General features: G+C 37.5%; 3 long non-coding RNA genes across 24 annotated transcripts; all 3 read left to right on the top strand.

The window, feature by feature from the left end:
- The first annotated feature begins 204 nt into the window (after positions 1-204).
- Positions 205-31,906, top strand: LOC131313243 (uncharacterized). 21 transcript variants are annotated; one of them, XR_009196125.1, is made up of 13 exons: positions 205-2,092; positions 2,194-2,396; positions 2,558-2,625; positions 3,345-3,444; positions 5,417-6,659; positions 8,123-8,301; positions 10,411-10,499; positions 12,097-12,248; positions 12,527-12,623; positions 13,719-13,812; positions 14,594-16,784; positions 17,474-17,761; positions 17,901-18,173. It is a non-coding gene; the product is annotated as an uncharacterized LOC131313243 (long non-coding RNA). The 21 variants fall into 21 exon arrangements; XR_009196131.1 differs by lacking the exons at positions 3,345-3,444; positions 5,417-6,659 and adding an exon at positions 14,412-14,457 and having other exon boundaries at positions 14,594-14,728; positions 15,857-16,784; XR_009196120.1 differs by lacking the exon at positions 3,345-3,444 and having other exon boundaries at positions 5,194-6,659.
- An 8,583-nt stretch (positions 31,907-40,489) lies between these two features.
- Positions 40,490-41,156, top strand: LOC131313244 (uncharacterized). The gene is made up of 2 exons (XR_009196140.1): positions 40,490-40,613; positions 40,794-41,156. It is a non-coding gene; the product is annotated as an uncharacterized LOC131313244 (long non-coding RNA).
- A 7,063-nt stretch (positions 41,157-48,219) lies between these two features.
- On the top strand, positions 48,220-48,999 carry LOC131313245 (uncharacterized). 2 transcript variants are annotated; one of them, XR_009196142.1, is made up of 4 exons: positions 48,220-48,351; positions 48,481-48,600; positions 48,696-48,764; positions 48,915-48,999. It is a non-coding gene; the product is annotated as an uncharacterized LOC131313245 (long non-coding RNA). The 2 variants fall into 2 exon arrangements; XR_009196141.1 differs by lacking the exon at positions 48,220-48,351 and having other exon boundaries at positions 48,465-48,600.
- The last annotated feature ends 23,090 nt before the right edge of the window (positions 49,000-72,089 follow it).

A 72,089-nucleotide genomic window follows, 5' to 3' on the forward strand; every position in this document is an offset into this window, starting at 1 on the left:
GGGATTGTTGGGTTGTATGTATGTTATGTTTATTGTATAGAAGGGCAAAAAGGGGAGTTCAGGAATAATTTATTGGTTGTAAGTAGCAATTCCTTATAAAGTGGTGATTTGTAGATAGCAATTGACTGCGAGTAGCAAGAATTGGATTGCGAATAGTGGCCAACTTTCATAATACACTTTTGAATTTGAAAAACCATTATTAATACTCCCAACGGCGAGTCACCGACATACAAAACTCCCTGCACACGAAACCCGCTCCCCCCGGCTCTCTCCTAGGGTTTTCACACAGCCACCTTCCTATCAAAACCACCTCATCAGCGGCTGCACCAGAGCCACCAACACCTGCCTCTACGCGGTTTTCTACGGCGACAGGTCCTTCACCATTGGACTGTACGCCACCGAAACCCTAACCCCCTCCGACGTCTTCCCAGGCTTCGCCTTCGGCTGCGGCCTGAACAACACCGGCCTCTTCCGCGGCGCAGCCGGCTTGCTCGGCCTTGGCCGCGGCCCCCCCTCCCTCGTCGCGCAAACCGCTTCGAAATATGGAAGCTACTTCTCCTACTGTCTGCGGATCAAAAAAAAAAAAAAAAACTTCTCTTACTGTCTCCCTACATTATCAGGAACTCTGGTATTTGGAAAAGGCGGTGGAACGACAAACTCCTCTTGTAGAAAGGAAGCCTCAAAATCAGATCTCTCGCTCTATTACAAGGTCTCTCTCTCGATTGACCGAGTGTGTGTGTTGTATGTGTCTATCTTTCGTCTAACGAACATTCTACAGGAATTTCGTTGCGCAACTACAGACTAATAACAAACACATGTTAGAAATTTCTCCACAACTGGTCACATCCTCTCTCTCTAGGAAACGGAAAGGCAGAAAACCCTTTCAGATCAGATCGCGCCGCCCCCGAGGGGGGAGGCGGCCTCCCTCCCTCCTCCCCCCGGGCCTCCCTTTCAATTCCATTTCCCCTTCTCCTTTTCTTCTGAGTCTTTACCTTCCCTCCTGCCGTTTTCTCACCTCTTTCCGACGCCCGTCGCCGCTTGTTTCACCGTCTCCCCGGTAGATTCTTCCTTCGTTGAACCCGATATTTAGCTTAACGGCCAGGGGTTTTCGGCTGCAGGTGGTGGCTCGTTTGGGTGTCTTTGGGTCCCGGCCGGTTCTTTTCCTTGGAGAACTGGTTTTGTGCTTAACGGCGAGGGATCCACGCAGCTTCTGGTTTTCAGTCCCCTCTCCGGCCGTTCTGGCCTGGTCTCCGTTCAATGGCCGTGTTTTGGGGGTGGGGCGAGCGTGCATTGCCTTTTTTGGCTTTGGTGGCTGCTGATGGAGTGTGGGTTTTGTTTGGGCTGTTGGGTGGATGCTTGGGTGTGCGGTGGTGGCCGAGGTTGGTCTGGTTGCTGTTCCCAGGGGTTTTAGGGGCGTCGACGGGTGTCTTGGGGTGGAGTTTTCAGTTGATTAGGTTTAGGGCTTTGTCTTTATTTGCAGAACTCGATGGATTGAAGCAGTTTTGGGGCTTTTGGGCACAGTTTGCAGGCGATTTGGGGTTTTGAGGTGGTGTTGATGGTGGTTGAGGGCGGCGACGGTGATGTTTTGGTAGCTAGGTGACGGACTGTAGCAGTGCAGGGCAGTAGCAGAGCAACGGAGACGATGATGGCGGTACCCCGGGCGGTGGGTTCACGGCATGGCAGCAGCAGCTGTTTCAGTGGTGGCAGCGAGTTCAGAGGTGCTCGGCGGCAACATTGGGTGGTGAGGCCTGGTTGGGTTGCGAGGTGTTTGCGGCTAAAGTCTCTCGGGGTGTTTTTGGTATCGGTGACATACGGCGGGTTCACGGCGATCCTCGTGGCGGAGGCGGCGGCATTTCTGATTCAATCAGGTGTAGGGTTTTGGTTGGCAGTGGGGTTGGTTTTGGGTTTTGTTGGTCTTCGACCGATTAGGTGTCGGGTAGCTGGGAAGATTAAGTAATTTTAATTTTCATTTGCCCTTGCCTTTTTTATCTTTGTAATTTTCGAATTCAGAGATTAATAAAATCTTTTTGCTGATTAAAAAAAAAAAAAACTACAGGCTAATAATCCACAGGCAGCAGAAAAAAAGGATAAGGTAAAAATAAAGTGCCACTGAGTTCTATCTTAGATCATGATAACCAACATAGATTTGGGATATGAGAAAAGCTGACCTTGAATTTTCTTGTGAAACTGCAGAAACCACTTGCGTATGTTACTAAGGGCGTCGCTGCTGCAGCTGGTGTTAACAGAGTGGTGGCAAGGGCACATGATAAAAAACCCAAGAAGGTTATTGTCATAAGCCCTGATGAGGAACTGAAATCTGAAGAGTCAGTGCAAGAAACTCTGGAAACAGATCGTCAAGGAAAACCCTGACATTGATTCTCACTGCACGAAGCAAGGTGATTTCTTCATCTGATATATACTCTCTGATTATACTTTTTCAGCAGATTTTATGCCTAGCCTGTCGCTGTCCTTGTTTTTACTTATTTTGATTCTCCTCAGACTGCTTGCGGACTGACCATAAAACCAAAGAATCCAATAACAGTGATTATTTTGGCAGATGTGGATAACGAATTGGCAGTCTTGGAGTATGTTTAGGACATGTACAAGTTCTACAAGCAAGCTGATGTAATTGATACACAGCCGATTATGTCTCTGACTAAGATTACCACGAGCTTGAAATATGTGTTGTTAAAATTGAACTTCAAAATTTGTTCAAACTGAAAGGGCCGCCAGTTTATTACTTATTAGGTCCAAAGGTTGTGCATAAAACTATAATTACAAGCAAAATGAGGAATCGTTACATAAGGAGTTTCCCAGAACTGTGATATAACTATAATTACAAGCAAAATGCTCTTGTAGTCTGGTTTGGGTTATTTTTTTCCGCTGATGGAGCGGAGAGAATTTATCCATGGTTCTGATGTTAGTTTCTCTAGGTTCTTAGCTAAAAAAATTTGCAATTGTGTTGGAATTTGAGAATGGATTGTTATGTTTGATGTTCTAGGTTAACGTAGCTAATATATGACGGATGCTAATGTGATTAGATTTGAATTGGCAGGCCAGGTGAGTGGAATTTTGTGAATATGTAGTTGAACAGTAAAATAGTTGGCTTCCCTTCCCAGTGTGAGAGAAATCTTGTTCTTTGAATTTGTATTTGTGTGTGTAATTATTTGTTTAGTATCTGAACTGAATCCTTCTTATTATCGAATGGGAACGGTGGATTCCCTTACTATTTCCTCATTTTTTGTGGATTGAACTTTTAGGCTGCTTTTGACAAAATTCAAAATTGCTTCTATCCCTTGGTCGCGCTTACTAATTGCAAATGATATGCCAATGGTTGCAATAAGGGATGGGGGATGTGTTGAAGGTCAGAAGGCAGTGAGAGGCTCAAGTAAAGTAGTATTGAGCTAACAGAGTGAAGAATACTAGATGGCTCATGGAGTGAAGGTCTAATTATCATTCGGGTTTTGGTTTCTTGACTTTGAATATCTTTTGTTTTCTAAATTCTCAAGTTGCAGGGCAATAGAGATCTCTTCATGAACTCTTGGATGGTCTACAAGTACTTTTTTGTGTAATCCCGAATAGAAGGATCCTAAACTCCCACTTAATTACCGTTTAGTCATGTTGGTCTCCTAATTTAGCAAGGTATTGGTTTTCAAACTTTAAACAACATTGATTTGATGAAGAAATCCTTGGTGTTATTTCACTTTATGAAAGGAATGTTGCATGATTTGCATCCATTTGCTTTCATGGCTTCCCTCTACTAATTGGTTCTTCCAAATTGCTTTCATGCTTTCATGAGTGCCTTTTTTTCCCGTTTTCTCTGGTTCTTTTCTTTGCTCTTTCTATTTGAATCATGTAGTACCCCCATGATAATTCACAGGTCCTGCTGTAATGTTGCTATTGGAGTCTTTTAGGAAAAAAATAGTGGATCTGCTTTTTCTTTCAAACCAATGAATAATGCCAAAGTTCACGAATCCAAAATCCTGAATGGGAGTAGGAATTCGAGATGATATTGAACTGGGTTTTTCCAACGTCTGACCTCAAATAGTAATTCAAATACAAGGAGCAAAAAAAAGTCATACATGATTTTCTTTTTCTCTTTTTTGCTACTCATATCCACCCCTATGCAATTGTCAAAAAGTCCCAAATAAGCGCTGTGTCCTTGAATTGACCCCCCTTCGACTACATTACCTCTCCAACTTTATCCCTCAGAATTTTGACCGCTATCAAGAATACCGTATAAAGATAACTACAAATTTGATATTTATTGTCATTTGTCATGCCCTTTCTTTTCATGATAAACTTGAAAATTCCATTCCAAACTTGATTATTACATGCAAACATGGATGTTTTATTTCTTCTATTTTGTTTGGGGCACATTTGAAGAGGACGAACAATCCTTAGAAGAGTGCAGAAATTTGGCATTGCTGTTTTATTTAGCAATGTCATTCAAGTTTTGAGTAGGTAGTAATGTGTTATACACACTTCTATTTGACAGTTTTGACTTTGATGTGGTGGCCGGTGGGATGATTCCATGCGTTAAACTGATATTACCAGTCAATTAGCAGTACCCTTCCATTGAATGGTACATAGTTTTTACAAGGCTTTTGGTAATTGATGTGACATCTGTTCATTTTGTTGTTGTATTAGATTACGCAAGTGTTGGTTGTGTTTAGGGTCGGAGGTGGTCAAGGACTGAGGTTAAGGTGGGAGGAGGTGGTGGAGGACTGAGGTGGCCCGAGGCCTGGTGGTGGTTATGGCTCCAAGTGGAGAAGGGGACACCTGATAATGGTTAGGTAGGACTGTATTTTGCTAAAAGGATAGAAATAGAGATTGCAGGGGTGTTGTAGAAGAAAATAACAAATACCAAAGATGCTATTGTACTGCATTCTTCCAACTTTTGCATAGATATTTGGCCATTTCATAGCATCCAAACAAGATAGATCTTCTCCATCATTATGTCAGCGGTCTTATTTATGGAACTAAATATTAACGTATTTTGCTGGGGAAGAGGTGCTAAAGTTGAATGAATTCACTATTTCGAGTTTTCTTGCAAAAAGATAAAAGAAATATTATTCGAGCAACCTTCTTTCTTTTTCTTTTTTGGTTCTTCATTTGTCTACTCCTCTTCCCCATTCGAAAGTTTCTTAATGGTCTTTTGGGTTTTTTTTTTTTCTTTCTAATTTGCTGCAGCTGGAGGGGTTGGAGAATTGTTACAATGGAGATGATGAAGATTGTAGAAATAGAATAATGGTAGCGTGGGCTTATTTCCCTTTACACTCAGCATCATAAGTCCTAAAATCAACTAAAACAGACACGGTTGGTTTAGGATACTCATAGAAGAGCATTGATTACGGTGGGACTTAAAGCTGGAATTTATCTTTTCAAACTCACCTTCTTTCATAGTGTTTCTTAGGTGGAGTGATCTTTGGGTTTGGGTATGAACATGAATGATGCACATGCAACCAACATTGACATATTCAAAGAATTTACTAATTTAAGCCGGGTAATTGTGATTTTTTACAGTGATATCTTTGAATATGTCAATGTTGGTTGTATATACGTGATATCTTGCTTTTGTGCTTATATATACGTAGGACTATAGTAGAAACATGTTGTCTTAGATTTTGTTGTATATAACATACGGGAGGATAGTTTATGTAATATTCTCTCTCCTTGTATCTCTTCCCCTTTTTTGCCAGATGTGGCTGCTGGCGTTTTGGTAATGTCTCTTTTTGAACAGATCTTTGCTGACTTTTCTTTTGGATAACAATGGCAGAATGATACGAAAGATAGTGATTCCGACAAAGATATCTTTGCTTCCAGAACAATTGGAGGGATTGTGGGGCCGCTTGACCCTAGCAATTGAAATTGCCCAATACTTCTCTTAAGGTTTTGGATGTTTTTGATAGTCTTGTTGAGTCTCTTGACCCTGCAAAATGCACGAATGACACACAGTTTGCTAAGTTTTTTTTACGGTTTCCACAATGGCATAATGAAAATGGATAACCAAAAGTTCCCATATTAGCTTTTGATTATTCATTTAAGAGATTGCTAAGATTAGCAATGAGCAATTTAAAGGTCCACAATGGCATAATCAAATTCGGATAACCAAAACTTGCCACATCACTTTTTTAAACTACAAAAAATTAAAACTGTGAACATAGAAAATAGTTTTCCTAAAAAATTTTTGAAACTAATAAAAACTATTATTAAAAATAGAAAATAGTTTTTGAAATTTTTTTCGAAGAGGAAAAGTTTTCTTATTTCGAAGAGGAAATTATGAGTGCCTAATGTGCTTTTAGTGGTGAAGTTTTAGTGGGTGGCAACTAAAAAAGGGTTTCATGCTTTGACTGGGTATTGTCGGCCGGTTGCAAATGGGGTTTGGGCAAGCATAACATATAGCACTTTTGGTGATTATACACCATGTGGCATTGACTCTCTTGTGGTTGGTATTTCTCATTTGGTGCTTCTAGGCTTGTGTTTCTATCAGATTTGGCTAACTAAAAAGGATCCTAAAGTCCGGAGTATCGCTTGAAATCTCAAATAACTACAGTTACTTGTTGGGTTTGTTGGCTGGTGCAGAACCTTTGTTTAGATAAGTTATGGGGATTTCAATATTTAATTTGGATAGACAGAGTGGTCTTCCTCTCTTTGAGGTGCGTGTTTTATTATTTTTTGTATTATGCTGTTTTTGCCAAAATGAACATTGCAATTGTCTTTCTGTTCTAGCATTCATTTCTGTTACGAGTATGCAATCTGATTGTTAGTTGTTCCCCATATTTTAAATTCATGTCAATAGTTAAATGTGTCGTATGATTAGGTTCAGTGAAGTTTGTTTCTATGTGCATAAGACATCATATAATGTACCACATGTTTACAACCCAATTAATCAGATTTGCTCATGGCCTGATGAATTCCTATGGTTTGCGTAATCTTAACGAAGTTTTATACTTTTGTTGCTTTCTTTATTCTATTTTGTTAGGATAGTAAAGGACTTAACTGAGAGTGATAGAGCAACTACAGGAAATGGATCCTCCTAGCTGACAAATGTAATTGGGAGGTTTGTAGGCTTCACTTTGATACACTTTCGTGGCTAATAAGATTTCTTCATGTTGTTTGTGTAACCGGAATCAAGTATTTTGGTTGTCCTTTATATGGATAATTGTTACATACCATGTCGTGATTTAAAATGGTACTGGATAGTTGTATTTGAAAGAAGTATTTTCTTAAGGTAACCTTTACTCGTGATTTAAAATGGTACTGCCCTCAATATTTTTGCTGCGGTTACTGTCCCAGAAGTTTAAATGAATACCAACTCTAAAAGTCTTCTTTCTAAATCGAATTCACTGAGATACTCAAGCTTAATATGGTTCTTTTTCTTTGTTTACTAAAATATCTTTACTTCCGAGCAAAAATATCTACAAACAGAGAAAGCATGCATTTTCGCCCCTGAAAATTGAATAAACTTGAAGAACACAAATTGCTGCTGATGTTTTACCCTTTTCTCGAAGACAAACAAGTAATGTCCGGTGAGCCATCTTTATTGATGTTCACATTTGAGTAGTAGCTCAAATTTCCTCTGTATATCTCTAGGCTTTCAGCAGTGCCTGGCTCACTCCTATTGGGAGCTTGTACGTGGAAGCCTGGAAGGCTTCAGCGAGCCTGGAGTATGAAATGCCGAAAATTGTGGGGGTGACCTTCTCTGCGTTACTCTCAAGCGTTTGAGAAATAGAGGGAAAGGAACTTCTTCTTTAATGGCTTTTCTTGCAGCATGATCTTCTAAATAAACTACTTCACCACCAACCTCATTGCACATGGATTCTGTTTCCTCTTGTTATGGAATGTGAATCTCATGAATCTATCTTTTATACACATTACACATTTTTAGGGAAAAATAGAGAGGTACAAAATGCTTCATTTTTCGCGAATGAAGATGAAGCTCACACGGATAATTAGGACTGTGAAGGAAAATAATCCTTACTCATTGGCTAATGTAATGTCCATTGGAAGGACAGTCCCATATTGTGCTTAATGCTATGTAAACTATTAAACAGCTATGGCATGTTGCGGTTTAATGCGGCTTTTTAAAAAAAAAAAAGTAATGTCTTTTCTCTTACAGATATTTTCATTGATCATTGAGGCTCTTGCCTGGTGCTCCATGTTGGTTATGATTGGTGTAGAAACAAGAATCTATATCAAAGAGTTCCGCTGGTATATCTGGTTTGGAGTAGCTTATGTCTTGGTAGGGGAAGCTGTGATGCTCAATCTCATCCTTCCTATGACAGATTTCTACACTAGGTCCATTGTCTATCCTTTATCTACGCTATTGACTCATGGATACTGTGAAATTCTTTTCTTTTCTCACAGAATTTCGATTCTTTCAACTTCTTGCTGACGTATGTGTGTATTGGGATAATTGAAGGAAGACAGCATGTTGTAAAGTTAGGACATTTTAATTAGGTGAAAATGCTAAGCTAAATATAGAAAAATCCAACCACAAAATGTAGTGGAACAAGCATTGTTGGGTGGAATGGTGATTCAAAGTAGAACTCAAAGAAGATGCAAACTTAGCAGGGAATTAGGGGTTGAATACCTTGCAATGTTACCTGTCTATGCTACTCTTTACGTCGGTAAATATAGCAGTAACTTTCAAAATACTGGAAGATAATTAGGCAAGAAAACCTTTTGTTCTTTCCTTGTTTTAGAAATAGATTCTCAAGTACCCCATCCCCCGCCAAGGGGGTACAAGGCATCTGTAGTCTCATCTATCTGGCTTGCCCCTCCGTTGGTGGAGCCATGCTCACTTTTACAAGAGCTAGAGCCCACAGAGACTCTTGGGTGTGCTCCTTGTAAGTAAAGGTTTACGAAGTGGGACGTGTGTCCTTCGAAATGTCTTAGTGTTAAACGCCTTTCTCTAAGATTATGGGGGACAAGTCCCTTGAAGATTGAATATACTCATTTACCTGTAATTTCGGTGTCTGATGTTCAAAGATACTTCGAAGTTTGTCCTTTATGGCCTGTGGATCATTTTCTGAACGTCTTTCCCAAATTTGCATGAAGAATATTCAATTTTGAATCTGAAGCCTGCTGCGCCCATAAATAAGAAGAATAACAAAAAAAGAAAAAGGAATATGCCTCAATATACTCCTACTGGCTACTACCTTCAAGGAAATATTGAAATGCAAACTTATGAACTGTTGTACTTCTTGAAAATGTATGTACTTGCATTCGATTTTGTGGCTGTTCCCCCTTGAAACGACATAGATGATTACTGAAGTAGAAATGTATGTAGCTACTATTTGGGGTGTCTCTTCTCGTTTACATTCCTCATTTGGATCCATATCCTGTGTACATACCTTTGCGGAATGAGTCTATTGATGACACGGAGTACGAAGCACTTTTGGGGGGAGAGCATATCTGTCCAGAGAGGCACACCAACCTATTTTCCTGTAAGTAGTCAATATCATTGGGTGTTTTGTTACCAAACGCGAAGAATACCAAAATTTTTGCCAAACGCAAAGAAAGCAAAATGGTGAAATGACTTTGTTCTAGTAGCAGAATAAATCAATCATTGGTTGCGTAATTGCGTTAGGTAGAGTAGAGTCAGTAGACTTCTATTAGCAAATCAGCACATGCTTTAAAACTCTTGGTTTCTTGACCTATAGGCACATTAGTTTGACCGGACTAATTGTGAAGTAATATAGAGTGCCTGTTCTCACCGTGCATTTATATATAGCATGTATGGAGAGTGACTTGCCTGTTCCAATCGTACCTCTCATCAATGGAGACAAGATAGTGTCTTCAAGAAAGGAGATAGTGTTCAATCTGATTGAGAAAGGAGATAGTGTTATATCTGGCCAAGATTTAGGTATCTTTCTTCTCTCCCATTTGCAAAGGTCTCCCCTTTAGGCAACTCATGCTGATATAACCTTTCTTTTGATGCATATGTGTTTCAAGTGATAAGGGGTAAACTAAGTGACAGGATGGAGCTACTGCAGGCTTTTGTTCCTGCACATAGAGTTCCATCTTTTTTATTGGTTTCAGTTACTTTGGTGCTTCCAGACGCTTGATGTGTGTTTACTTTGCTACTCCGTTGATTATTGAGACATATCCGTTTTAAACTTATTCCTTGATTTTTGGGTCTTTTTCTGATATTCCAAGTTAGTACATTTTGGCTATAAAAAGTAGTGTTTGTTGTTTTTTCCTAATTGGTGAAATGGTTGGTTGTAGGGCTCAGCATTCCTAAACCTTTTGTGAACCACTTGTGGCCATGCACGTTTCTGACTCATTTAGTGCTCGCCTTAGGAATGTTGGCAAGGATAATTACACACAGTAATGCGGAATCGGACTTGCTTAGAAGTATGCCAGTGCCATGGCTACTTCCATAAACCTATTGTTATTGTGCAGGACATTAGTCATGGATTGAAGGCGTTCTCTTTTTGAAACTAAAAAATTGTGGGTTAAGGAGGGAGTCTAGAGGGATGTTGAATCAAAAGGTACTATGCCATTAGTTTTGAACATTCCAGTTTTGTTGCCTCCTTATTTTCTGACAGTTGACTTCACTTACATTTGATATGTTAGCAAATTTTATTTTTAAGTTTCGATAAGCTAGGATGACATGAATGTTACACAATTATTACACTTTTTAACAAGATTTTGATGTGGTTTCATTTTTTCATGATGGAGCAATTCGGAACACAACCGCAATGGAATTATTTTACGACTACATACGAAGTTTCTCTCTCTCCTTACTATCTCAAATCTTTGGTTATAAAGGATGGGTATTATCTATATTGTTGTGGCCTAGGTATCGGAAAAGTTATGTTAGCTATCGATTACTTTCTTACGTTAGGCTGATTATGTTCAATATAATTTATCGAGTGCACTTAGTGAACTTGAGTCACTTGACCAGTTGATACTGTATGTGCTTGTTGTGGGTCACCTTGAGACCACATCACATGTGCTGTTGAACTCTAATATAGTAGTGAAAGCTTGGTTGTTGTCCCCTTTTCACTCCAGACTGGAGCATATTGAGAACGAATTGCAAGGTGATATTTGGAGGCAATTGGGATTGAGTTATGAGGGAGAGGAGAGAACAAAGTTGCCGGGCCTGTTTGCTATAATCTGTTAGAACTTAGAACCACGGGCAAATTCTAGCAAGAATGTGTGGATGGATGAGACCTAAATTTTAGCAAGAGCTTAGGATGAATTTGTTGAACTCTGTAGGGTGCATGCGAAGGAACCACTAGCAACCAGGAAAACAAGTTGAAGCTTTTGAGAACGTAGGAGCAACATTAATTCAAAGTCGTCTGTGTTCTGCCCAACCGCTGCATGTGATTGGGAATTTTCATCCAATTTGAGCTTGGTAATGAAGTTTGGAGTTGTCAAAGCTGGAACATTTGAAAGACATGATGCGTATAATGTGAAATTCCCCTCTGTCTGTCTGTGGTTTTGTGGCTGTTTATGTTTTGTTTTATTAGCGAATTAGTGCTAAATGGATGATATATTATGTGGATACATGGGTTCTTTTTTTTCCTTGGTTGAAATGAAGTGACCATATGTTCCAAGTCTCTGATTTGGTCATGAAAACATTCCAGGTCAAACTTTATCATGATAGGTATCTTTTATTATGTAGTTCTGCCTAAATGGATGGTTGGAGAATTTTTCATTTTGCTTCATCGTCATTCACCCAAATTTGGAGAATTTTTCATTTTCTCCATCGTCATTTGGGTAAGTTTATGCTATATTTTTTTGTTTGGATAGCCGCCAAAATAACGCTTGTTTCCGCTAAAAATACCAAAAATACCATTTAGATCAAAAAGTTATCTTGAATAGTGGTATTTTTAGGTCAAAATACTGAAACTACAGTTTAGACAATGGCATGAACTTGCCCTATCGTATCCCCTGTTTGTAAGAGCTTCCATCATCAGGCAAAGAAATCAAAGCTGACTATATCTATACAATACACACACACACACGCATGACTATATCTATGTTTACATCCCTATCTTCACTTACACTTGTAGAATGTATAGACAGACTTTTGTTTCTTTCTCTTTCTGATCGAGTATCTTGGGAACAAATGAAAGCAAGGTTACAGAGGAGCAAAGCCGAGAAGGGAATGGTTGGCCGATTGGGTATCAAGAAACAATGACGCTGTGCAGAGCTGGCCAATCTACGTGGCCGGCGTCTCTCTACTGGTGGTTCATCAATTGCGAAGTTTCGGGCAACGCTGATGCTGGTAGGTAAAAGTAAAAACCTATGCTTCTTTAGTTACTTGCTAATTGTGTATACTATATACTACTACAATTTACACACAGAGTGAGGAGATGGTGACTGGGGTGCGAAATTCTGTTTGTGTTTGTGGATAGAATAAACTTTCTGTCGAAATTTCAATTTGTTTGTTGGAACATATTTAATTGGGAACCTAGATTACTGCATTCTCTACTGCAAAGCCCAATTCAACTTCACAATCACGTTTTCATTTCCGGGTAGCCTTTGATTGAATATTTTAATTTTGCAGGTTTCATTTGATGGGTTCTGATCCAAAACTGCTGTGTTTTTGTGTTGGACTGCATTGATAACATAGACACGAAGATAGGACACAGTATTTGTTCGCAGTGAGTATTATTATCCTTGAATGCTTACCGAAAATGACTACTTGGCTCAACCTTTTTTACGGTTACAGTTACGTTCAGAAGTTTAGGGTCATAATTGGTTGCTGAAGTGAGATGTGTGTGCATGCTTGCGTGTGTGCGTGCTTGTGTGTGATAGGCACATGTATGGTTGTTTGCGAATTGCCATGTTTAATTATTTGAGCAAGAGCACATAATAGCATTAGTGGACATAGGGTTTGAAAAGTTATTGCACTTGCAGAGGTCTTTCATTGTACCTTGAATGATGCATTTTGAGGATTTATAAGTTGGAACTCGTGAATGATTAGTTTTCAGCAGAAAAATATTTTGAAGTACCTGCATTCCAGTTAATAAGTTGTCCATCATGAGTTCAAATACCTTGTGAATATGATAGAGGTTTTTCTTTTCAATTTACGATTTCCTGATTCATAATGTGTAATAGGTGGCACTTCTTGCAGCATGTATGCGTAGGGGCTTCAAAGTTCTGTCTGCAACTGGAGCTGGTGCGAAAACTGACCCTAAAAAATTCTGTGTGGCTGATTTGAGAGTCGACAAATGACCCACTATCTTTAATTCTTTTGGTGTGCATGATTTACTTTCTAATACTTTAGGATCATGTATCTAACTACCATAAACTTTACTACAATCGCGTTACTTTAGCATTTGTAAATAAGGTATGCATTGTAAATCTACATGTAAATCAGCTAGACTCTTGTTACTTGAATCAAACGATGTAATACACCTTTCCTCTTCAACAGGCAAGACATTCGTGCCTTGCACGTGGCCGGACCTAGTTTATTAGAAGAGAAAGGTCCTCCTTGAAAAAAGTAAATCACCTCGTTTTCTTAAAAAAGAACTTCACTGAAATTGTTGTCCTCCCAATTTCTGAAGCAGTAATAATCAATAGCCATCTTACTAGTTGCGGTGTTATCCCCCACTTTTAGATGTCTACGAAATTTTGGTCAACCCTGATGGCCTGATGGTTGGCAATAATGGCAAGGACAAATGAATATCTTTCTCTGGAATGCTATGATTTCTTGCTAATTTGAAAGCATTGACTTAATACTTTTTCCTCTGTAGGTGGCAGCTGTATTTCAAAAATCCTTAAGGCTCACCCATGAGAGTCGCAAGAAGTTCCCGTCATGAAAGATAACAAATTTGATGACAACAGATGGTAATGAACTTCAAGCATGCTATATTGAATTTTTTTGCTCATGAACACCGCATCACAAATAGAAAGACACGATTGCACCCGATAATAAGGTTTTTTTTTTAGATTTCATATATCTAAATTTGTGGTAACCAGAATTACTAAATTTTTGATGGCAATTTTGCAATATCAGTAAATGGTTTGTGTTGCATAAGATAAATATTTCTGTGCTGCATAAGATAAATATATATCATGTTGACCATTATGAGACAGCAAATTGCTAAATCCAATTTATCAGAACTTTCCATGAGACTTATCTATGTCGATGAAGAGTGCTAAGGATGACCCAAAAGTAAGGGCATTATTTAGAAAGTGCGTAGCAATTGTCCCTCTTATTAGAGTTTGCCTGTCAATTATAAAGGACTCGTATTTTTCAATTTTATGGATGCAACTTGGTAATTTTCACTCTATGGTTTCTTATTTTAAGACGGCAATTGGTATCTTGTTGGTGTTTTTAACAAAATGTCGAGGTTTCTTTTTCTGAAAGAAAGTTTTGACACAATGTATTAGAGTACAACTTATTATTGTTGAAGACTGAAAAAAAAAAAAACTGCAATGTGCAGCTATGCTTTAGTTAAAAATTTTCATTGGAAAGCAATGGATCTTCTGGTATGTGGCTTGGCTGATTTCTGCAACTGATAATGATGCCTATTGTGTCCGCCATATTTTTTTTTCTTTTCTTTCTGTTTTTTGTTTCTTGCATTTGCTTGGATTGAATAGTAACATTATATGTCCTTGCTTTCAGCAAATATGCCAACAACTTCATGGTTTGTGGTCAGCTCCATTTCGAATCACCATTGCTATGGTCCTTCTTTACTAGTAACTATGTGTGACGTCACTTCTTGGTTCACTAATGTTAGTTCTAATGTTCCCTATACAGGTAACAGTGCTTTCCTTACAACTTCGTATGGGTTCTATCTTAGTGATGTATTTTGCATGGGTCAATGGTTTTTTTTAAAGACTGTTGTCTCGGATTTTAGTCCTTGTTTCTTTGGAAAAGTTCTAGAGTCCATATACTGAAATCTGAACAAAATCTTTCCCAACGGTAGTGGTTGACCATGTTTAGCTTTTTGGCATTTTACTCCTTGGGGATTGTGGTCATTGGCTGTAGTCTCACATGGACTCTTATTTTTCCCAATGTATTCATGTCCACTGGCTATGACGGGTAAGTTTGCTCAAGTCCCTCAAGCTAGGGTTGTTTGGCCTTGAAGTCTGACTGCCGATGTTCAATTGACATAGTTATCGATGGAATCACTTGCAGGATCCTCCTATTGGGGTTGCCTTCTCGGAACCTTACTCCAGTGATTAAAAGTAAAAATTTTGACTTTCTACCACGGAGAAGGGATCATGTTCCTTACTGGAATCGAACCTTTCAAGCAAATGATCCCTAGGAAACATGTCTGCCTTATCCCCATTGGTAACCGTACTTTGGATAATTTGCAATGGATAGTATCGGAAAACCGACTTTTGTGATTTACCTTTCAAAAGTGGACATGCATTTTGAGTCATCCCAAAATTTGAAATATGGACAAACAAAATGAGACGGAGAGTATTTACTAGAGAAGAGTCAGACGCTCAAGTAAACCAAAACGCCAATCCCCAATAATATATCAAATTTGCAGGACAAGTCAAGAGAGTTGTCAATTGAGTATGATTTAATGTTCTTCCTACCAGTATGATTTTTGGCGATATAAACTTGATGAGCCCTTAATTGGTTGTTTAAGTTTTTCTGTGTGTGATTCTTTACTTAAGAAGATATTCTGGAGAAGAAAGGATCTTGTCTAGACCTCTGACTTTAGGCTTCCTTCAGTCATGCTTTTGAAGGGTGATGGTTTACAGTACAGTGGGAACTTTGTGGTGAATGTTTTAGATAGGCATCACAAGCTGCGGGAGGTGTCTGGGCAACATTGTGCTTTACTTTGTTTAGTGCTCATGATTTTTGTGACTTTTTCTTCAATTTTTTTTCCTGTTGTTTTGCACAAACTCTTAATTTATCTTGTGGGAACAGACATTTATCATTAGCAAAATGAGAAGACTACCAAAGGAAGGACTGCAAAGTACTGATAAGAGAGTTGGGCTAATGAATGAAATTTTGGCTGTCATGGACACTGTGATGTATACTGCCATCTTTGCTTGGATTGTCTGGATCTTATATACATGAATGTTAGGAGTGATTATCTGATTTAATGCTAAACAAATTCAAATGTTGTGTGGGAGGAGAGTTTCCGATCCAAAGTTCGCGGCATGAGAAAGGTTGAACTCTCATGGTTTCAGAAAGCACAACTATTGCCAGCAGTATGACATAATCATAATCTTGGAAACCATCTGTTGGCATTATTGCTTTCAGAGACGCCACCTTAACCATCTCTTGTTAGAATTGCAAAAAGAGATACTAGAACCCAAGACATCTTGCAACCTGAGCTATGATACCATGTTAGGTTACCAGTTGCCCTAAATGCTTATGCTGTTACATGGTTAGGTCATGCTAACACCACCACGGACGGCTATAATTAGGTAAGGATGATGCCGAGATAGCTAAACCCCAATGCACATTTCACATGCTTACAACAATTTTTTTTACACGTTTCAAACATTGGCATACACTATGAACAAACGATGGGGTGGTCATTAGCATTTTACTTAGATTAATGAGGGGAATGAACAAATGTGAGGTCCTTATGATGTGAACACAATTTTAGTTTCACTTTATGGGTTTTCATCTTTAAGTCCCAATAAATTCTATCTCACATACTGCAACATAATATTGGTAGGATGCAGCTACTGTTTGGGGTGTCTCTTCTCGTTTACATTCCTCATTTGGATCCATATCGTGGGTACATACCTTTGCGGAATGAGTCTCTGGATGACACAGAGTATGAAGCACTTTTGGGGGTGAGAGCATATCTGTCCATAGAGGCACGGCAACCTATTTTCCAGTAAGTAGTCAATATCATTGGGTGTTTTGTTGCCAAACACAAAGAATACCAAATTTTTTCCCAAATGCAAAGAAATGAAAATGGTGTTGACTTTGTTCTAGTAGCAGAATAAATCAATCATTGGCTGCGTAATTGAATTAGGTAGAGTACAGTTAGTAGACTTCTGTTAGCAAATCAGCACGTGCTTTAAAACTCTTGGTTTCTTGACCTATAGGCACATTTGTTTGACCGGACTAATTGTGAAGTAATATAGAGTGCCGTAGGAAAAGTGATCTCATCTAATTAAATAGCGATGGTATTAACAATACCAAAAATTCGCGAAGGTAATGTCCATACTCCATACCATGTTTTCTGAGCTAATCATGTTTTTCTAGCTGTAGAAGTTGAAAAAAACCGTGGAATATGTGGTCCCCTTGGATGCGGAGAAAGTTTTGTATTTATGCGGAGAAAGTTTTGTGCTTAGTCCACTCTCATGTTTCTAACAAATCCAGAGAACTGCACTGGATGAGTTTGTATCGTTATTCTAGCATGCTTTCTTTTGTAATTGGTCCACTCTCATGTTCCCATTTGTGGACTTCAACAACACCTGTACCTTGAAAACAATTTTTTTTTCTCTTACCTTCGTGATAATTAAGTTAGATTGGGTCTTGGTTAGCTCATGTCTAAGTTTGTACATTGGTTTACTGTAGGGATTTGTTTCGGCTGGATGACCCCACCCATGCAGTAAGGCTATAAAAGGCCTATCATTGAGAAGGATGTCTGGAAGCTAGACGCATGGGATCAGACTGAGACATTAATTAAAAATTTTGCAATGTGTTGATTTTTTTTGCGCATGCAAAGTTGCACGCTCATTGCTCAATATATCGTTGTCCTATGGAACGTGTATTGATTTTAGGCTTTTGTAGGTTCCAAATTTGTTGGGCTGAGGAATATAAACCCTGACTTTTACGTGCCTTAAATGGTGGCCTAGGAGGAAGGTATAGCGAATAAATGCTTAGTATAATCTCCTTATTTTATTTTTCAGGTTTCATGAAAGCATTAACATTTCAAAAAGTAGAGATTTATCTGTAAACAATTTTATCTCACTGCTTGCTTTTTGTATTTTCTTCTCTACAGGTTCTTGTTTGGAGGCATTTTCAAAGTAATTACTCTGTTCTCCTAACTTTTATTTATTTATTTATTTATTTTGAAAACGCATTCCTGGAGAACACTTTCGTATCCTTAGACAACATCTTGTGCCACAAATATTGGCCAAGTTGATTGGCCTAGGTAATAGATGTCCTTTGTAATCTTTCGGGTTTAGGTTTGCATAACTGTATGTTACTTGCTGTTGTGGAAACTTATTGCTATGTTCATGAGGATTCAATCAATTGTTTCAAGCTTTGTATCGGTTGCATACTTGCATCACATATCTTGTCTTAACAGGGTCTTCGTAGAATGAACATTTCAACCATGATTGGACATTTTTGTTAGTTTATAAACTCATTGTGGACCATGACCTTTTCGTTTGCTCTTCAGCTTAGCCTTGGAGAAAGACCCTTACAGGCCAATGGCGTAAATTTTCATTCCCCAAGGAACTCTCAGGCTGGCTTATTGAAAAAAACACTAGTGAGAGATGGAAAGAACTTGTGCGACTTTTCAAAGAGATTAAATATCACATGGGCATCATCTACAAAATAATTTGTGAAGAGACAAAAAAGCCCTGAATAGTAGAAGTAAATGTGAAGAGGCAAATTAAATGTTGCTCCCGTACTTAATATTTAGCATGACCATCACATGATTAGTGAATTAAAATGCAAATTAGATTTTTATATACAATCATCCTTATGGCCACCCGCTTCCAATGCATTAGGTTAGCCATGTAGCTTTTTGTTATTTGCTACGAAATGGATAACAGTAATAAAAACTCCAAACCTCCTTAGGAAGACCATAAATATATGAAAGGGAATGAATTGGTTTTTCGCACATGATAAGAAACCGCAGTTTCTCTCTCATACCTTCTTTTTTCCCTTGCTATGGTCATGATAGGAAATAATGGCGCTCCTAATGTGCATGAACACACTTTTGGGCACACATTTGAAAACAATGATTTTCCTTGTGAAATTATGCCTTTCGGTTCTTTTATAACACATGCGGCTTTAGCTCTAAAAAGCACAGTAACAACACTAACATAGAAACAAATACGAACTCGGGGTACATGAATTATGAAGAGACGAGGACAAACATACAGTGGGAGAGATGGCAAGAATACGTATACATTTGTTGAGATATATTCTGTTGTTGTACAAACATATGTTGAGAAACAACCAAAACTAATGTTATACTTTATAATCCTTACCTTTTACTTGCTATTTATTATTTTGAAATGAGGATCTTATCAGGTTGTGTTTTATATGGAGTTTCTTGTGTTTTTTATCATCATGTTATCCTGAAATCAACTTTTAAGTTAAGGTTTGACATTTCCAATTTGAAACATGCATGTCCCTGTGTTCCTAGCGTGTCCCGTGCTCAAAATTGATAAAATTTATAGGACACACCAAAATAGCATGTGCTACGCGTGCATCCACATCCTATACGGCTAGCAGCTAGGCATGTTGGCACTCATAGCTTGAGCTCATAGAATATTTCTTCAGTTTACCTAGATGTATAGTCAACCTCTAAGAAACTGTTTTTAACCAATGTGGGGCAAGTTCAAATACTCGTTTTGGAGGTTATAAACTATAATTAACCAATGTGGGACAAGCTCTAACAGATTTTATTCAAACATTTTTTCCTATTCAGACTTGTGAATACCGACACTGATCATCCTTCTTTGATGGTCTTGCAGATTGACAATGACCTTTCCCGATTTGTGGGGCCAGTTTTGTTGAATCATCTCTTAAAGGTTAGCCTTATGACTCTTCTCATGCAGATGCATAACAATGTACGCACTTTACTATTTTGCTATCTAAGGGGCCTTGACTTCTATCTACATATAGTGGACATGATGAATACACCCATGTTCCTATGGCAGAGAAATGTGCAGCAGTAACGTAGACTTGTCGGAATCAGTTTAGTCTTTATTGGTACTCCTGGAAATTAAGTGAGAACTTTTTGACGTACTTGCACGTACCTGAAAGTGGCTGTCCTGAAAAGTGTCTACTTTTTGATGTACTTGCACATTCTTGAAAAGTATGAAGGTCACGAGCTTTGCCTTGTAAGGTAGAGTATGGATCTTTCAATTTATATCTTGTCAATACCCCCTTTTTTCAAGTTCTTGCACATTGCCTTTGTTTCTAAGTTTTTGTTAATAATTCTTCGTAAAGATTGTGCACCTTACATGTAGTTTCATTCTTTAATAGAAGTTAAATCCTTCACAATCATCGCGAAAAAAATATAGGAAAGAAATAGCTTGACTTTATGAATAACAACATTTATGGACAACAAGCAATTATATTGCAAACACCCTGTGTGAATGTCATAAGTTCTATCGCATATATACAATATAGATTTTGGAACCTGCATGCTTACTTTACTTTTCAAGGTTTAGGTACACACAGGATGCTACTTTGCTTTAGTTTCTATTTGGCCCACAAAGTAATTATTAACTTGCTACTGCTTGCAGTCAATGGAACAAGGTGATCCAACATGGATTGGGTACATTTAAGCCAAATTTTTTTGTTGGGGTGGTATGATTTCTACCCTTGTCAGTGCCTTAAGCCTTTTTTGTGAGATATAATATCTAGTTTGCTCATCGAATACCTACTTTTCGGCTCTCCCCATGGCATTTTGTGTTATTTTTTCCTCTGTTGCAGAATATGAATTTCTTGAATTACCTCCTATAAATGTGTCCTATGGTCATAACTATGAGTCTATGCCTATTAAATTTTCAACGTGCCCTTTGCCAAGTTCTTTCATGATTTTAGGATGAATTTGGGTTGGATCTTTGACATATTGTTACACACATCTGGCTATTGCTAATTTTCTTTTAGGCTTATCATCTTGAAGGAATATATTTGCATATTTCTATAAAAGAAAAAATGTGACTAGTATGAATTAAGTTTTTAGTGGCTCTTTATGGCCCCGTTTGTTTCGATGTAAAATATGTTACATGTATAATAATTTTTGAACTTTTTTTAGGTGTTTGGTATCTTCTTAAATATGGTGCTATGAACTTTGTTGAAAAAATGTCCCATGAGGAACATCGAAGGTGATCAGTGAAATTGGTGCATGGGGCCCACCACTGTATCTGCGGAGACGCACATGTTAGAGAGAAATTAAGGAGGGGGAGAGAGAAATGTCACGTGGTTGGAAGTATATATTGGAGTGATAATTATAGTCCTTGTATGTATGCAATGCTGTAATCGTCGACGGGAAAATGACTTGCCAAGATTTCAGCCTTAAATCATTTTACGCTGGCTTGGGCCAAAATCTTTTACTGCGGGAAAAGTTTTTCCCATTAATGTGCTACCAAACAACAAAAGTTAGGAATATACTTTAGGGGAAAACATTTTCACCCCAAACAAACAGAGCCTATGTGTTGAAATGGGAGATACAGTTTCCAAAGTATGGTAAAGGGCAAAGAGACACCAATGAGTATAGACTAGCACTTTTTTTATTGGAAATAGAACAGGGATAAAAGAGAAGTACATTAAAATGCTTATGCTGCAATTACATTTGAGGTGCTCCTTTTTTTTTTTGAAAAGAATTTTTATTTGTGCTTCTTGAACACGCAAATATCAGATCATTCCAACCGGACTTCAAGTTTCTTCAGAGCATTATGTTCCACACTTTATTAGTTCTGGCTATAACTACGTTACACTTGAAATGATTACTTCATTTTTCTGTCCAAAGGAGATTCAGGCAGTTACTTTTCAAGCATTATTTTTCTATGTTATTTCCTCCAAGAGATCAATGATCATGGGGGCTGCTTTTGTTGTTTGTAATGGCATTGACCAGATGAATTTTTCCTTTTACAGTCAGTTGTTGTGCTATGTGAATCTCAGTTTTTTCAGAATGTTATGCATGTTAGTTTCAGGCTAAGATCAACTTTGGTTAATTCTCTCTCCAATTACAATGTTATAGATATATGTAAATATATATGGGTTGTGTTTGCATATCTCCTACAGTTTTGTTTGCTTTTCTTTCAACTAACGTTTTTCCTTTTCTGCACTAGCATTACTTGTTCTAATAATAGACTTTAGAGTGCATGCATAACCAATACTAAACTCAGAATGCTTCTTTTTTCTCTCTTTTCCTTTCCTCCATCTTTCGGGCTTCAACTTACCTCTGTGTTTTGAACTTAGGAAAAGGAAGATAGAAGAAGGGAAAGAGTTTTAAAGGCAAAAGCAATAACTTTTCTTTGTTTGGTTTTCAAGGGGAAAGGAAAGGAAAATAAATTTATGTTGTTTGGTTGAAAGAAAAAAAGGAAAGAAGACGTTACCTAATTTAACAAAGAAATGAGGAAGGAAAGAGGAAAGGATAAGAGGTGATAGTTCGAATGAACTAAACATGAAAGGAAAGATAACTTTTGTTTCCCCTTCCTTCTCTTGGTTCTAAACACAACATAAATTTGCAAAATGGGCTATGTGTTTTGTTAAAGCATCCAACTCAAAATCAATTGGAAATGAGTGGAGAGGCCACCTAGGCTCATGTACTAGTTTTGGAGGAGATAATTAACCGATGTGGGACAAACTCCAACACTCACCCGTCACGTGCGACCATCAATTCGCACGTGGAGAGGTAAACAAATGATCCATTACACATGGATCACAACAACGGTGCACTCATGACACAAATAGGGGGAAGAAATTCTCCAAAACCCTAGCTCTGATACTACGTTAAAGCATCCAACTTCAAACCAATTGGCAATGAGTGGAAAGGCCGCCTAGGCTCGTATATTAGCTTTGGAGGAGATAATTAACTGTTGTTGGACAAACTCCAACATGTTTCTTCTAGCATACGCTAGAAAGTACGAACACGTCTACCGACCTCACTTATCCGTGTACAACACGTGTTGATGATGAACATGTTTGATTACTTGTCTAATGAATTTATCATATTTCTTTTAGTTAGACACATTAAAATTTCTTTGACGTTTATATGAAATCATAACCTACCTCTATAATACAAATACAATTCGCATTTGACGTTTCACGATGTGTCTGTGTCCTAATTTTTTGGAGAAATGACGTGTACGTGTGTATGTGTCGTGTCTGTATCCCATATTTGTGTTCATGCTTCTTAGAGGATACGTAGTGATTAGGTGGAGTTGTGGTAGAATCATGTTCTTCATTCAATTTACATCTTTTGGTCACCTGATTATCGATTTTCTTCTAGACTCTGATAGGAATTGACCTGGTTTTTAAGCATGTCTTATTGCAAATTTAAAACGTTGATTTTAATTGAAAAAACTTTGGATGGAGGAAACTGAATGATACAATAGAAAAGTCAATGACCAAGAAAAGGTGAAATAAAAGTTGCAAAGATGAATAATGAGGAGTTAAAATCAGCTGATATAATCTTATTGCGGGGAGGGTTTGTTATCCTACCGTTTATGATAATGAGTTTCCGCTTGCCAATTTTTGCTCGATTTTTCCATTTAAGTCCCTCAATTGGGCAGCCTCAAGTCAAGGCTGGAGGCTGGGGGTAATTCCGTCAATTTGCTCGGTTCTGTCTTTGTAATTAGGAGTGTCTTGGGGGGCAGTTGAGCATGTGCCATTGCCTTTTTGAGTAAACGTGGTTTTCTCCGGTTCAAGTATTTTCATCCACTTTACTCTCTCCCCCTGAAATACACGCCACCTTTCACCACCATTCTTCTCTTCACTAGGGCATTGCTCTCTCTCTCTCTCAACACCATCAAACAACTGAGAATCTCACTGGCACAGCTGACCAAGGCCATCTTCAGAAAACTGAGAACCAAGTCGAGAACAAGGTACGTATTATTCAGATCTGTTATAATATCTTTTTTAGATCACTCGATTCTGATTTCCTTCGGGGGGGTTTCTTTTTTCAAATGTGTTTTGATTGCAAAAATCCAACATGGGCATCCATTGGGTACGGGAACTTATGGTGCATCGATTGCTCAGCCGGACATCAGAGACAGCTTCGTCATGTGATTTTGAATTGCACTTGCGATGTGGCTTATGATGCTCGTTGTAGAGAGAGAAGGAAGTGATGGAGGCCATGGCTGGGTTTTGGAGGAGGAGGAGGAGCCCCTTCGATCGTAATAGCGATCATCTTTGTTGGTAAGTTATCTCATTCTCAACAACTGTTTCAATATAAAAATTGATGAAAGTTTTGTTAAGGTAATATTGTTACTGATTTTGGCAAGAAAAACCGATGTGGTGTTCGGAAGGTATTTTGCTGGCTACCGATTTTGGCAAGTGAAACTGGTGCGGTGTTCGGAAGGTATGTCAGACTTTTGAATGTTTTGGAAAATTTGAAAGATTGGAATGTAATGCTTATTCTACCTATCTTCAAATGAGAAAAGTAAATTTTGAGATGATGGGGTATTTTGGTGGATATGATAAATAGTGCCAGATATTGATCAGTTTAGTTTCGATTCGTATGTTTTGAGAAGTGCCTTTAGGCACGGGTAATCTTTTTTTTTTTTTTTTCCCCCTGAACGTGGCACGGGTAATCTGTTATTTTATAGTGTATGTAATTTTGACCTGAGGGAGACTGCATTAGTAAGAAATGGTTGAATATACATATTTGAAATATAGGGTTCTCTAATTTGCAAATTCATTTGTTATTTTACAGTGTATGTAATTTTTTCTAACGTTATGTTGATGTTTGTTAGCCCCCTTGAATTAGCCCGAGCTGTTCTAACTTCGTTTCATACACCATGTCAGATTGCTGAAATGTTCGAGAATTAAAGGTTTTACAAATGGACAAACAATGACATTGTAGTTTTGATTGCCTGTTTTTCGATCTCTTATATTGCATATTCAGCCATTAAGTATTGGGGTTTCAAAATCATTATCTACCTCAGTCCTCCTTGACTAGTGAAAAACAGACCATTTGGGGTTCTTTATTATTTGTCTCAGATATATGCGTATCGTAGTCCCTCTAGAAAATTATAAGTATGTAGACGAACTGATATCTACAAGTACAGTATCATCTAATGAATTGTTATTAATTTACCTTTTGTTACATTGGCCCGCATTATGTTTTTTTGCAGTATCCAAGATCCAAGATCACTGTCAAAATTGATGGTGTGAAAAACTTTACTTATGGAGAATTGGCTCTGGCGACTAACAATTTTGATGGCTCTGCTCAAGTTGGACAAGGAGGGTATGGGAAGGTCTATAAAGGTACTCTTGCTGACGGCACTGTTGTGGCCATAAAAGAAGCACAAGAAGGATAGGGTCTAGAAGTAGCAATTAAGGATTTGCTCTCCTTTGTTGAGCACAGATACCATGTAAGCCATCTGCACAGTAATATGAATCCCGCAACCATTTGATAGCAAGGGGAAGTGAGGGTAAAAACCATGCTGTTTTCAAAATTCCCAACTCCACTCTCCTGCTATTGTCATTTTCTTCGAAGACCAGTTCTCCATCTATGGTGTGCCTACCTATGAAATCAAAACTCATGATTTAAGGGCATGCACCCGAGCAAAATGAGGCAAAAAAGATGGTGATTTAAAGGATGTTCAACACAAGTCAGTTGTAGATGAAAATGTGCTCACGCATCTACTAATAAAATGAGTGTGCATTCCAAGCAGTTTAAGGTCATTCATAAGATCACATTTAAACCCAGAGGCTTGTGTTCAACTCTTGCCAGCAACCTTTGTTTTCCCCAATACATGTGGCTTTGTGAGTGGCTTGTGGGTGTTTTGGTTTATATACCTCATAGGGATAGGTCAAAAGTGATCCTGCCTGATGAGTGCACATAAGAAATTTAGCTTCCTTATGCACCTCTTAATTGATTATCCCATCCTCATGATTTCTTCTCTGTTTCTTCTTGCATGTGTCTATGGGTTTTTTTTTTCCCATTCCCTCTTGCTTTTTTGCAAGTGAAAAAAATTGTGGCAACCAATTTTGCGCGGACTCAAACATGAACATGAAAATTCGAAATAACTAGAGACATGGTCAAAACGTATTTTTCATACTTACATGAAAAAAAATTAATAATATTGGTTTAACAGAACAAGGCCTGTTCTCACCGTGAATTTATATATAGCATATATGGAGGGAGTTGACATGCCTGTTCTGGTCGTACCTCTCATCGATAGAGACGAGATTGTGTCTTCAAGAAGATTGTGGGGGGGGGGGGGGGGGTGGGGTGGGGGTTGTGTTCAATCTGATTAAGAGGAGATAGTGTTACATCTGGCCAAGATTTAGGTATTGCAAAGGTCTCCCCTTTAGGTAACTCGTGTAGATTTAACCTTTTGATGCATATGTGTTTCAAGTGATAAGGGGTAAACTAAGTGACATGATGGAGCAACTGCAGGCTTTTGTTTTTACACATAGAGTTCCATACTTTGGTGCTTCCAGACATTGATGTGTGTTGGCAGGAAGTTTAGTTAGATTTCAGTTTACTTTGCTACTCCGTTGATTATTGAGACTTATCCGTTTTGAACTTATTCCTTGATTTTTGGTTGCTTTTTCTGATATTCTAGGCTTTTGTTCCTGCACATAGAGTTCCATACTTTGGTGCTTCGAGACGTTGATGTGTGTTGGCTTATTAATGGTAGGAAGTTTAGTTAGATTTCAGTTTACTTTGCTACCCCGTTGATTATTGAGACATATCCGTTTTGAACTTGTTCCTTAATTTTTGGGTGCATTTTCTGATATTCCAAGTTAGTACATTTTGGCCAAAAATAATAGTGTTTGTTATTTTTTCCTAATTGTTTACTCAAAACAAAACCAGTAATTTCTTTTAAGTAAAATTGTGAAATGGTTTGTTGTAGGGCTCAACATTCTTAAACTTTTGTGAACCACTTGTGGCCATGCACGTTTCTGACTCATTTAGGGCTCGCTAAGAATGTTGGCAAGGATAATTACACAGTAATGCGGAATTGGACTTGACTAGAAGTTTCAGTATGCGAGTACCATGGCTACTTCCATAAACCTATTGTTATTGTGCAGGACATTAGTCATGTATTGAAGGCGTTCTCTTTTTTAAACTAAAAAATGGTGGGTTAAGGAGGGAGGCTAGAGGGATGTTGAATCAAAAGGTACTATGCCATTAGTTTTGAACATTCCAGTTTTGTTGTCTCCTTATTTTCTGAAAGTTGACTTCACTTACATTCGATATGTTAGCAAATTTTACTTTAAGTCTTGATAAACTAGGATGACATGCATGTTACACAATTCCTACACTTTTTAACAAGGTTTTGAATTGGTATCATTTTTTCAAGATCGAGCAATTAGGAACACAACCGCAACGGAATTATTTTACGACTACATAAGAAGCTGCTCTCTCTCCTTACTATCTCAAATCTTTGGTTATAAAGGATGGGTATTATCTATATTGTTGTGGCCTAAGTATCGGAAAAGTTATGTTATCTATCGATTACTCTCTTACGTTAGGTTGATTATGTTTACTCTTTTTTTTTAGCAATATAATTTATCGAGGGCACTTAGTGAACTTGACCGGTTGACACTGTATGTGCTTGTTGTGGGTCACTTTGAGACCACGTCACATGTGCTATTGAACTCTAATATAGTAGTGAAAGCTTGGTTGTTGTCCCCTTTTCGCTCCAGACTTGAGCATATTGAGAACAAATTGTTTGGTGATATTTGGAGGCAATTGGGATCGAGTTATGAGGGAGAGGGTAGAACGAAATTGCCGGGCTTGTTTGCTATAATCTGTTAGAACTTAGAACCACGGGCAAATTCTAGCAAGAATGTATGGATGAGCTCAGGATGGATTTGTTGAACTCTGTAGGGTGCATGTGAAGGAACCACTAGCAACCAGGAAAACAAGTTGAAGCTTTTGGGAATGTAGGAGCAACATTAATTCAAAGTCGTCTTTGTTCTGCCCAACCGCTACACGTGTTGGGGAATTTTCATCTAATTTGAGCTTGCTAATGAAGTTTGGAGTTGTCAAAGCTGGAACATTTGAAAGACATGATGTGTATGATGTGAAATTCCATCTGTCTGTCTGTCTGTGGTTTTGTGGCTATTTATGTTTTGTTTTATCAGCTAATTAGTGCTAAATGGATGATTTATTATGTGGATACATGGGTTCTTTTTTTTCCTTGGTTGAAATGAAGTGACCATATGTTCCAAGTCTGTGATTTGGTCGTTAAAACATTCCAGGTCAAACTTGTGTCATGATAGGTATCTTTTATTATGTAATTCTGCCTAAATGGATGGTTCGAGAATTTTTCATTTTACTTCATCGTCCTTCATCCAAATTCGGAGAAGTTTTCATTTTCTCCGTCATCATTTGGGTAAGTTTACGCTATATTTTTTTTGTTCGGATAGACGCCAAAATAACGCTTGTTTCCGCTAAAAATACCAAAAATACCATTTAGACCAAAAAGTTGTCTTGAATAGTGGGTATTTTTAGGTAAAAATATTGAAACTATAGTTTAGACAATGGCATGAACTTGACCTATCGTATCCCCTATTTGTAAGAGCTTCCATCAACAGGCAAAGAAATCAAAGCTGACTTTATCTATACAATACAGACACACATGACTATATCTATGTTTACATCCCTATCTTCACTTGCACTTGTAGAATGTATAGACAGACTTTTGTTACTTTCTCTTTCTGAACAAGTATTTTGGGAACAAATGAAAGCAAGGTTACCGAGGAGCAAAGCTGAGAAGGAAATGGTTGGCCGATTGGGTATCAAGAAACAATGACGCTGTGCAGAGCTGGCCAATCTACGTGGCCGGTGTCTCTCTATTGGTGGTTCATCAATTGCGAAGTTTCGAGCAACGCTGATGCTGGTAGGTAAAAGTAATAACCTTTGCTTCTTTAGTTACTTGCTAATTGTGTATACTATATACTACTACATGTTACACACAGAGTGAGGAGATGGTGACTGGGGTACGAAATTCTGTTTGTGTTTGTGGATAGAATAAACTTTCTTTCGAAATTTCAATTTGGTTGTTGGAACATATTTAATTGGGAACCCAGATTACTTCATTCTCTACTACAAAGCCCAATTCAACTTCACAATCATGTTTTCATTTCCGGGTAGCCTTTGATTGAATATTTTAATTTTGCAGGTTTCGTTTTATGAGTTCTGATTCAAAACTGGTGTGTGTTTGTGTTGGACTGCATTGATAACATAGACACGAAGATAGGACACAGTATTTGTTCGCAGTGAGTATTATCATCCTCGAATGCTTACCGAAAATGACTACTTGGCTCAACCTTTTTTACGGTTATAGTTACGTTCAGAAGTTTAGGGTCATAATTGGTTGCTGAAGTGAGATGTGTGTGTATGCTTGCGTGTGTGCATGCGTGCTTGTGTGTGATAGGCGCATGTATGGTTGTTTGCGAATTGCCATGTTTAATTTTTTTTAGCAAGAGCGCATAATAGCATTAGTGGACATAGGGTTTGAAAAATTTTTACACTTGCAGAGGTCTTTCATTGTACCTTGAATGATGCATTTTGAGGATTTATAGGTTGGAACTCGTGAATGATTAGTTTTCAGCAGAAAAATACTTTGAAGTCCCTACATTCTAGTTAAAAAGTTGTCTATCATGAGTTCAAATACCTTGTGAATAGAGGTTTTTCTTTTCAATTTACGATTTCTTGATTCATAATGTGTAATAGGTGGCACTTTTTGCAGCATGTATGCGTAGGGGCTTCAAAGTTCTGTCTGTAACGGGAGATGGCGCGAAAACTGACCCTATAAAAATCCGTGTGGTTGATTTGAGAGTCTACAAATGACCCACTATCTGTAATTTTTTTTGTGTGCATGATTTACTTTCTAATACTTTAGGATCATGTATCTAACTACTATAAACTTTACTACATTCGCGTTACTTTAGCATTTGTAAATAAGGTATGCATTGTAAATCTACATGTAAATCAGCTAGACTCTTGTCACTTTACTCAATCGATGTCATACACCTTTCCTCTTCAACAGGCATGACATTCGTGCCTTGCTCGTGGCCGGACCTTGTTTATTAGAAGAGAAAGGTCCTCCTTGAAAAAAGTAAATCACCTCGTTTACTTAAAAAAGAACTTCACTGAAATTGTTGTCCTCTCAATTTCTGAAGCAGTAATAATCAATAGCCATCTTACTAGTTGCAGTGTTATCCCCCACTTTTAGATGTCTACGAAATTTTGGTCAACCCTGATGGCCTGATGGTTGGCAATAATGGCAAGGATAAATGAATATCTTTCTCTGGAATGCTATGATTTCTTGCCAATTTGAAAGCATTGACTTAATACTTTTTCCTCTATAGGTGGCTGCTGTATTTCGGAAATTCGCAAGGCTCACGCACGAGAGTCGCAAGAAGTTCCCGTCATGGAAGATAAACGAATTTGATGACAATAGATGGTAATGAACTTCAAGCATGCTATATTAAATTTTTTTGCTCATGAATCACAAATAGACAGACACGATTGCACCCGATAATAAGTGTATATTTTTTTAGATTTCATATCATCTAAATTTGTGGTAACTAGAAGTACTCAATTTGAAGGCGATTTTGCAATTTCAGTAAATGGTTTGTGCTATTCCTGTGCTCTCTGTGCTACCTAAGATAAATATATCATGTTGACCATTATGAGACGGGGCAAATTGCTAAATCCAATTTGTTAGAACTTTCCCTAAGGATGACCCAAAAGTAAGGGCATTATTTAGAAAGTGCATAGCAATTGTCCCTTTTATTAGAGTTTGCCTGTCAATTAGAAAGGACTCGTATTTTTTCAATTTTATGGATGCAACTTGGTAATTTTCACTGTATAGTTTCTTATTTTAAGACGGCAATTGGTTGGTGTTTCAAACAAAATGTCGAGGTTTCTTTTTTTGAAAGAAAGTTTTGACACAATGTATTAGAGTACAAATTATTTTTGTTAAAGGCTGGAAAAAAAAAACTGCAATGTGCAGCTATGCTTTAGTTAGAAATTTCCATTGGAAAGCAATGGATCTTCTGGTATGTGGCTTTGCTGATTTCTGCAGCTGATATTGATGCCTACTGTGTCTGCCATATTTTTTTTTTCTTTTCTTTCTGTTTTTTGTTTCTTGCATTTGCCTAGATTGAACAGTAACATTATATGTCCTCGCTTTCATCAAATATGGCAACAACTTCATGATTTATGGTTAGCTTCATTTCGAATCACCATTGCTATGGTCCTTCTTTACCTGTAACTTGGTGTGGCATCACTTCTTGGTTCACTAATGTTAGTTCTAATATTTTGGAGAAGAAAGGATCTTGTCTGGACCTCAGACTTTAGACTTCCTTTGGTGATGCTTTTGAAGGGTGATGATTTACAGTATAGTGGGAACTTTGTGGTTAATGTTTTAGATAGGCAGCACAAGCTGCGGGATGTGTTTGGCAGCATTGTTCTGTACTTTGTTTAGTGCTCATGAGTTTTGACTTTTTGTGACTTTTTCTTCGTTTTTTATGTTGTTTTTCTCTAAACTCTTAATTTATCTTGTGGGAATAGACATTTATCATTAGCAAAATGAGAATACTATCAAAGGAAGGACTGCAATGTACTGATAAGAGAGGTTGGCTAATGAATGAAATTTTGGCTGCCATGGACACTGTGAAGTATACTGCCATCTTTGCTTGGATTGTCTGGATCTTATACACAGTTAGAATGTTAGGAGTGATTATCTGATTTAATGCTAAACAAATGCAGATGTTATGCGTGGGAGGAGAGTTTCCAATCCAAAGTTCACGGCATGAGGAAGGATGAATTCTCATGGTTTTAGAAAGCACAACTATTGTCAGCGGTATGACATAATCATAATCTTGGAAACCATCTCTTGGTGTTATTGCTTTCAGAGACACCACCATAACTTTATCTAGTAAGAAATGCACAAAGACATACTAGAACCTAAGACGTCTTGCAACCTGAGCTATGATACAATGTTAGGTTACCAGTTGTCCCAAAAGGATAGGGTCATGCTAACACCACCACGGAGGGCTATAATTAGCTAAGGATGATGCGGAGATAGCTAAAACCCCAATGCTCATTTCACATGCTTACAACAATTTTCTATACATGTTTCAAACATTGGCATACACTTGCAGGCTATCGTTGAAAAAGTTCCATTGAAACAAACAATATTCAATTATTCAGTGAGATTGAGAAGGCTTGCCCTCCCCATTGCATTTTGGCCACAAATACATCTACTATTGACCTCAACATAGTAGGAGAAAAGACCATCTCTCATGATCGCATTGTTGGGGCACATTTGGTGTACACTTTATACTTCTTGACCTCCAAAACATTTTTGAGGACCTTACAGTTTTGTTATTCTCCTTGGAAGCAAAGGATGGAAGAAATCTTCAAATCACCAAAAACAAATGAATGTAACAAAATTTGATTCAATGTGTCCTCGGAAGAAGGGTCTTTTTTTCTTAACACTTCAATTCCAGAATCACGTGGTCATTTTGCTCTGTCGGGTACCAAAGTCCATATGTCCAACCTGGCCTGGTATTTGTGACCACTGAATGTAAAATAGATATGGGGAGGAATTGAAAGAAAAGCACCTAAAGGAAAGAAATAGGAATTTAGGATTATGCCCTTGCATAGGAAGAGAAATCAAGTTACTCTCCCAGTTGAAATTCCGGAATTTTATCTACTTAGCTTACCCATGGAAAGTTGTTTTTGTTCTTCATATTGGTGAAAATGGTAAGCACTTTGTTTTTCTCTTATTCCTAACCTGGATTTTTATTGGCAGTCCTGCACATGTGATGCCTCTCCTGGAGATTGTTAGGAGTTAGGATTATTCTTAATCTCGTGGCTGTTGGGAAAATCATAAAGAAAGTTCCTGTTGTTGTGGGAAACTGCACTGCCTTTGCTGTCAATCGAACTTTCTTCCCCTACACACAAGGCGCTTTATCTTTTGCTAAATCTAGGCGTGGATGTGTTCACAATTGACAGGTTGATCAGGCATTTTGGTTTACCTATTGGTCCATTCCAGTAAACTTCTATCCTTGTGAATTGATTTTTTTTTAAATAACACAACAAATAGATGGCAGGGAAAGGAAAGGGACAGGAGGAAATGGAGTTCATGTTTATTGATGTTCCCTTGCATTTTTTGTTCAGCTTTGCTATGACAATGGCAATTTTCGATTCAATGCTATCATATTGCAAATTGCTACCAAGAATCATGACGCTACACAACCTCATCGATAGTTAACTCTACCCGATTATATATTTCTTGTAGACAAAATGGAAAATCATGCATGCATTTCAAAATTAGGTCATTTAATAAGTTGTTTTAGGAGCATGTTTGTTAGTACCTCAGATGTCAAGTGTCTAGACCAAGTAATTCTGCTTCCTGTTTATGCCCTTAGTATCATTTCTGAGCTTCAGAAGAAATGTCCTAATGCATGCCATCCGTTGTCCTACTTGTACAATTCAAACCTTAGCTGGAAGCCCAAAATCCTTCGAAAAATTAGGACACAAATGGGAGTCCAATCCTTCACATTTTTGTGGTCAAAGCATTCCAGCCTCTCTGCTTTCATGGAAGTTTTTAGACAGATGATGATGAAATGTGCCTTCTCCCTCAAAGAAACTGATAAGACCGACTCCGTTTGTAATTCCGGTGTTATTTTCAAATTATCCTTGGAGGCTCCAAGACTTAGCTGGGTATTGTTTAGCTCTTGCTATTGGCAAGGAATTAGGTGCTGCATTTCCTGATTGCTCATTCCGGTCTCCTTTGGTTGAACTTCTAGTGAAATGTTGGCAAAATGGTAGATACAAAACATGGTTATTCCTTCTCATAATTTTGGGTGTTTCTTTAGGCTTCATATTAACTTTTGTGTTTCAGGTAAACAATGGAAAAGGCTACAACTTGTATGAAAAAGGAGGCAAGCCAAAATAAGATCCATCAGTGCTTCAATTGATACTACAAATGATCAACAAATGTTATTTTTTGCTTTCTTCACTCCTGCAAGTGATACTTTTAAGGGTTGTTTCCATAGAAAGAGAAATTGCAAACCCATCATTTTTTTTAAAAGACTGCACTTACACCGTTGGAATTGTCAGGATAATCTGTTTAACTTGTATGTCCAAGTGGAAAGGTTGGATTATATTCTAGTTGAGTTCCCACATGAATCAGTTAAATATCACGGGGTGTCTTAACTCTTAAGGAATGATTTCTTGAATTTAAATCCTCTTTGTCTGGATGAGTTGCTGTTCTCCCTACTATCTATGGTTGCATTGTTGATGTGGGCTTGGGGTCACTGGGGTGTATGTTGGCATGTAGTGCATAAGGTCATCTATTTCTCTATTACTTAGTTTGAAAAGTTGCTGTGTAGTCTTTACCTCTCCATAAATAATTTAGGTTTTGTGTGTTGACTCAATTCTCGGGTAAAAAGGGAGGTAATAACACACTTACTCCACCCTTGTTTCTCTGTAATTGACTATGATGCTCTTACAGCTCAGAGTTGGTACTTGTTCCATTTTCCGGCACTTTCTTTGTATACTATAAAGACATCTATAATGCATCTTTTCATTTATATGTTGCCGGAGTGAATTTAAATAGACCAAAACCAGTGTGGCTTTGAATACCCCTTCATTCATTGTAGGTAGGACAATTGCGTGAGGTATCCAATGAGACCCACAATGCAGAACTAAAATTGTTTCTAGAAGTGGAATTTGGACAGGTAATGTCTATTTAATCTGGATCCATCTTTTGTAACTGTGGTTGCTCAAGTTGATTTTGGTAGACTTTTGTTTTGGTTAAGCCACGTGAGATTCTAACATGAACATGGAGCTCTTGATGGTGAATTTGATGAGTACAACTATGCAGGATTTGCAGCCAGTTCCTCCACCTGACGAGGAGATTCTTTTCTTTCTGAGATGTTATGACCCATTGAAACAGGAGCTTTAGTGAACATTCTTCTTTGCTTTTTCACTAACTCGGTGTCTTTCCCTGTTATCAGGTACGTTGGCCAGCTGTTTGTGAAGGCCAATGGCAAGCCAGCAGAAGTATTGACAAAGCTAAATGAGTTGACTAATTTCACTCTTGATGAAAAAATTGAACTTTTGAGGTGAGTGATTAGTGATGTCCTAATAGTGGGATGAGTGCAATATTTCTTATTTCCTTGCATGGCCACAGGTTAGGATTTGGTTCAGGAAGCCATTCTAACGTTCTCTTTAATGTCCAGGAAATAAAATTTGAAACTCTTGTCATGTGTGAACACATCTATGAGCAGCTCACTTTTCGTGTTAGTCAGGTATGAACATGATTAATTGTCATGTGTGAACACATCTATGGATATGTTGATTCTTTATCATGTGTAATTTTGTTTTTGAGACTATTTTGCCAATGTCATTTACTTTTTGCACTAAGTCTTACATGGAACAATATTGTATACAAGTTTACAAATCTTATTTCAACGGAAACCGCGTATGACTCCATAGGGATTCAGAAACCTAATGAACAAGAGGATGATAATATTTTCTTTTTTTGACAAGTAAAAGTTATATTACAAAAAAGGCATTAAGGGAATACCATCCATATACAATTAAAGGCCACAAGACAAAAAGGCCCTATACACTTGCACTCTTATTCGATTGTAAAAGCTCAAACCAATCTAGAAATTGGTCAAGAGATGGACAACAATCTTACTTGTCCCAACTATACAAGCTATTTAACAAAAAACTTTTGATTCTAGATAACGGCTTTTCAACCCCTTCAAAGCATCTCGAATTTCTTTCACGCCAAATCACCCACATCAAACAAAGAGGGATCATAGCCCAAACACACTTCCTTCTTTTTCCCACTCTAGCACCTTTCTAAGCAATTAATAGTTCCATGGCACTATTTGATACAACCCACTTTATCCCAAACCAAGAGAAGATCAAAGTCCAAAGCTCCCAAGCCACCGGGCAATGAAGGAGGAGGTGATTGACTGTCTCCACATCCCTTTTGGACATATAACACCAATTTGCTCAAATTCTCCGTCTCCGAATCAAGTTATTGATAGTAAGAATCTTGCCTTAAGCTGCGCACCAAACAAAGAGGATGATACTACTTTCATTTCACTACTATCTTCCTCTATGAAAAGTATGCAACATTTTAGAGATTTTTACTTTTACCTACTCCCCTCAATTTCCATCTAGGACTTTGGTAGTGGTGTCATAACCTTAAATTGATAAAAGTATAAATTTCTCGATTTTTCTTCATGGGTTTCCTTCACTGGTTTTTGTTGTTTCTAAATATTCTCTACGAACTACATATTTTATTTTGTTAGGCTATTGAAAATACTTGAAAGGTGATTGAATAATGTTAGGGTTAAAAATTGGGGAAAGGAAATAATTTTTCCTATGGTGAATCTGGAACTCCTCAAGACATGCGACAACATTTCATTTATGATTGAACATCACTATGTACTCTATATAGTTTTTATTTTAATGACTCGTTAAAGTGCTGGTGGTGGAATCAAGTTTAATACCAATATACCATGTCTTTGCCAGTGGAAGCCTTGTCATCGCCTCACTTAGGTTTTTTTTTTTCCCCTGTCAAGTTTTTCTTGAATCAGAATCTAACATGCTAATGTTGTAGTCTTTTGTGTATATATGCTGTAGTGGATATATGTTGGTGAGTTGTTTCACTGTGTGCCATTTTTCTCGTTGTTCTCTCAGTGAATTCTACTCTTCCATTGTCAAGTCATGACAAATTTCTTTGATTTCTGCATGGGCGATTCATCCTGTTGGTTAAACGGCTCTTAAATGGTTTGTGCCTAAGGACAACAGGGTTCTTTGGGTTTGATGTTCTCACATTGGCTTTGATTCTGTAATTGTTATACACCAAGGGGTTTCCAACTATGATTTGGTAAATCAAGGTTGGGCCGTGGAGTCATCGAGTGGATGACTGTCTGAACTAGAACCTTTCATTATTTTCTTTCTTTTTTTTGTTGTTTTTTTCTTCTATTTTTTCCCTCTTTTTTTGTTTACAATGGGGCTAGGACTTAGGAGATCACGAAGAAGTACCTAGGAGATCACGATGAGCTGTTACAATGTCTAGATCTAAGGAGCCATCAATTTGACAGTCAAGAGTTAAGACAATAGTGTTAGTGAGTAGAATCAACTGATACATTTTGCTTTGTCCCATACGATTTCTACTTTTGCATTATTTGATTTCTCCTCTAACCTTTGCCTCTCCTTTGTTTTTCAGGGGTGTTGATTTGAGAGTTGAATCGACTTCCCAAACTCCCTCGCTTTCTCTCTTCTTTCTTTTTCTTTTTTTGGTAAAGGTTTTATAGTAAAAATATAACATGATACATCAGTCCTTTGTGTTTTTAGTGAGTTTGGGATACGTCAAGCTTTAAATTGACGCATAAGTCATGCAATGGATATAATTAGTTTCATCAACACATCAAGCCTAACATTTAAATTGATGCATCAATCATGGTTTGCACTAACTAGGCTAGTAGAATTAGTTTTATGTAGGTAATGTTGTAGAAGTAAAGGTGCATATCGGGTTAGTTTTGTCATCAACATAAGCTAAGAGAGCCTCAATTCCTTGTTAAAGTTATCTTCTCAGTAGCTTTATCAGTTTGTGGCACTTTGCGCAACAATTTGGGTTGCAATTGAATTGTCAATGAAGAAAACATGCTTAGGGTGATTAGGTTTATTCTCTTTCATTTCGTTTTTTTAAATTCAACTTGACTTGATCTTTCTCCATAGCTTGAAGTTCACGTATTTGCAAGGCCTGGAATTATCAACTATCACAAATGAAATGCCTATGCCTTTTTTATAGCTGATCTTAAATCAGTTCTCGCATTACTATGAGCTATCCTAATTAGCACTTTTTGATTTGCTTTAATTATATCCAGTTGCTGCGGTAGTGGTTTTCCCTTTGTGTTTGTGTGTGATTTTTCCGTGTAAAATAGAATGGAAGAATTAGAGGAAGGGCCAACAATGGTGGTTTGCAATTTTTGCTTTTTAGTGGGATAGATCAAGTACACTTCTCAAAGGTGAGCAAGTTTAATCTATTATCAATTTGGGGTCAGATTTCCCTCAATGTTTTTGTTGTTGTTGTTGTTGCTGTTGCTATATTGATGATCTACATCATAGCTTTGCATGATTAGATGCTTTATGCCGTATGGATAGCACTAGAGTACTACATTGGTTTCTCTATTTTCCTAAATGGTTTTTGGGGTTAGCTTTGCTAAATGGTTTTTCTCTATTTTTGATTTTTTGGTTTGTGCTTCTTGAAATCAGTTCTCACATTGCTATGAGCTATCCTAATTAGCACTTTTAATTTGCTTTAATCCTGTTTGCATGTTTCGGTAGTGGTTTTTCTTTGTCATAAATTAGAGCCATCGTCACTCCATCTCATCATTTCAACTCTTCACATTCTTGGTTGTTTGTTAAGGAAGGTTATTATTAATAGTTTAGATACTTATATAGACATGGTTAAAGTAAAAAATCTGTGTATATGTGGTTCATACCAAATGATTGCTAGAATTGTGCGATTCATCATTGGGGATGAGCTTCAACTTTCAACCAATTCGATCTGAATCTTGCTGTTGAATCAGAAATTAAAAAAATCTTGCAATGGATTTTGTGATTCACTACGATTCATGCGATCCGCTATGATTCAATTTTGGTTCAATGGTTTGTTCAAACAATGCATGAAATGATAAGGAAAACAAGAAATCAATTAGTTACATTGATTTTTATCCTACTAATGCATATGTAACATCGAGTGTAGTTAAAGTGATTAGTGATGAGCATATGTACATGGATAGACAGATATAAAACTATGTGTTATAATTTTATAACCAAATTAATGAATTTTACGATTCATAATTCACTTTTTCATCAAAGCAATGGACCAGTCAATTTGTGATTTGACACCAATGTGCGCAATTATGATTGTATGCACGCAATTTAGTGAAATGTAACTTTGAGACTTTCATTTTCATGGTTCAGGTATGTGAGAACATCTTATTTCAGCTTGCGAGATACAAGAGGACAATAGATGTGACTCATTGCAGCATCACCTTGAATTGCTTTCTATGAGTATGAAGCATAGTATTATTATTTTGATATTTTCTCATGAAAGCTCAAGAGTCTTTTACTGTTATTTATGAGCCGTTTCTGAAATTATGTCTTTTGTGCCTATTATGGCTTATTTACTAGGGAGGTGATCTTATAGAAATTGGTGAAAGAGGGGTTAATATTAGTGGAGGTCAAAAGCAGCCATATCCATGGTAAGATATTCATGGTAAGAGCTGGATTCTCCAATTCAGATGTTTATATATTTGATGATCCTTTAAGTGCTCTAGATGCTCATGTAGGTCGACAGGTAATTATTTTAGATATAAATCCTGTGGTAATTAATTGGATAGTTTGATATACATTGTGGGGCCCATTCCTAATAGCTTGACGTTTGGGCAATTTGTGACCATGATATCATACCCTTGGTTTCTAGTAGGTCTTGGGTTCAAGTCTCTATGTTTGCATCATGTTTCTCCCTTTCACATTTTGTTTCGCACTATGTATGAATGTATCCGTCTACACGAGCAAGATGAGGTTGCGCATGAGGGATGGTGTTGGACATCTTGGCAAACATTGTGTGGGTCATTTGCTAACAACTTAAGTTTTGGGATAACTGTTGACCCAATTGTAATGACATCGGTATTAGATATCATTGTCACATCTAGTTTTGCTACTAGTTGGATCACCGGTGTATAATCAAGCAACGTAAATTCTACTCTCTTTACTGCATTGTCCAGTCAATATCCTACCTATATAAAAAGAGCTAGTGCTTCGTTTACCAATTTTTCAATTTTGAACCAATTTCCCCTTTGATTGCTGGCTGTGCGTGTTGCTGGTTCTGTCCATTACGGTAATTTCACTCCCACCCACGTGTGTAATAAAGAGAAAAAATTTGGGTTCCCCTAGCACTTCTGGACTATTCTCTTCTAGAACACTCTATAGCCAAGGACACCCCCTCACCTAAAAAACGTGTGATCCGTGCATCCCAGCCCTGTTGTAGAAGGGGACAGAAATTACAATCGGAGAGAGAGAAGAAAACTACGACGACGATGATGAAGTTACTAATAACAATTGGAAAGAGAGAGAGAAGGAGAAGAAGAAGACGACGACGACGACAATGTAGTTACTAATATTTCTTAGGGATAGATTCCGACGATGCATTATCTCTGTCGGTGAATCCGAAGGTTTCTATGCATTATCTCTATCGATCTCTTATGATGTTTCAAAAGTTTTGCTTTGATTGTATGAAAGTTTTCTCAAACTTATAAAGTTTTATGATTGGTTGTCTCTGTTTGCTTCATCTTCGTTTTTTTGTTCTTCGATTGCTTCTTCGTTTTCTGCTTTTGTCTCTTCATCTTTTAGGTTTAGAATAATGTTTGTTCCTCATTTGACCAAAATAGGGATAAGTTCTACATGTTTTACTTTTATCTTTAACCAAGCAACGCAAAAATAAAACAAGAAAAGGAAGTATCAATTTGATTTGTTACTTTTACAAACTAACAGAGCCAAAATTTGTAGAATCCTTCATTTTCCCTATGGATTCTTGCGTTTTCCTCGCTGCGGTTTTTGTTTGCTCTCTTTATGTTATATAAGCTTTGTAGGCAACATTATTTGGTTATATCTAATTATCTTGTGGTATTGCAGACAAGTGCTAGTGCTTAAAAAGACGACTTGGGTTTCATCTGCTCCTTTTGATCCCTTTGGGGTCGCCCAAATGTTTTGGCGTCCAAGGTACTTGTCTCTCTCTCTCTCCCTCATATTGTGATTCTGTTGCCTTTTCTTTTGTGTGTGTGAACATATTACAATTGCTATACAGTTGTTAAAAAGCTTTGATAATTTGATGCTGAAATATGCTATGGCCTCACCTGATCTTTCACTTTATCCTTCCTGCCTCTCATGATAATGATGGAGAGTTGATGTTTATCTTGGAATCACTGAGATGGCGGGTGTCGTGCTCAAAGAGGTTATTGGGGTTGCCGCGATGATGCCTCCATATGGTGTTCGACATGGATTTGCTGCCGGCAATTCTGGAAGCAGGTACTAATTGAGGGTTTATGTGGATGTATCCTGCAACTTATCATCTTTTCTACTTTGGTTGTAGTGGTTTGGTTTCAGGTACAATCCACCAAATCCCCATCTTTATATTTGTGTAATCGATCTCGACTTTAATTTTTGTTTATTTTCTTACATTGATACTCTGTCATGTTTGGATGTGGAACGAAGATGGAGGTTCGTTTTGAGTTCTGGATACAATATCTCGTGCTTCCATTTTTCCCCAAATTGCTTTTTTATTTTTATTTTTTAAAGTCTATTTGATGTTATGTTTGTCATTTTGTTTTGGATACATTCTTAAAAAGGCTATCACGAAAATCCTTTTAGCAATCACATTCTCCTGAATTTTGAGGTAAGTTGTCTTGGATTATCTTCTCATTTTCTTGTCAATTTTTGTTCCTTCTTTTGTTGGAGTGTGGGCTCTGAAACAGCAACCAAAACTAGGACCAATTCTTACACTACTATAAGGTCCCATCTTTTAGCCTTCTGATCTCATCCCACAAAGCAACACAAATCTCGGTTGAAATCTGCTCTAGAAATCAATCACTACAACTTGGAGTTTAAGGATATACCATGAAAACCTTGAATTCCACTAGCATTGTTAAGAAAACTGACACCCATTATTAACCACACATGCTCCTAATGCATCCATGTGTATAACCCAAAACAATGGTTTTGTGCTAAAAACTTTGGGGATATGTGAGTGTAAAGTACATTATCTTCCAGTCTTCTAGAAAATCGGAATTAATCGGCGATTAATCTGAAGCAAACCAAATCAAGGATAGATTTCATAAGAGTGATAAATCCTTCAAAAGGGAATACAAGGAGGAAAAGCTCTTAAATATCTATTATCAATATATTAAAAACTAACTAATGAGCGCACAAGACACCTATTTATAGACTCAAAATCCTACACACTAAAGACACTAAAATGACAACAATACTTCTAAATCCTACTGCATCATACACCTCCTCTAAAGAAAACAACTTGTCCTCAAGTTGGACAAAATGACTCAAGACAACTAAATCAAGGAAAACATAGAACTTTAGAAGTATTTATTATGCAGCTCCGAAGTAGGCATGCGGCTGCATTTCTGGATCCATGCCACGATCATGCAATAACCCATCTTCAATACGAGTTTCTATTTGTGTACATCCATCGCGTCCTTGCTTATGTGCCTAGAAATCACCCATTTGCCATGCCTCTTAAGGCTCAACACTTCCTCAACATAGGTGACTACACTTGGTTCCAAAACGTCACAAGAATCATCAACCTTCGCATAGAGAAAATTCAACGTCACCACATGTCCAAGATCATATCCCAGACTTTCTGGAGTGAACATCATTCCCAAAGGATTTTCAAGGTGTTCTAAATAGTCTCTCCCCTCTTTTAGTAACTTTGTAGCTAGATGAGGTACTAACGTAACACACACCTAAACATCTTGAGCCATAGACAATTCAAGAGGCATCTCATACAAGCAACTATCAAGCTTTGGCTCTATGAAATCTTCTAAAATGAGCGGGACATTAAAAACCTCTTCCGACTTTGGTAACACGCCAACTCTATTCTCTACTTGTGCTTGTAACACACCAACTCCATTATCTTCTTGTGCTTCCTCGCTTTCTTGTTTTACCATAGCGAAGCTTTCCTTAATCATGTTAAGGAATCTTCCCTCTTCAATGTGAACACTAAGCTCTTCTTCACACTTGTCATATATGGGAACACCATCTAAATCACTAGCCCCAAAGACGAGTTCATCCTCAACATCTTCACGTGAGAGTCTCTCACATTCAAAGATAGGAACATCATCATCATCACTATCATCATTTGCATACTCATCATACACGGGAATTCCTTCAAGATCATTTTCAAGTTCCTCATTTGGAAACTCATCAAAGACGGGAAGGTATTTGAAACCACCATCTTTAAAATCAACTCCAAGCTCTTCACGTGAGAGTTCATCAAAGATAGGAATATCATGTGAGAACTCATCACAATAACATTGCTCATCGTCCTTCTCAAATGCATTCGGGTTGAGGCTCATCTCTTCTTTCTCAAGCACATCCGGTTTGAGATTTTCATAGGACTTGGAATCACAGTAACCATCACTATTCTTGAATGAAACGGACAAACGTTGCAACTTTTTCTCTAAAGTAGCAACTTCTCTTTTCAATAACATTAGTTGCACCTTATCATACAAGGTAGCAACTTGTTCACTCAACTCTCTAATCTCATTCCTATTTTCATGTGAATTGCAATCATTTTCCCTTCGACATTGTGGAATAACCTGCAATTCTTCATCATTGTTCACCAAAAATCCTCTACCTCTGGCTTCCCCTCTTCCTCTACTTTTTTGAGCCATTTCAATAGTAAAATCAACCAACTCAATAGTAGACCTGGTCAACTCAGTCCCAAACAGACCAAGTTAACTTAGTACCCAGTCAACTCAAGACTTCATACCACCACAAATCACAAGCAAACAACAAATCCTCAATAAAATCGCAATAAATTGCCGCAAACAACAACAAACGAGACAAACCCAGCTAAAATCAAGCCTAAATTTCATATTCGAGTGCCAAAGAGTAGTTCAAAGGTCCTTACCGTTGTTTTTGAATGCTGAAAGAGGGTTAATCGACAAATTCCACTTGAATCTAAGGCTGTTCAACACTAATCAACAGTTTCGAAGTCAATCGAAGGCTGTTCGAACTGTAATCGAGTGATTCGAACACCGTAGGAGCACTACGCAGGTATGGGTCTCAGTTTTGAGCTCCGAAATGGCTGAATCGAGTGCGAAATCACCTGTTTGATGTTTGAAACAGACAGATCTGGTTCCAAATCACCGTTTTGAGCTCAAAATCACTGTAGCAATGCTCAAATTCATTGTAGCAGGCTTGATTGAGTGCAAAAATGCTCGAAAATCTAAAAACGAGTGTAGATTTGGTCAAAAATAGAGATTCGAATGCGTGAACAGTGCCAAAATGAAGATTCGAACACTGGGTCATGCATGAACAGTGCTGAAAATGGTCGTACAGTGCTTGAAATCACTGTAGCAAGCTCGAAATGCTTTGAAATGGGTTTTGATGTCTGAAAACAGTAAGTATCAGCTCCGAAATAGTGGATTGGAGAGTTTTGAGGGTTGAAATCGAAGTTTAAAGGGTTGGGTTGAGCAGATCTGGAGATTTGGAATGAAATGGTGTCTCCGGCGAGGTTTTCCGGCAAGATTTTCCAGCGAGGCTCTGGTTTCCAGCGAGATGAACGATGGGGATCGAGCCTAGAAGCTCTGATACCAAATGATGCAAACCAAGCCAAGGACAGATTTCGTAAGAGTGATAAATCTCTTAAAAGGGAATACAAGGTGCAAAAGCTCTAAAATATCTATTATCAATATATCAAAAATTAACTAATGAGGGCACAAGATATCTATTTATAGACTCAAAACCCTACACACACTAAAGACACTAAAATGACAACAATACCCCTAAATCCTACTGCATCATAATCGCTGGTGGGGCCTATCCGACTAGATCCGACTAATTGCTATGTAGTGATTAATAGCTGATTATTGATTGCTATGCACCGATTAATCGCCGATTATTAGGCCTCGAAGCTTGAGGGGTGGCCGATTGCCTGCCTAGCCACTTTTAGAACATTTTAATCTTTGTGTATTCAACTATTCCTCCTCCACATGAAAACTAACGGGCATGAAGATGTTTTAGTTATATTGTTGGGTTTGTTGATTTCAATATATTACTATATCATTTTTTTGTTTGCATATCCTTTGTCGTTTTTACACAATTTAAACAATATCTATAATTGTTGTATTTAGAAAATAAACCAGAGAGAGAGAGGGAGAGAAAGAGATGCAAGACTTGGGGACAGATTTGACAAGGTGATCCGCGGAGCGTCGAACTAGATGCATATGTACGTATGAAGGATCCTTCGAAGTCTGTACAATTTGTTCACAAACTTCTTCCTTAGGTCAATCTCCCTCTCTCTAAATCATCTTAGCAAATGGGCTTAAAAGATTGGATGGATTTGGCAATTGCACCTGACACCTAATTAGAACTCATTCTTCTGCAATGCTGCATTCATCAGCTCTTCCTTGAGGGCCGTTTGTACAAAAATGAGCATCTTATTAGATTATATATATCTAGAGAGACCATATAACTGATATTCAATTGAATCCTTTCTACCCAAATGAAATACACATTAGATATTCGGGCATATACAAATCCTATGGGTTCGTATTATTTGACGTAAACTGTAGGTATATGTCAAATGTTCTGTCCACTAATCTTTTTTCAGTTATATATATATATAGTCCGGTTCCTATTAGGGCGCCTTGACTGGAGCTTAGGTCTGGTCCACCATTCAGCTGTTGGATCGTGTTTTCAATGGTCCAGATCTTAATGAAACTTTTTTGGGGAAAAGTTAATTGTGAGGACGCCTTGATATAAGCTTAGGTTCGGACTTTTGATCACAGCCGTTGGATTGTGTTTTCATGGTTCGGATTTGTGGAAGGTTTGACTGGTAACAATTAACTTTTCCTTCCCTAGAAAAGTTTTATTAAAATCTGGACCATGGAAAACACGATCCAACGGTTGAGTGGTGGTCCAAACCTAAACTCCGGTCAGGGTGCCCTGATAGGAACCGGACCGTGTGTGTGTGTGTGTGTGTATATATATATATATGTGTATATATAACGAATGTATAAATTTTAGTTTGAATAAATTTTAAATCTCGTTAGAGTTTTAAATGAATTTGGGAATAACTGATACCTTAAAATTGTAGTAACATGAAACATAAATTCACGTGAATGTTAATGGTGCTATGGTTGGAACCTCTAAATTCCAAGGTGCAAAGCATAATTTTTATATAGAAACATAAAATGTTTCATGTGAATGACACATGCTCCACCAAAAAATTAGGGCTACGGTTTCTTCATTCTTCTTTTCGCCGCGGTAGTGCAGCAACAGTAGGCTCTCTCTCTCTCTCTCTCTCTCTCTCTCTCTCTCTCTCTCTCTCTCTACGTAGATAAGCAAGGGCGAAATGGTCGTTAAGCACTCCTGCACACCCCCGCTTCACCAACGACAGGGGTAATCCACCTGCGGGTGGATTACTAATCCGGCTCGAGCCAAATTTGGGGGCAAATCCAGGTAGGGGTTTTTGCAGCCAAACACTGGAGATGAGGAGGAGGGGGAGATGAAATCAGGGCGCTTGGCATATCCGGCCGCCAAATAGGCCATAAGTTTAAAAAAGCCACTGGTGCTAGAGACCACCCCACTTGATTAATATTCTCCGACTAAAATTGTGTTTGGGAATTATATGATCCCTTTGATCAAGTTGTGTAAATTCGTAATGACATGATTTGAGTTCGACTCAAAATGGCGTTTGTTTAGGATTGTCCAACAATGATAAGAAAAAGGATGGCCCATTTCACTCCTGAAGTTTGGAGGAGTTATGTTGTAGTTGGTTTTGATCCAAGTGGTAAATGGGTTAAAAGGAAGAAGTTAGTTGGTGTGGACTCTCCCCTTTGCTTTGTTGTAGGTTTGTGGTCTGTTTACATATACGATCGATCATTTTGTAGCGGATTTATTGCACTGTTTTGGGTTCTTGCTCACAACACTTTTTCTTTCGCGTTCCATCCTTTTGTGCAAGATGTTTATGGGTTTTTGCTCTGTTGTTGGATTGAAAAAAGTAACTAACTCTTCCCTTCGCTTTGTTGTAGGTTTGTGATCTATTTACATACATGGTCAATAGTTTCATAGTTGATTTATTGCACTGTTTTGGGTACTTTTAAACACATTTTTTTAGTTGTTCGGGTTCATACGAAATTAGGCTTGTGGGTAGAAGCTCTTGGATTGTAATTATGAATACAGTAGATTGGAGCTATTCGTTTAGATTACATTATTTTAGTGACTAGTTAAAGATCTGTTGGTGGAATCAAGTTTAATACCAATATATGTATATAACAGTCCTCTTTTTATGAGGGATCCCTTACTTAGCTTAAGTGCGGACCTCATAGATCCCGATCAAATTTTGATGATCTGAAGCGCTCAATATGATCAAAACGTGACCCCGCAAGAAATCAGAAAAAAATATGATCGGGAAGTGCTTATTTTGAGCACTTTTTTATTGAACCGTTCAATGAAAAATTCTCGAATGAAGCTCTTCTTGGTCATATTTTTTGCTGATTTCTCGTTGAGACCCTTCAAATCACGTTCTAGTCTCTTTTTTCTTGCATCTAACAATTTCTGGGCGTGGGCCAGAGAAACTGTTCATGCATTGTGGATGTTAATTACAGATTACTTTAAAGGGTTTTCTTACTTTTCGAAAATTTGCCCCAAATTCCCTTTGTATTGTGTTTCTTTGTCCCTTAGCTAGGGGGTATTTTGGTAAAATTTGTTGGGGATTTGGGTGGTGGGAAACATAGGTCTCTGCACAGCGACTTCTCCTTGTTATCTCTTGTACACTCCTTTTTCTCTCTTCAACCGGTGCAACTTTGTTCCAATCAGGATCTTGGACCTCCATTTCGTCGGAATTTCGGACCTCCCAAGTATATGAAATTGATTCTAGGTCGTTTGCTTTCTTTTTGTTGATCCAGGTATATGAAATTGAATCTAGGTTGTTGGCTTTCTTTTTGTTGATTTTGATTAAAGGAGAAATGGAGTTTCTTTTTAGTATGTTTTTGGGTGTTTCAATTTTTAGTTCATCGTGATTTGATGTAAATTTCTCGTGTTAGTTTTAGAATGCTGTTTGTACCAAGGGATTTAGTTTATGGGTTTCAACGTCTTCTTTAGATGAATCCTCACATGCATCGTACTCTACTCTGTATCTCGTTTCTTTTTCTGTTCATGTGGATCTGTGATTGGAATTTGTATCTCATTTCTTTCGTTTTTTTTATTATTATTTACATGCAAGTCTATGTAGGAAAGTGTGGGCTCTCGTTGATGGTTCATTTTTTGATTGGGCTGGAGTTCTTGGGAATATGGGTCAATTACTTAGACTTGCCTGTAATTTATCCTTGGAATTATCTTGTTCCTTTGTTGGATGGAATTTTTTGAGTTGCTGCAATTATGCATGTAGGAAATATTGATTTTGTGAAAGGGAAGTAAATGGACTCGTCTATGCCAAAGATGAAAAATCTTGGTTCCATCTAAGAACTGTTGCAGAGTTGTTATCACCTTATTTATGCATCCACATACATGAAAAGAGTATCTTCAGAACTCTATTTAAAATTTGAATTCCTAAGTGAAAGTCTTGTTCAGGTGTGCTCCGAAGGCCTTAAAGGGTTCCCTTTGCAATCACGTAATTGCAGCTCGCAATGAAACCATCACGATATAGCGGGGATCCAGGAGCAGCAGCGATGAATAGAGATGCGTTGGGGAAAGTTGTTTACTCAAAGCTGTTTGACTTGTAAGCTTCACTGCCAAGTTTGGAGAGTTTTGGTTCATGCTTGTTGGACATTGACCTTGCACACGGTTTGTGTAAAATAGTTAATCTGGTTTTTGGTTTCCCTCCTGAATTGCCTTCTTGTTTCTACAGGCTTGTGGACAAGATTAATTCTTCACTTCGTCAAGATCGGGGGAGGTACGTAGAAGAGATTAAGGAAGGCACTTGGAGCTATTAAAAATAGCACCACAATCAATTTGGCAAAAGTAAATAGTGAGTACAAGGTATGGATTTTTGGGATTCCTGTAATGGTTTATGGAGTGATGTATGATTTTTGATCTTTTATTGAGTGGCTTTTTGAATTCTAGGAGGTGGATATTGCAATTGCTTGGACCACAAATTATGTTGAGCGCCCAACAAAGAAAAGCACGTAAAAGGTGAGTATTCTCTGGAGATGTTGATAGCTTGTTCTTTTGATTGGCATGCTCCTTAATTGTTCACCGTTGTTTAACTTTTGCAAATTTTTTAATCCACCCCTAAAAGACTAAATGAATCCGGATGGATGCATTTTACTTTTCCCTTTGCAGCTGTTTCAGCTTCAAGGCCTCAAGCTGATGGTGCCTATTGCATTCATGCTTTGGCTAGACAATTGTCAAAGACACAACTTGGCGGTATGTGTTCAAAGCCTAATTTTCCTTTTTCGGCTATGGTGACCACTATTTGCAAGGGTCAAGGAGTGTTAGTTCCGGAAAGGCTTTTTCCTAGAACCTCTGGTCCTATTACGGGTGGCTTATTGGAGAAGAGCAAGTCGTTATCCCAGCCACCTCTCCCTGACACTTTTGGTTTCCATATGCCTATCGCTCGGACTCAATCCGGGAGGATTGAGTAATATATGGGAATTATGGCTACTCAGCTCCAGTCAGTGCTGACAAAACAGAAAAAGCTTGAGACTTAGATGCGTCGTACAAGGAGAGACGTCTTAGCTATAAAGAGAGCAATGTTGTGGGTAGCAGCTAAATGTGCGAGAGAGGGTGATGTGTATGTTCCCACCGAGGCCGATATAAGAGAATCCACTCCAGAGGAACTGGAGAGAGAGCACAGGGTTGAAACTAGTGGCAGTGGTGAGTTAAGTACTCGAAAGCGAGGCAAGGAACATGTGGAAGAAGAGGATGAAGATGATGAGGAGTATGAGGATGACGATTATAGTCGGTGGTTTAGTTTTTGGGAATCGCTCTACTTGGTCAAGGTGCTTGGTGGTTGACAGCCCACCTATCCTATATTGTTTTCCGTTTTAGTAGTTGAATTCGTAAATAATAGTTTTAGGAAGTTTTTGTTGGGGCCGGCATGTGGCCTTTTGACTTGGTAGTTTAGTGTCGGTGGCGGCCAAAGGTAGATAAACCAAGCTAGTATATGGCCGCCGCCCATTTTGCTAACCGTTCTTTTGTTAAACCAAGGTCATTACAAGTTTAAAAGTCCTTAGTTGACCTTTACTACGTTTTGATTCCTTTTTTATTCAATGATTGAATGTTGGCATTCTTAGTTTATGGCATATTTCTTTTCAGTAAATTCTTGGCTGTATAGTTCAGTTTTCTTTCTAATGGTGCTCTCCACTTATATTTGGCTTGGCATTTTTGTTCACGGCGTCTATTTCCGAGCACCTTTTTGTGGGATATGTTTACTTTTGCATTAAAGGTTGTTGGAAGTGTCGTATCCACCTTTTTTATTTTGGATACACCTGTTGGATGCTTGTTAATTATTTGCTTAGCATTTAGTTGCTCATCTAATTTCCTGCTGCGAGTTGTTGTGAGATAAACGATTTGTTTTTGAGCTCTTGCATGTTAGATATATTGAAGCATGTGCTGTAGTTGTTTTGCCGGAAGGATTGCTAAGTTTTTCTATAAGTATTTTGTATATTGTTGCTAGGAGCTAGCAACGTTTAAGTTGGGGGTGTGATAAGCACCAAAGATTGTATAATCTTGGTGCTTAAAGTCCTTTAATTTGTAACGTTTGATTCCCTAATATATTAGTTTTATTTCATTTTGCAAGTAAGGTTGCGTTTTGATAGTTTCAGGTAATACGTGGAACTACGGCGGTTTTTGTCGCCAAGGATTGTTTTTGGAAACATCCAAGCACCCAAGGTTGTGAGGCGTTCCCCCACCAAGTCCCGTCGGGTGATTATTTGAGTGGCGAGAGGGCGTCGGGTCGTCATCGGGCTGTTCAATCCAAGGGAAGGCCAAAATCAAAGTTCTGCCAACCTTGAACCGGTACTTGGGGTTGCCCAGTACCGGTACATGCTGTCTAGAGTTGGGATTTTGTAGCAGACAATTGGAGACCTTGTATACTGGTATTGGGAGTTGGCCAGTACCGGTTCAACCTGCAGAAAATGTCCACGTTTTTGCTACTTTTTCAACCTTCCAGTTTTGGAATATTTTCTATTTTTGGCTACTTTTAGGATATTTTTGAGATACTTTGTAAGAGAGAAGAGGCCACCTTGTATAAATAGGCCACCCTCTCTCTTCTTTATCTCTCTCTCATTGAATACAACTTTTAGGTTTTTTTTAAGCTTTTAGAACTCCATTAAAGCTCTCAAGCTTTTGTGTTAATTCCTTCAAGAACTCCTTAAGGTATTTATCGTTTGTTAATTTCTCGTTTATTAAAGTTGCTTGTACGGACTAAATCCTTTATAATATCAAGTTTGTTTTCGATTTCTTCGGTTAAAAGAAATGTCTCGTTTTTATGCTTTGGTCTATGCTTTAGCTATGTGTGAGTAGTTACTTGGTTAAGTTTCGGGGTAATCTTTCCTCGGAACTTAGGTGGTTATTTGGTTCTCAAACCTTTGGGCTTAAAAGCATGATTTTCGGAATAGGGCTTAACATGCATTTTGGTCTAAATAAGGGGTGTTAACTCCTTGGTAAGGTGCTTAGTCAAGCGGTGCAAGCGGCTCACCGAGGGCTCGTTCCCTCCTATGTGTTCGATTAATTTGTCAAACAAGTTGGTTCACCTCCATTTAATCACATCTTTCAATAAACGTAATCATTAAAGTTAAATCTTCCAGGCGTGAGCACGCGGTCGTGTGTCTCGTTTGAGTTATAATTGAGAACCGGTAACGGCCTTTGTCAAGGGAAAGACGATCCCTAGACTTGCCTCTTTTAAGTTCATTAAGAACATTTCTAGTCTTTTCATTAGCATTTACATTTTTTAAAGCAAAACCAAGTTGGTCGTCTTAAACGCCACAATCCATCATATAAAACTTACAATCCGATTAAGCTATTTTCGATTCTCTGTGGGTACGATCCTGGACTTTTCGGTTATTATGTTATTGATGACCTAGCCTACGCTTGGGGTTTCCAACCTCATTGGAAGGCGAGGTTGTGGATTAAGCATTCTACTCACCAAATAGCAGAGTAAGTTGTTGATTAAAATTTGATAAAATTGTGATGGATCCGTGTTCAACATATATCATTGGGCATTCACATAGTACGCATACTTGGTAATGCAAATTTATCAGGAAATATGCATTTTCAAGTGTGGGTTTAATGTTTTGGGGTTTAAAAGAAAGTGATCTAAATTCATTACCACAAAGTTTCAAGTGTGTTTAATATTCGATATAGATTTTTCGATGGTCATTTGGCTTAATATACTATGCAGGAATGAACTGAATTTATGGAAAACTAAGAACTGGACGCCTAATGTATTTTCTATCTTCTCTGCGTAATGCTGTATGGACATACTTTGGAAGAAAAGTTTCTTGATTTTCTATATGCAAGTTACCTATTAGTTTTGAATTTTGTTCTTACATAGCTGGATTTTTGTTTTTCCCTCTTTACTTTTCTATATGCAAGTCATCTCTTATCATTTTTTGGAACTGTATTTTTTTAGGGATGCGAACAAGAATGAGGACAACCGGCATCTATGCAAGCAAGACGTGGTATTGTTCCAGTGGTCTGTGGAGTGGCCACACCCTATGATATGGTTTTTACCTTTTTATTGCTTAGACACTTTCTGGGTAAAGTTTTAATAAAAAATTTGAGTAAAGTTTTTACTTTTTTTATTCCATCTCAACAAAAATTGGGATTCGCCTTTAGAAATTAGGATTTGCTAGCTCACCCGTAATGACACCTCTCAAACTTTTAACTATGCAGCACAGATGAATTGGGATCTAGTAAGCATGCTTTTTCATTTTTGTATAATAGATGGTTGTAGTATATGATAGAGTGATTGATTTTACTTTTCAAAATATTCGTCCTCTTATTGATGCTTTGAGGTCTAAAAGATTGAAACATACCACTCAGATCTTATTGGATACCCGCTCAGGTTAGCACAGAGAGATGTATCTCCAAGAACAAAATGCTTGCCCAGACGGAATTGGGGGATTGCTACGGGGTCCCGACCTGAAGCAATGAGAGATGCAAAGCGTGGCTTTTTATCATGGTATTTCCACACAGGTTTTAGTATTATATTTACCAATTCTCATCTCATTTTGAATATGTTGAGTTCTAGGCACGTCTTTGGATTATTTAAGAGTTGAGGCCAAGTCATTGCGACATTTATCAGCTAAGGATTGTCCTTTGATGCCTCCTCAAAGGTTCAGTCGTGATGGGAAAACCCTTGCTTCAACATAGTGAGTTGTTTGCAAACTAATAGGTCATTAGTTTTCGCTCTTGAGGAATAACTTGTATAAAGGTCCATTTTAGTAGATGCAACTCCAATAATGCAATGGCAGTGATTTCTTCTAAAATACTTGATGCTTGAAATGGTATGTGTGAGCTGGAATAATAGTTGATTTTTACAGGTAGCAGTGGCCAACCTTGCAACGTCAAAACCATGTTGGGATTGAAGTGAAACCACCTCAAACTTTTCATATCAAGTCGATTAGGTAGAAGTGAAACCACCTCAGTCTTTTTTCATTTCGAGTTGATTAGTTAGATGTTGCTTTGCTGTATGGAAAAGTTTTCTTATTTCAAACTTTTAGAGTGGATTTTGTGAAGACAGTTTGGGTTTTTGGGATGTGATTGGTATTATAATCGAATGTTTAATAAAGCGAAAAGTTAAACTTCATTTGTGCAAGTGCCTTCAGGCATGGGCATTCCGTTAGCTAAGCTCACTCGAAATCATACTGAATAACAAATTCATCAACCCATGCCTTTACTAGTATACCTACATGATGCATCATGGTTCAATTGGTTCGTCTTTGGGACTAGGTTCTCTTCATCAAGTGTGCCAGAGCTAGACAGGTAATTAGAAAACCAATGATCAACAAAAATATGTAGTACCTGCGACCACTTTTCCTCCCTCTATCTTGTTTCGAACGGGAGCTTCGTGCTATAAGTAGTAAGTACGACCTTTATTTGTGAATTTTCAGATACAAAAAGTGCATCAAACAAAGGGTTTCACATTTTCTAGCCCATTCTATTGGACCACAAAAAAATAGTTAAAAAAATGGTCCTTTGGTCAGTTATTAGAAGTGAATGGACAAGATCGAGTTAGCCCAATATCACTTGAGGGTTCAAGCATTGTTGGGGGCCCAACACAGGAACCACATGGAGTAGTATTTAGAACCAATTTTTTCCTCGATAATTGTACTAACTCTTAATAAAGGATACGTTAGATTAGAGTAACCCACAGTGTTGCTGTCGTTGATTATTAAACTCAACTGATTCATAAAGAAACAACGATCAGGGTTTGGACGATGGTTAAATTACAGAGTTTTGGCAATTAGGTTTTGGCTCAAGACTGGAGGGTGCAGTCTAAAGCTCGACGATTGTGCCATATCGCTGCTACCATGGCCTAGACATGTTCTCAATTTGCATGAAACGCAACGTTTTGGTCGCATAAAGCTCTTAGCCGAATTTTAACACCTCTCAAACTAACTTTTCAGCCTTTTCTTAAGTTCACACATTAACCAAATAGTGGTTCCATTTTCCTTGATTTATATGATTGTAAGCAAAGCTACCCAATAGGTCCTTGCCTCCTTCAAGACACATCCTTCTCTCTCCATGAATTTGTGTCCTTTTTTTTTTTCCCCTTCTTCTTCTCTTCCTTTTGTCCTGAACAAAGAGGTTGTCTCTGTCCTAATTATCCTACAACCACCACAAACACTTTTACAAATAAATTAAGCCTTTTGTTTGAGATATGAATTTGTGTGTCTGCGTGTAAAAGTGTTTGTGATTGTTTTTATTGTTCTCTGTCGATGGTCAAGATCTCCATTTGAAAAGCATGACCCACACGACGAGAATGATTGAGATGGATGCTTTTGAATTGTTGTTATCCAAGAAGTGCAAAAAGGTTGCAAACCATGATTTGATCTTCTAGGGTAAAACAAGTGCTCCTTTCCTTTCTTCTTCTTTATGCATTCATGACAATTGAAAAAACAGAGATGAAAAAGTAGACTTTCCAAACCAAAACTTTCGTGGATTGGGAGAAAAATGGACCAACCATGGGCCCATAAATCGATCAGAATAAATACCATGGGCCCATAAACTATTGCCAAAGTATGGATTGCCTCATCCTAGTCAATACCCATGGTTTGAAATACTATTCCCCCCACAAACTTTAGTATTCTCTCCAGTTGGTCCTAGTTCAACTTTAAAATATCATTTTTTTTTAATTAATTCTAAAGAATGTCCAAATTGACAACTCTACATGCTATTAAAGAATTAGAAAAAGCTTTGAATGGCAGGACCTTATCCAACCTACCAAACGGCCAACCCTAACCCAGCCTCGCTGCACTCATGTCGGGTGGATTGCACCACTGTTTGGTACTCTCAAACTTAACACTGATGGCGGCGGAAGTCATAACAACGAGGAAGCCACAGCTAGAGGGACTATCCGTGACTCGAGTGGGAGTTGGGTTGGAGGATTCTGTTGGAAGTTGGGTCTAATAATCCCTACACTTTACATCGGAATTGTGTGATTTAAGAGGACTTAAACTTCTCTTGGCAAGAAACATCGAAATGTGGAAGTAGAAGTTGATGCATATATACCATATATTGTCCACTTGATCAATGACTTGGCTAATGATACTCATCACCTCTCTCCTGTCATCCTTGAGTGCATGTCTCTTCTTCAGCAATTCGGATTTTCGCTGATGAAGCATATTTTTTGAGAATGCAACAAATGCATCGATATCCTAGCGCGAGAAGCTCGATCAATGCGGGAGACTTTCACTTCCTTTGTGTTTCAACTCCAAGTTGCATTAGTAATAGGGCTGTAAAAGAACCGAGCAGCTCGTGAGCTTGGCTCGGATCGTTTAATAAACAAGCCGAGATCGAGCTCGAGTTTTTAGCTCGTTTGACAAAAACTCGGCTCGTTAATGGTGGCTTAGCTTAATTAAAGAGGCTCATTTAGTAAATGATTTAACTAGGCTCGTTAAGGCTCGAGTCAAATTTGAACTCAAATTTTTGGCTCGTTTAGTAAATGAGCTAAGCTCGAGCTCAACAAAGCTCAGCTCGGCTCGTTTACAACCCTACACCTTAATTTAGTAATCAATGTTCTAGTCTTCTAGATGATGCAAGAGGTGTGACATACAACCTGACCACGCACTCTTATTTTACTTTAATGCATGTTTTCCTTTTAACCAAAAAAACGAGAGAGAGAGAGAGAGAGAGAGAGAGAGAGAGAGAGAGAGAGAGAGAGAGAGAGAATTAGAAATTCATAACTAAAACATAATATCGCAAATTACATAATTAAGGATTTACGTTATTAGAATCAAGTTTACAATCACACGCAAAGATCAATAAACGAATCTCACTGTAAAAGAGAAGAAATAACTATTTTACGATATTATTTACTTAAAAAATATATTTTACGTACGGAATAATTACCCTCTGTAGGCCCCGTTCGGTTACTTATTTCCCGCTTTACACAACGGATCATTTTTTCATTTTATGTCATCTGTAATTTAAAAAATAAATTATTATTTCTCGTTGCAGAACGGTCCTGAAATTGGGTTATCGGAACGAGACAGTCAACGAGACTACACAGAATGAACCATTGCTTTCATTGAACAGTACTATTGGGTGTTAGCTGTTAGTACAATGTTTGCCAAATCATTGCAAAAGTTTGGCAGTTTAATATTTGCAGCTCGTGAAGCACGAGGAAGAAAACTAAGATTTGACCAACTAGATCTCTGAAAATCACAAATTTTTACAGGAAAAATATAAGTGGTAATTGGCCCTTTTTGTATGAGTTCGTTTGTGTTGGGTTAGGATTTGTAAATTGTTCTACGTGTGACCATATAAGTGACACAGGATAATGGACTTTGGGATAAAATCGGCTCTGAGTTTTTTTCTTTTGATAACTATATGGTTGGGCTAAATTGTGCACATTTTGACAAATTTCGGGTCCTAGATTTAACAACCGAGCAAACACTCCGGCTCGATTTAACTCAAGCTCACATTCCAAAAACAAAACTCGAACAAAATCAAGGGCAATTGAAGGAGAAAACCGGTTGGGTTTTAGAGAGACTAGCTTGTTCTGAAAACCAGTTTTCGGAAAAAAACCAAACGAGGCCGTGATCTTCATATTGAGATGCACAAAATAGGCAATTCACAAAATACTTAAGGCATGTGGTGGCCCTCGCAAAGCCACACAACACACCAACAACAGGGTTTACGGGAGAGAAATCTGCCCTAGCCGGCCGGCTAGCAATTTCCTGTAACCATATGCAGGAAGGGTCTAAGAAAATGGCTCCAAGAAAACAACACATGGTACGCTAAAAGACATTAAGCACAAGATTTAAAATAAATTGTTTAATTATTACTCAACCACAAACACTTTACACACAATTCGCATTTTTTGGTGGGGCCAAAACACACTAGAGGTGTAGTTGTGTGGGTCCCAATATAAATGTGAATGAATTTATATAAATGTTTGTGTAAGTATTTATGGTTGTAGAATGATTATCAATTGTTTTAGACGGTAGCCAGTTAGGATTGTCGAATATATACTTCAAATTTGAATTGCCGAAGTCACGCTTAATAAGTGCCGTATTTTAGGCTTGGCAATCAGTGGGTATCCTGCAAAATCCAAAAGGGTCACTACCTAGCATTGATGTTAGTCAATTAGGAATGTCATAAGGAGGGGGCTCCATGAGACAATGGTCTTAAAATCTCACCTACTTTAGTCACCAAAGTCGGCAAACTTGGCATGCATATGTTGAATTTTTGTTTAAAAAAAAACTCAGGTATCCAGACCAGATTACACGCACCATGATTAATCCTAGGAAACCAATTCCATCTTCCACTAACGTGGGTCACAATTAAAACCAAAGCAAAACTCTAAATGGACTAGCCCCAAAGGAGTGCATATATGTTGATTAGGAAGTTTAATTAACCTTGCTCAAAACTTTAAAAGGAATAATTTTAGTAAACAAAGTTTAAATATTTTTTCTCCATTTGATTTTCATATTTGTTAAGGAAAACATTAATGAGGCCCCGTTCCGCTAAGCTTTTTATATTTTAATTACTTATTTTCCGCTTTACTAGACAGATAATTCTCTAACAATACATCACATTTAATGCAAAGTATTTTTTTTTAAGTTAGTGGAACACACCCCAATACTAGGAATGAATTTAAGTGATCTCTCTTATACCCTTGTTTGATTCATTTCTATTTTCTTTTTCTTTCTTCCAAAATTTCAATACCCACATCCAGAAAATGAGAATTTTGGAAAATTGATTTCTACACTCCCCTAATTGATGCAAACACTCATTTTTTCGTCTTTCCGCGGATGAATTTACGAAATAGTCCCTAGATGGATACACTTTTTACAAATTGTACCGTAAATTCACTCGCTAAAAAACGGGAAGAAAAAAAAAGTGTTTGCATCAATTAAGAGAGTGTAGAAATCAATTTCCTTTTGGATTTAGTATTACAAGTTGAAAAAGAGTTTCCAAGGTTGGATGAAATTATTTTCCTTGTTTTCTTGAAGTTTATAATCCACAGAAAAAGGACCAATTTATAGACACACACACACACACACACACACACACACACACACATATATATATATATATATATATATATATATAGTCCGGATTCAACGAGGGATCCCGCACGGTGATACCGTGCGGGACTCCCCTTTTCCGATCAAATTGCAATGATCCGAGTCGCTCAAAGAGATCAGAACGTGATTTTAAGGTTACATGCAAGAAATCAGCAAAAAAAATGATCGGGAAGAGCTTGATCCAAACAGTTTTTTATTGAACGGTTCAGTAAAAAAATGCTCTGATCAAGCCCTTTCCGATCATTTTTTTTGCTGATTTCACATGGGTATCATTAAAATCACATTCTGCACACTTTGAACTGCTCGGATTGTCGCAATTCGATCGGGAAAGGAGAGTCCCGCACCGTAAGGGATCCCTTATGGGATCCAAACTATATATATATATACAGTCAGTCTCAAATGAGGGAGTCCACATTTTAACTAAAATGCGGACCTCCTCATTTCTCTCATTTTCCGATCGAATTTCGATGATCCGAGCCGCTCAATGTGTTCAGAACGTAATTTTAAGGGCAATGATGGGCTAGATAAGTACACACACTTACCCTTATGTCGGTTTCATAGATGGACAATGATGTTACTATCCCAGATAAGTACCCAAGTGTGTTCACATAAGATCCATTTTATTTCCAAGTAACAAAAAGGGCCAAGTGGTCAATCCCTTTAGGCCACAAATATCATGCCATGACACACCAAAAGGACGTACATGGGCCAGAGACAACTCGAAAAATCAAATCCAATGTGAATAGGGCTCCAAACCAAATTAAAGCCAGAGGTCCATCGTCCCCACACCATCTTAGGTTAATGATATTGCCCCATCAATAAAGAATGTTTCGGTGCACATTACCTTTAATTAGCTGAAACCCTTTTGAGAAAGGTTATTAGGATTATTAATTGCAGGACCCTTTAGAGAAAGTTAAGGGTAATCCTTTTTGCCTAGGGCTTTGGGCATTATTTTTAATTGGTTGATGTATTAAAGTGTGGCTCATGGCAATATAGATAAGGGTGACACTTTAATACTCTAGGGTTTGGAGTCCTAGAAAGTAGAAACACTGGTCTTGTTCGTTTTGATGTTTTACTTTATTTTTTAATCATTATCATATGTCTTTCTCCAATCATTACACTATTTTTTCAATTATTAATTTCATTTTTCTCTCTATATCTTTCCACTCATTACCCCCTCTCTCCAATCATTACCTTATTTCTCTCTTCACCCACTATAAAAACTAAAATATAATACCCAAAGTTACCAAACAAACAAGACGAATAATTTCCAACTAATTTTATCTGTTGAAGCGATGGGGTTCGCTCACTAAGTCAAGATCCTCTCGTGTCATGCAATACATATGGGACTTACCACAGCTCTGTTTTATGACCCGAACCATTCATCCAGCATGTCTTGATGTGTTTAATTAACATTCGTGCAAAACAGTAGGTTGATCTAGAATCGGTAAAGAATTAGTTGAATCATATAAATATAGAGAAAAATAAATGGTCAAAGTTTGACAGTCTGTTTCTTTTGTGAGAGATATGCTCTGTTCAAATAGATACTGGTTTCCAATGAATTTGATTTTTCGCATGAGTATTAGACACATCGAGACTTACAAATGAAGTGCTCGGATCGCCAATTGACCCGTGATCGGTCGTGTTTTGCATCACGTGAGGGGGATCATCACATGAACTTGATTCTTGCTCATACTCTAACCGCTGGATTAAGAGTTTAATCTTCATCTTCTTTTCTTGTCATCTCTTTCATCGAACGGATTATATGAGATTCTCTGTCTCCAACTATATATGTCCTTAGTTATTTAATAAATAACATGGGTATCAAGACGAACATGTTTGCATTTCAGATAATTTCAGAATATTGAAATTAACGATCATACAAATTTCAGTGGCCCCACAATTTACAATATTTGGCCTTCATGGGATTCAACCTTGCAAACTCTTAGACATAAACCTTTTTTTGGATTGTTTTATCATGCCACTCGACCTAATGTGTTTGCATAAAAATCTTGGGACAATTTCTTAGCTGAAGTGCCAGCCAATAAGTTCAGTTACAGGATTCTAAAAGCTAAAAAAGTCTTGACAATTTGATTTTGGAAAAATTAAATTGGGGTGTATTCGGAATATATTTTAGTACATCCTAAAAGTCAGTAAAAGTCACACAAAATCTGATTTTTCAACAAGAAGTGATAACTTTAGTTTACTACAGTTTTAATCCATAACTTCACGTTGTAACAAATTGAGTCTCACATTTTTCAGTAAAATTCAAATCTATGCATAAGAAAAGATATCTATATTTCCAAATCACTTTCAGCTCCGATCCACAACCATTCCTCAAGATTTGTTTGTTTTGAGATTGTTATGTTATGGGTTTGAGATGCAATGAGATATCCGACAGAAGTTTTCAATACAGTGAATATTTTCCTAGCCTAAGATCACATGATTCACATTCATATGGAGACGTATGTAAAACAGGTTGTAATGGAAACTGTACGTATAACGTGGCACCCAATTATTCTCTTTTATAACCGGATGTCTAATCAATTTGTGCGCATCTCAACTAATGACTGTTTATAAAGAAAATCACAATTTGCAACTATTGCATGCGGTGGAGCGAAGTGTATGGGATCATTTCCCCCTACATCATCTTAAGATCTTATCCTGTAGTAATGCTACTGTATTTCTTATTTTTTTATTGGGGAATTATTTCACGCTATTCTTTTTACAATTTACATTCTCTTGGATGTGTGAAAAAGTGCTTCAGAAAAAAGGCAACATAGTAAATTAATGTGGATAAAAAGGAAAAAAGGAGTGTGAATTAGAACAAAGAGGAGTGTGAAAATCACTTCCTTCTTAATTTTTTTTAATATAAAGTATAGTTATTGTAACGTTTGCAATAAAACTATGGGTACACTATTTGGTGTACACTAAAGTACACTGCGTTCCGTGGGTCCCATTTTGGGATCTCACACAAATACAAGGGTCATTGTAAAAAATCAGCTCAGTTGGATATTGGTAAATGCATGATTGATTCTACGCTCAGTGGCGGATTCAGAAATCTCATACAGATGGGTCACCTTTCAAGCATGTTTTGAGTAAAAATACTTAAACGAAGTAATGAATAACTTTAAAAAAAATTAATGGGTTATTTGTGTTTTTGTATTTATATTTTATTATATCTTATATTTAGTTGTGTAATAGGTGCATAGGTATTTGTGGTACTATTACTACATAAATCCTTGTTGGGCAGGATCCAACTCTTATAATTGGAAGTTTTGAAAAAAAATTTGTGTTTAAAGCATTTAAGCACATTTAAAAAAAAAGAAAAAGAAGAAGCCCTCGGACGGCACTAGAAGGATTTGAACCTGCGCCACGATTCAACTCTTAAAATTGGAAGTTTTGAAGAATTTTTTGTGTTTAAAGCATTTAAGCACATTTAAAAAAAAAAAGAAAAAAAGAAGCCCTCGGACGACACTAGAAGGATTTGAACCTGCGCCACTTACCTCGAGGCACAAGCACTTACCACTAGTACAAGAGTACCACATTTGCTATGCTTCGGGAAATTTTACATATGTTACTTATATTTTTTTTGTAAAAAAAAATTACTATATTACGACAACTTCAAGTGGGTCACGTGACCCACCTGTTCCTTTACCAAATCCGCCCCTATCTACGCTAGATTTGCTGACAGGAGATTGAGCAAAAAATTGATCAAGCCCTTACTGATATTCAACTGAACTAATTTTTCCCAAAAACCCTTAAAGAATGTTTTTAAAAAATTAAACGGCTCTAACCATTTCTATGAAATCCCGAAGTGAATCCGACCAAATGCGGGCTTGTAAGTCTGTGACTATAAAACAGATTGGTTTTGGGGGGTCCCTCCTTCCCTGGATTTGGTAACGGTCACTTTGTAGTGGGTGTAACCCTGCAAACAAACATTGGTGAAGTGAACTTTACATCTGTCTCTAGTGGTTAAATATGTTTCTCTGATTCTGCATTGGGTTTTTTTTTGGAATTAAAAAAAGCTTATTTGTTTACATTGAGGGGAGAGAAATTTAGGGACCACTCTCCCTAAATTTGTCTGCATACAATTTTTCTAGTCTTGTGAGGTCTGATTTTAGTTTTATTTGCGGTCATATTGGTACTCCAGGGGATGCGCACTGAAAACATAAAAGAGAAATACCAGTCTTGTTTGATTTGTATTTTTTAAAGTTATTTTTGATATAATGAGCGATAATAAGTGGAGAGAGATAGAGAGAAAAAGATATTGAGAAACGTGTAAAAAAGAAAATGAGATGAGTTGAGTTGTGAACCAAACAAGGTGACTGTATTACGGTAATTAGTTTACCTTGTTTTTTTAAAAGTTCTTTTTTCAATTTTTTTAATTTTTTTTACACCGTATAAAAGATCTCAATGAAATTTATCAAACAAGATCCATATTAATAGAAAAATTATTTACGTAAATACATAATTTTTGAGCTTCAAACTACCTTCTTTTTTCAAAAAATACTTTTTGGAGAAACTGGAACACCACGTAGGCTCCGTTCCAGTTTCATAAAAAGAACATTTAGAAAATAAGGGTAATTTCAAGTTCAAAAATTATATATTTGCGCAAATAATTTTCCTACCAATATGGATCTTGCTTGATAGATCTCATTGAAATCTTTTAAATGGTGCAAAAAAAAATTAAAAAAATATTTTTTATTTTTATTATATTTGAGCTTGAAATTACCTTTTTTTTGAAAAAGAATGTTTAAAAAGTCTTAAATACTTGTTACCACAACAAACAGTATAAAATCGTGAACCATCTTTATTCTATGCATTGTGAAAATTAGTGTGAGTTGTCGTGGATGTATAATTTGAATTAATGAACAGTTTGAATTATTTGGTGTGACCAAAAGTGGACTTTACGCGCGGATCTTTGTACCATACTACTGACGGGTTGTAGGGCAATCTATGGTGGATTAGGTGGTGAAAATAAGGAATAAGGGGTTTAGGGCATAGGTCACTAAATTTAAGGGCAGGTATGAGAGAGAGAGAGAGAGAGAGAGAGAGAGAGAGAGAGAGAGAGAGAGACTAAATTTAAGGGCAGGTATGAGAGAGAGAGAGAGAGAGAGAGAGAGAGAGAGAGAGAGAGAGAGAGAGAGATGTGGAATTCTGGACCCCGCCACAGAGAGTGATGATGGTGGAAAGTGCAGATAAAAGTATCTTTGACTGTATTCCAGGAATTAATAACTCCATTTATTTGTTGCATCTGTATATGTGTATTTACATTAAATACTCCAATGATACTGCAATTTCCTGAATATCCTATAAATAATCGTCAAAACCTCCGCGAGGAATTCGAAATTTCATTTTCATCCATGACGTGTTTGAAGAACACTCACCAATACCGGCGAGATTGTTGGGCAAATGTGATGCATGCGACAACAGTTTTGCTTTCTTTCTTTTTTTCAACCGATAACAGAAGATATTATAATTCTAACCAAAAATTATATCAAAATAAAAACTCGTCCTTAGACAAAGTAACCAAGACGGCGGAGATTCATCTCACAGACTATACTCTAAATCAGCTAAACTTTTTCCTGCAAAAACAAGGAACAATAAAAAACAATCCAACTGGGATAAACTTAGTCAAGAGAAAAACTCACGGAAAGAAAACCTCCACAATAGAGAGAAGAAGAAACATAGGATCGCAAACCAACAAAAAAATGAAAAAAAAAAAAAAACCTCACCATCATTATCTACCAGCATCGATCTCCAACCCTGGCGACCAAATCATGTGCAAAAGCTAGCTCTTCACCCACAACTGCACATTTGAACCGTATCACCAGAGACAAGTCACCAATGAACGACAAATATGATGGAGGAGGTCCAGTGGTAGAGGAACAAGGGAGGCCAAGGCATCGGGAGGCGCGAGGGGAGGATGAGGGTGGAGAGTGATGAAGGGAGGGAAAAAAAGATTCTGATCAGAGGCTGACGGAGAGAAAAATTCCATAGGGGAGATTGGAAAATCAGGACACTGAACCCAACGATTGGGTAATGGTGTTTAGGAGGTTATGAGTTCAATTCATGTAGAGAACAAGTTCACACCGTTGTTAATGGATTGATAAGGGATTTGAGGCCTCGTTTTGTTGAAGTTCTGATTTTTTTAGTACTTATTTTTCACTTTACGAGACAGATCATTCTCTCATAATACATCACATTTAATTACTTGTTGCCCCCTTTATCTATACACATTTTTCATTTTACCCCCTCCAACTATAGAACGCTACAACCTACCCCCTTTATCTTCCAATTCCTAACACATAAGGCCTGCCGTTAGTTTTTTTTTTTTTAATCCGCTCCTGCCGTTAGTCTGGAATCCAAAAAATCGTCAAAGGGGCATGTGCATGTCACATGATCTGTAAAAAGAAAAAAAATTAAGTGATCTAATTTTCAATCCATTTGAATTGATGTGAAGATCTTATTTCTTTGATCATTTTATTCCAAAGGATTAATTTTTGGCTCTAGGGCTCTCGTTAGTTAGCCCTAAAAGATATTTGGTTCTACTACTTTTTTAGGACTAATTAACGAGAGCTCTAGAATCAAAAATTAACTATGACTCTTTAGAATAAAATGATCATGGAAATAAGATCTTTGTACCTGTTCAAACGGATTAAAAATTGGAGCACTTAATTTTTCATAAGTACTTTATACGGAGTATATTAAAAAATATGGTTAAAAAATTAAGTGCTCTAATTTTTAATCTGTTTGAACCGGTACAAATATTATGATACGGAGTATACTAACTAACAAGAGCCCTAGAGCCAAAAATTAATTATGATTCTTTAGGATAAAATAATCAGAGACATAAGATTTTAGCACCGATTCAAACAGATTGAAAATTAAAGCACTTAATTTTTTTTTATTTTTTACAGATCATGTAACATGCACATGCCCCTTTGATGATTTTTTGGATCCCAGACTAACGGCAGGAGCGGATCAAAAAAAAAAACTAACGGCAGGCCTTATGTGTTAGGAATTAGAAGATAAAGGGGGTAGGTTGTAGCGTTCTATAGTAGAAGGGGGTAAAATGAAAAATGTGTATAGATAAAAGGGTCAACAAGTAATTAACCCATTCAAAAATACTTATTTTAATTAATGAAATACACCCTATAAAGGAACAAATTTCATTTTGTTCTCATTGAAATGGCCAAAATGTTTTATGTTTACTAGATGACCCAATTGAAAATTTTGTGGAGTCCCGAAATTAATGTTTCGACGACACATGCTGAAATGCACCGAAATAGGTGTAGTAAAAATTCAAGAATGGGAGGAGCTGTAGTGCACCCTCTCCATCTCGACACGAACGGTTCAAATTTAATCCAAACTTCTACAAATCTTAGCCGTTTATTGTTCGGATGAAAATCTGAGCTGTCCATTGCCGAAATGGACGGCCGAATTGGCTGTAGTGCAGGAATGCACTACAGCACCCCCCCGGGTCCATTTTTTCAACGTACTTGCAGAGAGGGTTTTCCGATAAGGGGAATTACGCCCGACCACGTACAAAAGAAAGACCTAATAAATAGACAATACTACCGTAATCGAAAATGATTGAGGTACCGACCCTGTGTAGGGATTTCGTACCAACTGGCCACGCCGGGCCGTCTCCGGCCACCGGACGGCCGATCGGAGCCGTCCAAAATTTCTATAAAAAAAAAAAACCAAGGGGTCTACGCGAGAATCAACGGCATCCGAGGTATGTAGGGTGCTTGATCCGAACACCCATTTTTCGTGTATATATAGGCCCCCTCGGTTTTTTTTATAGAAATTTTGGACGGCTTGGATCGGCTGTCCGGTGGCCAAAGACGGCCCGGCGCGACCGGTCGGTACGAAATCCCTACACACTCCATCGGTGCATTACTCGTAAGTACTATAATATAATGGAGAAAGTCTTCGTGCACAGCAGCTGTGCACAGCGACCTTTTTCTCCCGCCTCAGGTCGCCCAAAGATGATCGGAGCCACTCATTTTGTTCAAAATATGTCGTTTAAGATCTCTGTAAAAAATGAGCTTCGTTTTCTGAAGTGATTTTGGGTGTTTTGTTAACGCCTCTAACGATATCGAACGAAGCTCATTTTTTACAGAGACCTTAAACGACATATTTTGAACAAAATGAGTGGCTTCGATCATCTTTGGACGACCCGAGGCGGGAGAAAAAGGCCGCTGTGCACAGCTGCTGTGCACAGCTTGTTGTGCACGTAGCACAGCTCAATATAATGCTAATGTGATTAAAGGAGATTATTGTACTACGGTACTACCTACTACTACTCCTACTTGGTTGTACAGAAAGAAATACTAGTACTCCACTACTACTTGTATCAGACGTTATAGCGACTTGTGTAATCTATGCCAGAACAGAACCATGCAGGCACAGGCAGTGTGAGATCTCAGCTCGAGATTCTCTCTAATTTCTTTTCACTAAAAACAGAAAAATACTGTACTAATTTCAAAAAACTGATAAAAAGATCTTTCGCATTAGTGTTTGAGACCGAATCACAACCACTCTTCTGATCCTTCACCTGACCCACACTTCTTAGGCTACTCCAATTCCTTCATTTCTTTTGATTTTTTTCTCTTAGTAGGAGTAATTATTTGAGAGACATTACCTTTGTTTTTTTAGGGGAAAAAAAAAAGAAAAATAAAATATGGGTATATCATGCACCAAATGTACACTGAATTATATGGAACTCTAAAATGGATTCCATATAAATGATCGGAGCCGTCCAATTTGTTTAAAATCAGTTCATTCGGATATATCAGTAAGAACTAGATCAATTTTCATCCCTGAATTTGCAGCGACAAAAATTGAACGAATTGATCAAGTCTTTACCGATATCTGTATAAGTTGATTTTTTGCAAGGATCCTTAAAAAAAAATGAACTTTAATGGCTTTAATCATTTACGTGGTATCTCGAGATGGATTCCACACAATCCCGTGTATATTTGGGGCATACCAAATGGTGTATCCATAGTATTATTGTCAATTAATTTCCCTGATTGAACCCAATTAAGTGAATCAGTTGGGGCTATAGAGCTCAATTGGCCATAATTTAAGCATTTCATTCAGAGGTCACGAGTTCGAATCTTCCCATTGTATTTGTTGAGATTATTTATTCCCCTCATGGAGCTCGTACGTAGTTGGGTTGTACAGTATAACTTGTATTTATAGTGATTGTCGAATTGGTTGAAATTGTTTCTCCTACTAATGAGACTAGTAGTTGAGTTGGGCTTACAGTGATTGCGAAATTGTTTCTAATTTCATGTAGGAGTAATTTTTATACTTGTATTTTCCTTTCCTTGGAAAAAAAAAAAAAAAAAACCCAAGTGAAAAACTTCTGGTCCATGGACTTGATATCCAAGTGCACTTTAAGTAAGAAGGATAAACTAGTCAGTTGCCAATTAATTAAAGCTTAGACAGAAACAGTGTTTGGTAGATCAAATACTTACTGTACTACTCATTGATTTCCTGTCAAGAAGCGAGTAATGAGTTGAAGTAAGATTTCTGATTGGCAGATAATGACCCCTTCACTTCAAGCACCTGGTTCGCGGAAAGGAAATTCAAACTCTCTTTTGATGATTATCAATCACTGTTCAAAAGTCTGTCCAAAGGAGTTCCTTTCAAAACCAACCAAACACATTGATAAAAAAAGATAAGAAAATATTGATAAAATGGAAAGAGTGTTATAAAATCAGCGTAATAAATAAGATAGCAGAAACTAAATTAAGCACTAGACACAAATATATAGAAAGGATAGTTTCTTCAAGAACTATCGAGAACAAAGTAGGTCTTCAGAACCTATTATATTATATCAGTATTTTCTCTTTTGCTTTCTGTCTTTCCTTTTTGACTTACACGATCTCATATGCATGGCCTTACAAAACTATCAATTTATAGCCAAAGTAAGGAACAACCTAATAAATAGGTTAGATGAAATAGTAGCCTTTGTCTAACAAGTTGATCATCCACAATAATTCACAACACTCCCCCTTGGATGATCACTTACTAAGAATCTGCCTTGTTAAAATCTTGTCAAGGAAAACCATGTGGGAAAAACCATTGACGAAAGAGTGCAGCATTCTTGTATCTCTTGCAATATGACTTTAATCTTCGAATTGCCTCATTGAAACCTTTGCTAAGGAAAACCCAGTGGGATAAAATCTTAGACTAAGGAAAAAGAGTGCAATCATTTTCAAGTTATTGACTCCCCCTCAATGCTACAAGATAAATCTTTGAGTCGACGCATTCCAATACTGTTTACCAATTTCTTGAATGTTGTAGCTGGTAATGCCTTAGTGAATAAGTCTGCTAGATTGTCACTAGACCGTATCTGCTGAACATCAATATCACCATTTTTCTGAAGGTCATGAGTGTAGAAGAATTTTGGTGATATATGCTTAGTTCTATCTCTTTTGATATAACATCCCTTGATCTGTGTGATACATGCAGCGTTATCTTCATACAATAATGTCGGATGATCTTTGATTGACGACAATCCACATTTTTTCCGAATGTGCTGAATCATAGATCTCAACCAAATACATTCGCGACTTGTTTCATGAATTGCGATATCTCAAAGTGATAAAAAGAAGTAGCAATCAACGTCTGCTTTACAGAACGCCACGAAATAGCAGTACCACCGTAAGTGAACACATATCCTGTTTGTGATCGGGCTTTATGTGGATCTGATAAATAACCAGCATTTACATATCCGATTAATTGTGATGTTGATCCATTTGAATAGAACTAGCTAGTGATTAGGCACGTGCGTTGCACATGGATTTTTTTTTTTTGACCACCATATAATCCTTCATATGGGGTGCCCTATTTCTTTTCTTGGAACAAAACAAAATTCCAAGGACATAAGTGACTGAATGGAAAAAAAACACGTAAGGATGCATGTCAATGATGTATTGTTGCAAGAGTCGACCAGATAGCAATAGAATAGAAGGATCGTCATTTCTAATTTGCAACTTATAGCAGTAGTATTCGCGACTTGATACCTTCTTTGTATCACAACCATCAACACTTGTACACAATGTTTAGTACTAAATAAGCTGCATTTCCCATAGTACTTGTATTTATTACTCCACAGAAATTTGTAAGAAAGAAAAAAAGTTAAGTACCTTCTCGTTCCCGTCTAAAAAAATCTGCAGTTGATGTGAAATTGTCAAAAGTCAAATCATTTTGAATATTTGATGCAATATTGTTAGTGTGAGCTTTAATTCTTCTAAGGATCTTTCGATGCCATCCAACATCTCCTCTGGGAAATAATAGTGGGTATTGCAACGGATCATAGCAACCATAATAGTGTCACACTATCTGTTTATGTCCAGAGGATGAGTGCACTATAATGTCACGTTCATGAGAGACATTTGCGTTATTTCCTTCTATCCATATTGCAACCACCTAGTCGGCCAATGGGGAGTTGTAAAGCCTTTGGTAGAGCTTGACGTCAGTCGTTATGTGTATTCTATACAAATCCAAGGAATTGTGGTCTAGTCTCCTAAGAAACATGGCATATGGGTTTGTAGAGAGCACATCCATTAGTGTTTTGACAATATCTTGGCTAAGTGGGGCATTTTTCATAATGTCTAACCTATTTTGGAGCACATTATCAGTATCATAGAAGTACAGTGGGAAGTAACAAAGAGAAGTAGCCGATGGAATCAAAGATGGCGGATCATGGTAAAATTTCCCTTGTGCACGAAATCAGTAAGCTCTTCTTGTTGAATTTGCAAGTCCTTTGTCTAACTTGACCCCAAATGATGTGAGCATGGATGTGTTTGCTAAATTCCAAAGCTTCAACAGTTTGAGACGTGAATAAATTTTGTAGGCTTGGTGGGACAGATGGGCTTGTCAGTACTACTTGTCCGTTGTGGCAACAAAAAGTTGGAGGCTCGTATTGGAACCTTTTACCCCCACAAAATCGACAATTTGCCATGTTACGCAATTCATGTGGTTGGGAAAGCTGGACTTACTGCAATTATTGCCCTATGAATGGCATATTCACAAATAAAAGGTAAGGCAATTGTGGAATGTATATACTAAGAAACATGGCATAAGGCCATCCACAGTGATATAATCAAAAAATGATAATCAAAAGTTGACACATCAGCTTTTAATTATTCATTTAAGAGGTTGCTAGGCTTAACAATGTTGAGCTTCACAATGGTCACTTCTAATCTATAACCAAAATAAGGGTCCACTAAAATGTCACTCTCTCTCCCCTTCTGTTTTCTGTCATTCATTTCCCTCCATTTAAGTTTTTTTTTTGACAAAAATATATCGATTCCCTCTCTTAATTTTGAGAAAAAATCGGTGACTTTCTTTTCTCCTATTATGAATTTTTTTGGGGGAAAAAAATTAGGAACGGAAAAGAAAAGTGAAATACCTTAATCCAACGATGATGTGTTGAATTGTAAATAATCGACAGATATGAGCTTCACTTTTTGAGGGAAAAAGAGAGAAATAGATATAGAGTAGATGAAGAAGAGAAAAAAAAACCAATTAAAACACACATGTATACAAATTTTGGAACTAGTTAACTTATGTGGTGTGTAGTACACAAATTTTAATTATTGAAAATGTTGCTAGTTTTGGTTATCCAAAGCCTAAAATTTGATTATTTTTAAAGATGTTGCTAAGTTTGATTATACCATTGTGAGCCATCTTTTGCACCAACATTGTTAACTTTAAAAACAATTGGCTTTTGATTATGCCACTGTGGATGGCCTAATAAGGGTTTGCAGAGAGCACATCCATTAGTGTTTACGAAATTCCAAAACGTGAACAAATTTCTTAGGCTTGGTGGGACAGATGGGCTTGTTAGTACTACTTGTCCGTTGTGGCAGCAAAAAGTTGGAGGCTCGTATTGGAACCTTTTAGCCTCACAAAATCGACAATTTGACATATTACACAATTCCTGTGGTTGGGAAAGTTGGACTTACCGCAATTATTGCCTTATGAATGACATATTCACAAATAAAGGGTAAGGCAATTGAGAAAAGTATATATTATTAAGGTTTTAATTAAATTACTTGTTCTAAAGTACTAACCTGGTTAGAGACTCCATTTGGTTGTCCTCCGGCGTGGAATTTGGCAATGGATTTTGTGTTTGTCCATTTGAGGATTCACAACCATCATTTGTGTTTGGACAAGTATAATGTGCATTGCGTTTCCTCTCCCTATTTTGCGTGGTTTTCTGAATATAGTATGCTATTTGTTTAGGTATAAACCTAACATATCTCTTCCTTTGACGAATGTGGCGCCAACCAATTTTGTCTTCGCCAAGGCAATCCAAACCTTGTATTCCGTCCATTTTCTTTATTAGCAAAGAACAAGAATGGGAAAAAATCAAACGCCATGTCATATATGAAGTACATGAAAAATTTCAGGAAGATGGAATAAAGAGGTAGATCATGATTCACGCTAAAAGTTCGTTTGGGATTTGATATGAAAACTAGTACGAAATGACACAGATCATACATTATTTCTTCTTCTTCTTCTTTTTTTAAAGAATTTGGAAAGGGATAACTGATACCACCACATCTCCGTAACAAAAATTCACAATCGGTAATGATTTCACGATAGTTCTTAGGAGAAAAGAAGTTTGGAACACAATAACTATTTTTTGAGGGGAACTTGAAAATTACTGGAAAAGGGAATGAAGAGGTAGATCACGATTAACGTTTAAAGTGAATGGCGTTTG

The sequence above is a fragment of the Rhododendron vialii genome, chromosome 13a (assembly GCF_030253575.1).
Source record: "Rhododendron vialii isolate Sample 1 chromosome 13a, ASM3025357v1".
In the NCBI taxonomy this organism is placed as follows: Eukaryota; Viridiplantae; Streptophyta; class Magnoliopsida; order Ericales; family Ericaceae; genus Rhododendron; species Rhododendron vialii.